Below are 72089 nucleotides of genomic sequence, written 5' to 3'. Positions count from 1 at the left end.
AGCATAACATAAAATATCTTATTAAAAATATAAAACTTTAATAATGTACAAATTTATAAAAATGCCAAGAGCTCTGGAAACCATCAATATAGTAATTCAAATGTGCCATTTCAATGAACAACCTCAAAGCAATCAAACAATACTTCCTTACAAAACCAATTTCCTTAATAAAACAATCAAAGGATGTCCTCTCACAATAACTCAGGAAATATAATAAATATTAAAACAAACTAAAAAATAAATATAGCATTTAAAACATTCCTTTAAACTAAAATAACTCGCAGCACACATTTAAACACACAAGAAAAAACCACAAGAAGAAGAAGAAAAATACCTTAAAACTACCTCATTTTAATATTTTCATTTTTTGTTAATTATTTAAACAAAAAATAAACTCAAAAGTCAGTGGAATATTTTTACCTCGATAACTAGAATACATGGGCTGGAAAGGAGATACGTTAAACCTACAAACAAAATCTGCCTTTTTCAATCAAAACAAGGTCAGCCCATGTAGAATTAAAAAAACAAAAAACAAAATAAATGTATATAAAAACCCCACAACAAAAAATGCAATAATTTATTATAAAATAAACACTATATATACTAAAAATCTTGCCAATTTGAAAAATATTAATTATAAAATATATTATAATAATATTATAAGGTATCAAAAACACAAATAAGAAATGCACTATAAAAATAACAAAAAAAATAAAAAAAATTACAACACCATCACCCATGCTTGAAGAACAAAAAAAAACACAAATGCAAATCTATATTAATTAATATTACATTAAACAACTGGAACTGTAGTACTTAATTTTAACAACAACAAAACCAACAAAGACAACATCAACAAATAAACTTAAATAAATTAACTAAAAAACAACAACAACAAAACTACTATGCATTTATTTAACAACTCATGAATTCTCGGGAATATACCTCAAATATACTCAACATTAATTGCTTTCAATTATTAATATTATTTTTTGTTTAAAGAAATGAAAAACATATATTTTTATTTAAATTTTAAGACATTTAAAAGGCCTACCTACAAATGACAAACAAATAATTTGTTTAATTAATTTTAAAAAATTTTTATTTTTAAGTTCATTAAGCTTTACTTATAAAATAATTTAATGATATGTTTTTTTCTCTTATATTTAAGTTGTAATTTACGTTTTACTCCCCTCCGCCTTAACTCTATAAGAGTTTATTTTTATTTCATTAAAACAACAACAACAAGCCTAAAATACATATTTTAATTTTCTTAATTTAATATATTTTTCTTCACTTCTACCTCATTTTTTATATAATTTACTCTGTATTTTAGTTTTATTTCTTTAAAAAAAATACTTAATTTTTTTCTCAAAAACAAATCTGAACTTTATTCTTTAAGTTTGTAAAAAGAAATTGAAAATAATTAAAAATGTGAAAAATTCTTATGTTTATAATTATTTTTTAAATACAAGTTTTAGTTAAAATATATTTTTTCTCAACAAAAAAAAAAAATATGGGCAATCTTTTTAATTTAATTGAGGGCATATTTGGGGGACGAATTCATGGGGAATATTTATGGGTGAAGCAAAGAAGAAAAGGATTTCATAGGTAAGTGTGGACTTGAATTAACTAATCCTAGGGCTGGATTCTTGTTTTATCAAAATTTGAAATGAAAAATATTTCCTTTAAAATAAATGTTCATTTGACATTTATTTCCTTTACAAAAGTTTTCATTTAAAATTTTCATAGAATAAGAATTGAGCTCCTGGAGTTACTTATGTATGATTCATAATTTTAAAGTAAACTGAGGGATATTACAAAATGTTTATAACAAAACGTTTTTCTAGAACCCGAACGCCTCTTTAATATACTCGTACTCGTGTCACTAAAAATGATTAAACCTTAACTAACAAGTAAAAAAGTGTCAGTCGGCTTTGCCGACAGATATATACCCTCAGCCAAAGTGAAGCGAAACTTTTACCTCCGGACAGATCGAATGTATTTCAGGTCTCTTCAGAATTTGGCCCTTTTTTGACATTTGAACTTGCCGACAATAATGTGGAATAGGAATTAACTGCGCTAAGACACAAATGATGAACTTTTGTAGGGCAGGTACTCTTAGGGAGGACCTATATTGGCCATTTTAGAAGTTTAACTAAATTTTGATAAAATATTAGGAGATAAAAAGTGATATATTTTAAATATTGGGGAGAAGTACCGAAAGTTGTGGACCGGTATTGCCCATGTGACTAAGTTTGGATATAATATGACGAAGACCAAATGTTGGACCAAATCGGTTGAACAGTTCAAGAGTTATCGTGTTCTTCGACCGCCACATATGTTGATATAGGGATTTTTTACACCTTTCGGGGTGTTTTTGCAAGAAATATGGACCCCTGAAAAAACGTCGTAATGGTGGTAGCGTATGCAAATAGCTTCAACAAAAATCCAAGTGATTCGATAGCAGGTCTTAAAGTGAACTTTTCCGAAATTTTGTGTGAGAGGTACCAGAAGGAGTAGACAAATTTAGTCCATATTCGAACCTGATCTATATCTGGTAGATATATTAGGATGTGCAAAGTATGGATTACATCGGTCACTCCCTTCAAGAGTTATCGTGCGCAAAATTTTTCCGAACATTTCTGAAGTTCTGTGGGAAAGGTACCTGAAGGAGTGGACCGATATAGCCCATCTTCGAATTTAAACTATGTTTTGGTAAAATATTACGAAGGCCAAATTTTGGACCGAATCGACAGATCCGTTCGAGAGTTATCTTGCGCTCCTACCACTACACAAGGTGTCATAGGGGCTTTTTGCAACTTTCCGGCCATTTTCTCGGGAAGTATGGACTTGCCCCTGATGAAACTTGTACCTTCGTATAGGGAACAGTGAATACAAGATGTTGCAACAAAAACCAAGGCAATTCGAGAGCAGGTCCTAAAGTGAACTTTTCCAAAATTTTGTGTGGGAGGTACTCGAAGGAGTTTACCGATTGAGTCCATATTGGAACCTCATCTAAATCTGGTAGAAATTTCATAATGTGCAAAGGATGGACCAAATCAGTTGCTTCCTTCAAGAGTTATCGTACGCACAAGTTTTCCGAACATTTTCGAACTTTTGTGGGGAAGGTACCGGAAGGAGTGGACCGATATAATCCATCTTTGAACTTGAACTAAGTTTGGACAAAATATTACGAAAGCCAAATTTTGGACCGAATCGGCAGATCCGTTCATCCGTTATCTTGCGCTCCAACCACTACACACGGTGTCATAGGGTTTTTTGTAACTTTCAGGCTATTTTCTCAGGAAGTATGGACTTGCCCCTAATGAGACTTACAGCGTCGTATAGAGGACAGTGAATACAACTTGCGTAAACAAAAATCAAAGCGATTCGAGACCAGGTCCTAAACTGAACTTTTCCGAAATTTTGTGTGGGAGGTACCCGAAGGAGTGGACCGATTGAGTCCATATTGGAACCTCATCTAAGTTTGGTAGAAATTACACGATGTGCAAAGTATGGATCAAATCGGTTGTTCCCTACAAGAGTTATCGTGCGCACAAGTTTTGCGACAATTTTTGAACATTTGTGGGGGAGGTACCTGAAGGAGTGGACCTATATGGCCCATCTTCGAACTTAAATCGAATCTGGACAAAATATTTCGATACCCAAAATTTGAACCGAATCGATTGATCCGTTCGAGAGTTATCGTGCGCACCAGCCAGCCAGACAGACAGACGGACAGACAGACAGACGGACGGACATTGCTAGATCTACTCAAAATTGTCTGAAACGGATATCGTACAAACATACTTGGGGTCTAAAACCATTATTTCGATGAGGCACATTTTTGGTCGTATCAAAGTGTAAATACCCTCTTTAGCATAAAGGCTGAGGGTATAAAAACTGTAAACGTTAATATCTTCGAAACTAGTTGACATTTTTTAACAATTCAAAAAATAATTTTGTGGGCTGAACTGTTGTCTTTAAGATGGCATACCAAAATGTTCCATTTACCGTATTTAAAATTTTATCGGAAAACAAACAATTGAGCATTTAAAATTATGCAAAAACAAGTAAGAAAAGTCTATAGTCGGACGGAGCCGACCATGGGATACCCTATACCACTATCCTTGGACAATCACTCTCCACGGAACTTCTTTTCAGCGATTGTGAAAATTTAATTATCAAATATCAGAGATGTAATGTAAATACTTATGACCAAAACCAAAAAGTTATCTAGCATGACAAAGACATTTTTGTAGCAGGAAAGGAAAATTTAGTTCACACAAACTAAAATGTAATGAAACCCACTTATGTAGTACTACTACTTCCGTTGTTTAACCGAGACGTTATTGAAATTTTTACCAATTTCACACAAAAGTTTCAGTCCATTTAACCCGCTAAGTATTATCTGATCTTCACGTTGGTGTGTACGCTTCTTCTTCATCATAAACTCAAACATTGTTTAAAATTTTGCGGGTTATTATTTTGACCTACAGAGCCGCTACAAAATTCGTTAAAATTTTGTTTTTGGTCCATTTTATCCCCTGAACATTTCATGATCATCAGCAAAAACTAATCATTTCTATTCTGGCCCGAACCCAACCTCCTTAAAAATTCGTTACAATCGGTCCATAAGCCTTAAGTTTGTTTGCAATTTTTAATGGACGGACATACATCGCTAAATCGCTTTATCTCGTCGAGATATGAATTTCAGCATACCAAATAAGGGGTCTTGGACGAATATTTCGTGGTGTTACATAAAATTTTGGGGAGACAATAAGTAGCATGGGATAAAAATGTGGTTCTCTACACAGAACCCATTATATATTAGGCAGTAGGCCCGTTATCTAGCAAACACTTTATTGCATTTTACATCAAAGGAAAGGTCAGTGGTTTTTTTTCCATATGTAGGCTACTTTGCGAAATATATATGTCCTCAAGGAATTAAAATATCCACCAAAAATAAAATTTTTATATTTTTCATACAAAAGTAATGGTCCATTTCACCCGCTAAAGAATATCAGATCATCATTCAAAATTGTAGGCATCTTTTTCAACCTATACTCTTACCCGGTGCAAAATTTCGTGACTATTGATGTATAATTGCGACTTCTAGCGAGTTTATTATTACACTACAAACAAATAACGGAATATAATAGGCTGTAACTCTGTTATCTGATCATGCACACCAACATAATTGGCATCAATTGAAAGGTCAAGCGTTCCACTTTCAAGTATATCTCACTTGTCCGGAATGTAACTTCCAGGAATTAAGATATAAGCTGTATATTAAAAATTTTCACAATTTTCACACAAAAGTTTTTGTCCATTTAACCCTCTTAATATTATCCGATCGCCATCTCAAATTGCAAGCTTCTCCTTTGAGATATACTCTTACCTTATTTAAAACTACGCGTTGATCGGACTATTATTGAGACCTACAGAGCCGCTAGAAAATTGGATAAATATTATGTTTTTGGTCCATTTCACCCGCTAAATATTTCACTATCATCACCAATAAGAATAGGGATCTATTCTGATCTGAACCCGACCTCCATACAAAATTTCGTGACGATCGGTCCATAATTGCGGCCTGGAGCGTGTTTACAATTTATAATGGACAGACGGACGGACGGACGGACGGACTGACGGACGGACACACATCTCAAAATCGCTTAATCTCGTCGAGATATGAAGATTGGTATACCACATTGGGGGTCTCCGACGAATATTTCGCGGTGTTACATGAATTTTTCCCAAAACAAACTTATAATACCCTTTTCCACATTGTGGTATAGGGTATAACAAGTAAAAAAGAATCAGTCGGCTTTGCCGACAGAGATATACCCTCAGCCTGTGTATATTGAAACAATTTTTTCCCAAAATACGTATGTATTTAGGAGGAGATACTAAAAGGAATGGATCGACATTGACCATTATGGAAGTGGATCTCCAGCCACTACATATGGTGCCATAGGGGGTTGTTACACCCTTCGGGCTGTTTACTCAAGAAGTATGGACTTGACCCTGAAAAAAACTTTTACCATCGTAATAGAGGCAGCGAATGCAAATTGCTTCAACAAAAATCAAAGTGATTCGATATTAGGTCATAAAGTGAACTTATCCGAAATTTTGTGTGGGAGGTACCGGATGGAGTGGACAAATATAGTCCATATTTGAACCTAATCTATATCTGGTAGATATATTAGGATATGTAAAGTATAGACCAATTCGGCCACTCCCTTCAAGAGTTACCGTACGAACAATTTTTCCGAACATTTTTGAACTTTTGTGGGGGAGGTACCTGAAGGAGTGGACCAATATGGCTTATCTTCAAACTTAAACTATGTTTGGACAGAATATTACTGAGGCCATATTTTGTACCGAATCGGCAGATCCGTTCGAGAGTTATCTTGGGCTCCAACCACCTCACACGGTATCATAGGGGTTTTTTTATCTTTCAGGCTATTTTCTCAGGAAGTGTGGACTTGCCCTTGATGAAACTTGTACCGTCGTATGGAGGGCAGTAAATACAAGTTGCTAAAACAAAAATCAAAGCGATTCGAGAGATGGCCCTAAACTGAACTTTTCCGAAATTTTGTGTGGGAGGTACCCGAAGGAGTGGACCTATTGAGACCATATTGGAACCTCAGACTACTCTGGTAGAAAGTTTACGCTATACAAAGTACGGACGAAATTGGTCACTCCCTTCAAGAGTTATCGTGCGCACAAACTTTCCGAACATTTTTGAACTTTTGTGGTGGAGGTACCGGAAGGAGTGGACCGATGTAGGTCATCTTCGAACTTAAACTAAGTTTGGGCAAAATATTACGAAAGCCAAAATTTCAACCGAATCGATTCATCCGTTCGAGAGTTATCGTGCGCTCCAGCCAGCAGGACAGACAGACGGACGGACATGGCTAGATCGACTCAAAATTGTCTGAAACACATTTCGTCCAAACATACTAGGGGTCTAAAACCATTATTTCGATGAGGCACATTTTCATCGTATCAAAGTGTATATACCCTCCTTAGCCTAAAGGCTGAGGGTATAAAAAATATTAATAACCAAATTGTTGGTCTTTATGCCGTTTTAGTATTTGGAACAGTGGAATAATTGTTTCCTTATCGTTGTCAGTAGTTTTGTCATTGTGCAATTTGGTTAGAAATTTCTAGTTTTTGAAGATATTTTCCAAGAAATGACATTTTATACAATTGTATGCATGTACAATGCAATGCATTGTTTACAGTTACTTCAAAAAATCAATTTGCTAAAAAAATGCCTTTTACTTATGAACATTTTCGTCCGATCATTTTTCACAACTTTTTACGTCAAGAGTGCATCGATGAAATTAAATCTTTGTTTATTTAGGATGGTGCTTCCATCCTATAGCACTGTGAAAAACTGATTTAATGAGTTCAAGGTACCTATACAACTCTATTTGGAAGTCACTTTCATTTATCGTATGTAATCCCTTTCGCGTAGGGTTGGGCGAATCTGTGGAATTGCGACCAGTACAGACAGTGCCGATGTCGAAGTTATTCTATATTCAGATACATTTCCTTTGCACACTCTCTAGATGATTACGCAGTTGGTTTCATCTTGCAATGTTCTCGCTAAAGACAGGAGCCGCGTACGTCAATTGCACATGAACTACTCTAGCTTTTAACCTCATTATCTCAATTAGGCCCTTCTATCTATCTATATAAGTTAGTATTTCTGGCCTTTTGCTAAAGGAAATCCTCCCTGCGGAATTTCCTCGGTTTGTAAATGCTTCCCTGAAAATTTTCCTTTATTTTAAAAAGGGCCCAAGTATTGATACTTTCATAATTTATTTATTTTTAATTTTCAGGAAATTGGCATAATATAATGCAATCATGTCTCCAGATTTACATATGATACAAAATCCAAAAATTGCATAATATTGTTTCATTGACCACCTTATCATTTTAAACTCTTTAACATAAAAACCTCAGTAATTTACAAAAAAAAAAAAAAAAGAAGATTTTTAAATGAAAGTTGCAATTATCGGGACTTTAGTGTATTCAAAAATGTGGTCTTCATCAAGCATTGAAATCAATGTACATGGCGTTTTCGCAGTCCCCTAACTAAATTTAGAAATCTTTTCTCTAATTATGAAACTGGTTAAAAAATGGAACCAACGTTTGGGTTTGGGTCAGACTTTTTGACGAAACTAAGGTCACTTTTAAAGAGTTATGGAAGGATGTTACGGAGCAATTAAATAGTTGTGTGTGTGTTCACCAGATGAATGGCACAGAAAGTAGATTCATTTTAAAGCAAAAATAAAGACAAAATTGGCTAATAGTAAGAACACCACAACTACACCAACTTTTACACAATTTTCCTCTATTAACTGCAACAAATTATTTTAGATCGCTTTACGTAATACGAATTTTAAATTTTTTCGCAGAAAAGACTGACAACGCGACTCGACTCTTGTCGCAATGCGAAATAGACCCCCTTGGTCCTAATTACGGTATTCGATTTCATTGAGCATTTTCCCGTGAAAAAGTTGCCGACACGAAAATAAAATTGCATGATCGTTCTCGATCGAAATCTTTCATCGGTTGTTTCAAGACTAACCGGTAATCGAACTATGAAAACCTATGTGTCCTTCAATGAAGATTATGAAGGATTTCTTGAACATTTTAGTCAAACTTCCACACTGTTAGCTGGGGAGATTTTTTCCCACAATTGTTGATTGAGAATGCATACTTTTTTCCCATGGAAACAAAGTCCCAACTCTAACTTCATTCAGAATGATGATAGTTGGGAAATGGGAAAAAACTCACATTTTATTTATAATACGAAAATGTGGGAGAAGGAAAAAAATTTTCATCTTCCACGCATTCAGAATAGGGTCGATAGACATTGAATAGTAGGGGGAGAACTCTCCACCGTGGGGGCTACTTCCTTATTTCTTCTGATTAGGGGTCGATTATCGATAGCAATTACCGTGGGGAGTTGTCAAAATTACTTTATGTATGGCAACCTTCACTTCAAGTTGCGAATCTCAGTTGACGAACCGGCTATTTTTCAGCAACCAGTTATTTTCAGTTGCAGTGAATATTTTCGAAGAAACAAGAAGTAAAATTGAAAGGAAAAAAACATTTTCTTAACAATTGTTGATTATTTGCATGATTAATTATGGGTCTATTCCGTATTGCGACGAGAGTCATGTCGCGTCGTCAATCGTAAGTCTGTCTGGTTACTTTCCCAGCAAGAATTGTCCAGCAAGAACTTTCTCAGAGAGTAAGGGGTTTTTATTCTCTTTTGCTAGAAAATTGTAAAAAGTAAACAGACACCTTCCCAGCAAAAACCAGCAAGCAATCAGCTGACTTGCCAAAACAGAACAATTTGTCCGCCAACAAAGGAAGCAAACACGTTGTATTTTATTAAAAATAAAAAAGAAAATGAAACAAAAAAGTATTTTTCCACTTTACAAATTTGTTCTACATAAAACAATACAATTAGACTATGTTATTTCCACAATAAAATTGTTTTTAATGTTCACAAACATAAGTTGTGTCTTTTTACTTTTTCAGTAATAATTATTCAGTAACTTCTTTTCAGAGAGTAAGAGAGATTTTACTCTTTGATACGAAAATAGAGAAAAAAGTAAAAAGACAGCATTTAGTAAACTTTAGCAAGATAACAGTTGATAATCAAAACAAAAACATTGGCGCCAATGTATGAAAGAAAAACTAACTCCAAAGCAATGAAAAAGTTCTTCAATTTTAATCAAAATAAATAAAAAAAATATTATGATACTAAAAAAATAATCAATAAATATAGCTGAATCGTAATATTTATAATATTTTTCCACAAAAATAAGGTAAACATTGAGCAGCTGACAATTAACAGATGACTAAAAAACAGCTGATCGAACTTGCTAAATGTTGCTGGGAAAAATTCTTTCAGCAACTTTTAGCAATTTCTCAGCAAACAACTGTCAAAATTGTTCTCTCACTTCGCTCTCTTTTACTGAACTTTTGTGTAAAAAGACAGCATTTAGTAACATTTCGTAATAATTATTACAAATTATCACGTAAAAAGACACACCTATTAATCAACAAAAAACCAAAAACGGCTGATTGATTGTTTTCAGGAAGAAGAAGAGCTTGCAAGTGCTTGCTAGAAGAAATTTGTCCAGCAAAAATTTGCAAGCTCTCAGTGAAAGAACTGTCAAAATGTCTCTCTCGAATCGCTCTCTTTTGCTGGTTTTTTGTGTTAACAGACGACTTCCAGCAACAATTGGTACAAATTGTTACAAATTTTAGGGTAACCAGACACAGCTCGTCTCTGCGACAAAATTTTAAAATTGTACTACGTAAAGCGATAGAAAATAATCGTCGATAACAAGTTATCGGTGATGTAGCGGAGTGTTTTTGTTTTGATTTGAATAAATTAGAAAAAATGTCAGAACAAGTTGTACCCAAAAGTTATAGTTTTCTATAATAAGAAAAAGAAGAAAATATAGTTAACGTAGCATCTATCAGACGACACCTTAAAGCATAGTACACACTGACCAACAAAACTGACAGTCATCGAGGTCTATTTCGTTAATTTCAAAGTCTAGCTGAATAATTACTTTCCTAATATGTAAATAATACTTTACATATTGTATTTCATATATTTTTCGCTAAAGAAAAGCTTTTATTTGCGAGAAAATTGTATTAAAAGTACGTTGACTGTCAGTTTTGACTGTCGGTGTGTACCCCGCTTAAGAGATAAATCGAATCCTTTAGAATTGGCATCAGCATTGTGAGTATGTTTGGTTTCCCACATTCATCAAAATACAGGCATGTCACAGATTCCGATCGGAATGGTTTCAATTCCGTAATTTCATTTCGATCGTTTTTGTTTTAGCTTCTTCAGATTTCGATCGATTTGGTGAATTCCGAAAATCTTATTATTTGTATAAATATGGCAACATTAGAGGAATTAAAAGAAACGAAACAAAAACACATGATTAGAAAACACTGTAGAAGTTGAATTGTGAAAATATTGTGTTTAAAGGAAGTTAATTTCGTTATTGAATTTTCAATTTTTCTATTGTTTCTGTAATTTAGGCGCAAAAAATCAATTTTACATTGAAAAATACCTCCCCTGAGTTTTTTCTTGTTTTGTTTTCTTTTATCATTGTTTTAGTTTATCATTCGTAATGCCAGATTGTCTAATTTTTACAAATTTACAATGAAAAATTATGTGGTAATACTTTGTTAACAAATGATTTCGCTGATTGAGAAATAATAGAAATGTGCGAATTTTTTAAATAAAAATGATAAAAAAAAATATGAAATTAAATGTGATTTTTTAATAAAACAATATTTTTATTATTTTCAGGTGTTTTTGAGGTGTTTTAAAGAGACATGTTTCCAAAAAAAATACAATTCCACTTGAGAAACTAAAAGTGGTTTCATCCCGAAAAAAATTTCGTTTTTCGGTTTCTGAAGAAGCTAAATACGGAATCAATTCCACTTTCGATCGGAATTGGTTTCTGTGACATGCCTGATAATAGTCAATTTTTTAGGTTTAAAGCCTATTTTCGGCTTCCAAAAGACTGTTATTTATATAGTAGAGGCATTAAAAATGACTTTAAAAACCCACAGATCAACAGCAATACAGCCACTCCTTAAAGTGTGTGCTGCTTTAAGGTTTTTTGCAGGAAGGAAGCTTTCAAAAATCCCATGGCAATGACTTTAACCTCGGGATGGCTCAACCCACATTGTCAAAGGTATTAAGCGAAGTTCTGGAGTTAATAGAAGGAAAACTGTGTAAAATTTGGATTGTTTCCAAATTAACAGAAGAGGAAAAGCGTCAAAATAAAAACTATTTTTGTTCAAAAACAAATTTCCCGGGCGACCAAATGGGACCAAAGGAAGATGTTCGCCATTTATATCTGAATAGAAAGGATATTTTAGTTTAACCGTTTTGTTGGCAAGCACGTTGTCAATTTCTGCATCATTTTGAGGTTTTTCATTTTCTACCTCAACAGATTGTCCAATTTTACTGTTATTATCATCCCATGTATCTTCAATTCCGTAGATCGCACCTGCAGGATTTGAAAACATATTAATTTGCAGTAAGTCTGCTGCCGCTTGATCCATCGACTACAAAGATATTTCTTGTGATGGTCCACCTCCTGTAGCTGTAATATTCTTCTTATTTTGAGAAATTTTTTTCTTTAGTTTGGATTTAAGTCCATACTCTGTGCCACTCATCTGGCGTACGCACACAACTTTTTAATTGCTCCGCAATATCCTTCCACACCTCATCAAAAGTGGCTTTAGTTTCGCCAAAAAGTCTGACTCCGCGAGCTACGTTTGGGTGGGCCTCCATTTTTTCAAGCAGCATTTCAAATTGCTGTATTGTAGTAATTTTTACCATTATAAATACTGAAACACCAAAAAACTTATATAATATTAAATAAATTCAGTTAAAATAAATGAAAATGTTATATACGTTTCAATTTTTCGTTTTTCTTCGTTTGTAAAAATGCACGGCGACAGCTAATTTGTTGTCGCCGGAAAATGAACTTTATGGATTTAGACCCCAAGTGTGTTTGGACGAAATTCGTTTCAGACAATTTGGAGTCGATTTAGCGATGTCCGTTCGTCTGTCTGGTTGGTGCGCACGTTAACTTTCGAACAGATCAACCGATTCGAACTAATGGGCCGATTCCGTACAGCGAGGCGAGTCATGTCGCGTCGTCTATCGTCTCTGTGACAAAATTTAAAAAATGCACTACGTACAGCGATAGAAAATAATCGTCGATAACAAGTTATTTTTATTCGTTAGTAAAAATGAACGGCGACAGCTAATTTGTTGTCGCCGGCGTCAGGCGAATATTGCCGTACGGAATCTAAAAATTGCATGTGGCAACACGACACGAAACGCGCGAGCTCTTACCTTCCCCACAAAAGTTCAAAAATTTTCTGTTAAATGGTTTGAACGCTAACTCTCGAAGGGAGCAATCAATTTGGTCCAAACTTTGTACATCATATTATTCCTTCCAGATATAGATCGTGTTCGAATATGGACTATATGGGTCCATTCCTTCGGGTACGTCCCACACAAAATTTGGATAAAGTGAAGTTTAGGAGCACCTCTCTAATCGTTGTGAAATTTTCTTCAGCAGATTTTCCTTGCGCAAGTCCATACTTCCTGAGATATGGGCCTAAAAGCTGAAAGAAACCCTGACGGCTCAAAGAAACCCTGACGGCACCAGATAATTGTCGCAGGGAGTTTCTGATTGGTCCAAACTTTGCACATCGTATTATTTTATCCAGTCATGTATCATGTTGGAATATGGGCCATAACGGTCCACGGTCGTCGGGCGACACGACTCCCGTCGCAATACGGAATCGACCCTTTAGAATACAAAAAATGTGGGAGAAAGAAAAAATTGTCCTCTTCCACGCATTCATAATAGGACCGATAGACATTGAATAGTAGGGGGAGAACTGTCCTCCTTGGGTGCTACTTTCATATTTCTTCTGAATTAGACATTGGGCTACAACAGTTCCAGAATCACAAGATTTGGATTGCATCTCAACTCTAGTTGCATTGCCACAAGAGAAAATCACACAATTGAAGTAAGTGAAACGACAAAAAACTTTGTCTTATTCATTCAATACCATTCATTCAATTACCAGCTATGAATTTAGGGGTCGATTATGGATGGCAACTCAACTGAAGTTGCGTTGCCAGACGTGAAAATCACACTATAAAAATAAGTGAAACGACAGAAATTTTTGTCAAATTCATTCAATATGAGTGTTTTGAGCCTTCGACTGACTAAGTTTAATTGTAAAAAAGTATGAATTTCAATACAGAAATGGAAACTTCTATTATTAAATTTGCTGCCGGCAACGCAACTGGGGTTGGGTTGATATCCATAATCGGGCCCTTAATTCAATGGGTCTATCTTGTATTGCCACTAAACTTGAGTTGCGTTGTCAGTTGTCTCCGCGACTGAGACGAAATGTTGTACCATTAATGTCAACTCAACTGGGTGGTCGATAAACATGTTATCGATCAATGTCTTTTCAAACTAGTGACCTCTATTCGCCAAAAAAAAAAAAAAAAAAAAAAAAAAACATTTTAAAAATAATTGCGCTTTGGATAACTCTTTTGTGTATTCTGGACAATATTTTAATATTTTGGCTGAGTTTTCGAGCAAATTTGGAAAACAACCCAAGATTGGATCTTCGGATCGTCAAGTTTATTTTGCTGTCCCAAAAAATGGAAAGTTCGGTGGAATTATTTTTTAATGATGATGAATGTACAGGACATTGCATCTATTAGAAAAAATTTGAGGGACAAGTCGAATCCATTGGAATTGCCATCTGTACTGTAAGTTGAAGCTCATGTTAGAAAGATCTGTATAATCAGTAAGTTATTTCAGGACGAAATGGACCTCCACGTTTCATCCGCATTGGCTTGCTTTGGTTTCACCAAAAACCCGAACTCCTCGGGCTAAGTTTGGATTTTCACTCAGTTTATCAATTAATATTTCGAACTGTTGCTTTGTCGTTATTTTCACCAAATTGATACACAAAATTAATTAATGATGCAAAGAATCAATAGGTGTGTCTTTTTACGTGATAATTTGTTATAATTATTACGAAATGTTACTAAATGCTGTCTTTTTACACAAAAGTTCAGTAAAAGAGAGCGAAGGAGAGAACAATTTTGACAGTTGTTTGCGGAGAAATTGCTAAAAGTTGCTGAAAGAATTTTTCCCAGCAACATTTAGCAAGTTCGATCAGCTGATTTTTAATCATCTGCTAATCGTCAGCTGTTCAATGTTTATCTTATTTTTGTGGAAAAATACTATAAATATTACGACTCGGGCTTATTTATTGATTATTTTATTAATATATTAATTATTTTTTATTTATTTTGCTTAAAATTGAAGAACTTTTTTATTGCTTTGGAGTAATTTTTTCGTTCATGCATTGGCGCCAATGTTTTTGTTTTGGTTATCAACTGTTATCTTGCTAAAGTTTACTAAATGCTGTCTTTTTACTTTTTTCTCTTTTTTCGTATCAAAGAGTAAAATCTCTCTTACTCTCTGAAAAGAAGTTACTGAATAATTATTACTGAAAAAGTAAAAAGACACAACTAATAATTGTTAACAAAATGTTTATTTTTCCTTCTATTTTACTTCTTGTTTCTTCGAAAATGGTTACTGCAACTGAAAATTGGTGGTTGCTGAAAAATAACCGCTTCGTCAACTGATATTCGCAACTTCAGTTGAGAGTTGCCATACGTGAATCAATTTTGACAACTGGCAACGCCACTCAACGATAATTGTTATCGATGATCGACCCCCAAATAAAGAATGAATTTCGAAGCAAAAATGGAATTTCCTACTATGGAATTTGCTTTCGGCAACGCAACTGGAGTCGGATTTCAATGCATAATCGACCTATTGATCGTTTATGGGACCTTTCAATATTTAAACCTTGTGAGATTTTGACCTAGTTCTCACAAAAAGCTGTGGTTCAATTGGTTTGCTATTGTAACTACTCGCCAACCGCAAGTCATTGGGAATTTTTCCTCTGCAGAGAGATTCCAGTCAAATTTGCTGAAATTTTGAGTGTAATCTGTAGAGTGATTTTGAAACTAGTTAACGACAATCGTAGGTAAGTGGGTATTTTTAAGTGTCTTTAACTTTTATCATTAACAAATATTCTCAGAGTCGCTAGGGCTTTCCGATAGAAACAAAGTTGTTTATATATATTAAAGGTTTTTAATTTAATGCGTTTTAATTTTTCCAACGATTTTTGTCAGGAACGAAAAAAACACTGAGCTCACAATGGAGAGAATTCGGGTGAATCAAATTGCAGACATATTGATCAAGGAAAGGTGTATGCTATGTTGACGTTGGCTTCTTCTACACCAAGACAAATAGAGGATTCTAAACCATTTAAAACTTTCTGTGGAAAGAAAATGTGGAAAAAGGTTCGAAATGTTTCCTCAAATTTGTTTGCGTGCCTTCAAATCTGCTCAAAATCGGATGCTAGTTGCATTTCCTCACTTTGTTCATTTAAAACTGCCGAGATTGTGAACACCATCCAATAAAACAATATCAAATTTGTATAACTGGATGAAAAAATGGCTTACAATAATTGTTTTATTTTTATTTTAAACATATAAAATATATAAATTAAATTATTATTTTAAAAATAATGTGTAAAGAAAATAAATTAACTTAAACCGAATACGAAGAATTCATTACAAAGAACGTAAATATGTAAATACAGTAAACAATAATGTATGGATAGATAATAAATATGGTACATATAAAAAATTTTTTGGGGGGGACAAAACAAGTATAAGCATTCAAACGAATATGAATTTTGGAGGATGGCAAAAATTGTTTTCAAAGGAATAAGACAAGAAACAAACAAAATTGCGATTATTTCAATTGCATTCAAATATATATTCTATTTCAGTAACGACGACAAGCAATAATAACTAAACTTAAGTACTACTTAAGCAAATTACATAAAATGGGGGGGAGGCGGGTGCCCGGCCAGCTCGGAAGACCCAACGGTTTTGTAAATTAGATTAACACAAATTACATAGTAATAAATGCCACTTATAGATTAACAATTAGGATTGCCCAAGTTGTGAGCGCAGTCTCTGGATTTCTTCGCGGCGTGTATGTAGAACAATTTTTGCATTTTCATATTTCTCTCGGAGAATATTTAGTTCCTTTTTCATGGAATCGCATTGACTCTGAAATGGGAAAAGGTTTGATTAAAAAACAGGTAAGTATGAATACATTCACAACATTAAACAGTACCCTGTCTATTGGTGAAGTATATATTGATTGTTATTTATAAAAAAAAAGTGCAAACTTCAGTTTCAAAACTCACCTTCAACATTTTCATTTGTGTCGCTTCTAAAGTATTCATTGAATTGCCATCGGTATTTTCTTTTTGGGAAATTCTTTCTTCCAATTCTTTGATGCGACTATTGCGATAACGACAAATGTTGATTAAATCATTGTACTTGCCCTGTAATTTATTGAACGAAGTACTGATATCACCATCTGTCTGGGTCTCAGCATTGGTTGTGTCTGCTATCACAATAACAGGTGTAGTAGCAGCAACAGGCTCTGAAGCTTCTTTCTTCTTGTCCGTAGCTTGAGCGTGTATTTGGGCCTGGGCTTGTGCCAAAGCTGCCATGGCTTTTTCAGTTCTCACTGTCTGGTCATAGACTTTTTGTTTGTAACGTTTCGATTTCTCTTGCTCCTCTTGCAAACGTTTCATAAGAGCTGCTTTTTCATCTTTCAAGGGATGATTTTTCAATTCCATACTCAAAGCAGTGACTTGACTTTCGCGTATGAATAGATTACGTTCACATTCTTTGAGTTTTCGATCCAATTCTTCGCAGTTACATTCTGAAAAACAAAGAAATTATTTGCAGCATGAGAATTTATTTGCAAATACATCTGATTTTATTTGACTACTTACTCACTGGATCGGTCATGGTCTCTTTTTCCTCAGTTATACCACATCGGCGTTCATCGAATGTGCTCAAACGTCTATTTTTACGCTTATCGCTAATAGCTGAAGTATCCAAGCTCCTTCGTGTACGTGGGGAATTTGATGAAGTATTAGCTGTATCCATAGAAGTATTGGCCGATGATGTATTCATATTCTGTTTTTCCATATTCAAGTTAGTGATGGTAATTTCTCGAATTTTTTCTTCCAATGATGCTGTTGTTGTTTGCAGTGTTTCGATGGTGTTGGTTAGCTGTTGTTTCTCCTCGGCAAATGCATGTTCCTTAGTATTCTGTAAAAAATAATTTGGAATTGAGGGATAAGATCACAGACTTCCTTAACGTATATATGGTGTATGTTCTGACGTTAAATGAACAGATCGACAGGCCAGGTTTCTTCCTATGTGACTCTTATACATATATTTTTTGTCCGATATTACTTTCAAGTTATAAAAAGTACAAATCTAATATTGTTATATGATATGTCGAAGATACTTTCCTGGCTGAAATATATCAAAACCTGGACTGTACACCATGATAGTTTCAGTTATCCCCCCGCCGGGGATAACAATCTTGACGCGATGCGGGGGCTAGACGTCACAACACTCTCATTTAACTTCTTGTAGTGTTGAACTGGGAGGTTGTGACTGACCAAAGGTTATCCACTCTCTGTCACGCACCAACACGATGCACTAGAAACTCATAGTGCACCTCTGGACTGAGTGACACATATTTGGTAGCGATCTCCTACCAAAATAATGGTGAGATCCCCTAACACCGGGGTGTTATGCGACCTCGTGCTCATCGGTGTTCCAAAGGTTTGCAGTTAGGGTACCAACTGTATTAGAACGGAGCCTCGCTGATACCTGGGCACCTCAGCGAGTAGTTCAGCTCTAGTCATGGTAGTGGAGGGCTATGCCATGATCGTCCTCATCTCCCCCATTTACTCCTTTTTCTCATGGACATCAATTTTAAAAACTTTAAACCCCCCAATTCTAATTCACCCTCGGTATCGACCAATGCAAATAACCCGGACAATGATGCACCTCGTTCTAGTACGAACCAATCCCTGGGCGGGGACGACAATAAGACACTTGACGCAGTAAGTGACGCCATTAACCAGCAGAGCAGGGAGTTGCTCGATCTCCTAAAGGATAGCGAGACCCTCCGACTCAGCCAGGAGAGCCCCCCTCCATGGGACTGGGAGAGCTGGGAGGACGATGAGATGGATATCACAATTATCCCGTCTCAATCGTCCAAAGAAGTTCTCCCATGTGCCTTGGAGAGCTCAAACCTCGCGGTTGGGGATCCTGCTCCCGCAGGGGATGAAGTGTCGGTCAATTCCGACAAACCTTCCTTATGCAGGCAAGATGCTTTGGTTGAGGAGGTTACGGAGGAGGAAACGACGACGGCCTCCCCCCTTTCCCCTTCAACCAAGTCAAAAAGGGCCAGGCTAAGGAAGGATAAATATAATTATCGGAGAGCCGTGTTCTACTGCACGAAATTTATCGGCAGGAATCCAACTGAGGTAACTCAGGCGGAATTCAGGGAGATTGGGTTGAAGATTCAATTTGTGAGGCGTTTCGAAAGGAAATATCCTCACATTGAGAAACTCTTCCTCCCAATCGACCGAATCCCAACCCCTGCGAAGAATGCTGTTTCCAGCTCAGCGGCTGTGAAAAGAGCATCTTCCACAGGGACCTCGACTAAACCGATGGCGTCGAGTTGCTCGAGTCCTTTGCGGCGTTTCGAAGTTGGCGCAGGAAAAGACGCAGCCTCAAGCTAAGCAGCCGCTAAAGGCACCGCCTATATCGACTGCTTCGTCGGTGGCTGCGGCTGGACCTGCAGGGGATAAGAAGGGTGGAGAGCGAGCAGCGGCGACGATTGTGCAAAGGTCTGGTCAACAGACCATTGCAAAATCGTCTGCAACTGTCAGATCTCATTCTTCTGGAGGAAGGAAAGATGGAGCGTGGCACAGGGCTGACACGGCGAAGATGCATGTGGCGGGTTCGAGGGATGGCCCATCGACCTCAAAACAGAGCGGATCTTCGAGGACATCTGCGCAGGAATGCGTTAAGAGGGTTAGGTCCTCCGAAGATCCACATCCTGTTGCTAAGAGGGTGGTGGAGCATCAGTCGAACAACCAGGTGAAGTCCTTCGCAAAGGTGGCCGGTCAAAAGAAGGTAGAGAAGGCTCAACCGGGGAAGGCCGACCAAGCCGACCAAGGGCTGAAACCTTCTCAACCTACTGTTGAACGACCATCGGTGTCAGCGGGCTCCGAGGTGATGGTCGCTCCGGATGATCTTCGGGTAGCGATTATTGATAGAGCTGATCTGGATGGGAGGATCAGCGATTCACACTGGATAGAGGTGGAACGTCTTCTTAGGAAGATCATAACGTCCGACGAGGTAGACGCCAGGAAGACCGGCTTTAGAGGGCGCCTTTAATAATGTGAAACTCGAATCCATTCATTCTTCTCTAGAATCATTGGGTGTCCCCTCTATCCTAATAAACTGGATCGATAGCATGCTTAGAAGCAGGCTAATCAATTCTAATATTGGGGAGAGCTCCATCAGGAGATCTGTTACCAGAGGCACTCCTCAGGGGGGAGTTCTGTCTCCCTTACTCTGGCTACTGGTGATAAATGGGATACTCACTGATTTCGACAAACTAGGAACTAAGGTAGTTGCTTATGCGGATGATGTAGTCATCCTCATTAGTGGGAAATTTTTGTCTACATTGTCTGATCTAATGCAGGGAGCACTTGCCAAACTCTCACGCTGGGCGCACATCAATGGCCTTGGTGTGAATCCGGCTAAGACAGAGCTGGTGCTCTTTACCCGAAAAAGGAAAACCACCGAGTTCGCACCACCAACGCTGGATGGAGTACGGCTAAATCTCTCTAAGGAAGCGAAGTACCTGGGAGTGATTCTTGACCATCGTCTCAGATGGAAAAGGAACACAGAGGAGCGCACTAAGAGGGGTCTAGTTGCACTCTACTCCTGTAAGAACTCCATAGGTAAAAGTTGGGGTTTGAGACCGCATGTGATTCACTGGTTGTTTATGACAGTGGTCTGCCCAATTTTGACCTATGGATGTCTTGTTTGGTGGCAGGCCCTGAACAGCAAGCCAAACTTGTCTAGGTTAACTACTGTGCAAAGATCTGCTTCAATTCTAATTACAGGAGCAGTGAAGAGCACCCCTCAGGCAGCACTGAATGCAGTGCTGAACATCCAGCCTCTGGATATTCTTGTTCAGTACCAAGCATCCCGTAGTGCCTTGAGGCTCAAGGAGCTTAACCAGTGGCGCTCTTCAGGGTCTGGACATGCTAGCATTTTACAACAGCTAAGCAGTCAGATCGGACTAAGGGTTGGGAGGAGTGTAACCGATTACATTTCGCCTTCACTGGATTTCGATGTAGCGAAGGTGATTATCCCTGATAGAAGTGAATGGGAGCATGGCAGACCACTACCCGGTAGCCTTTCCATCTTTACTGATGGTTCGAAGATGGATGTAGGTACTGGAGCGGGGGTGTACTGCGAAGAGCTAAACATTAAACGCTCGTTCAAGCTTAATGCAAATTGCAGTGTTTTCCAGGCTGAAGTCTTCGCAGTATTGAAGGCCTTAGAATTAGTAGCAGGAATGACGGACAACGCAGGCAGGACAGTTACAGTCTATGTAGATAGTCAGGCTGCCCTTAAGGCGTTAGGATCCTACACTATTAAATCTAAGATCGTTCAAAAATGCAGGTCCACCTTAAAAACTTGCAATTTAAGCGTCAACCTTTGTTGGGTTCCAGGGCACTGCAATGTTGAAGGGAATGAGATTGTTGATGAATTAGCAAGGCGAGGCTCCCAGTCCTCTGACCTTATGGTAGAGGACTATGTCAAGCCACCGCTCTGCTACTTCCTCGGTAAACTCTGCCAGCTCTATGCAGAGAAAACCGTAAGAATTTGGCAAGACGCACCTGGTTGCAAGGTGTCGAAGTCAATCTGGCCGGCAATCTCAGGGCGTAGAACTGCGTCCCTTCTCTCACTTTGCAAGTCGGAAATCAGAATCGCTACAGGGGTCATAACCGGCCACTGTAGAATAAGATCTTTGACTTGTAAGTGGGATGATAACAACATTGAGTACTGTAGGCTATGTGAGGATGAGGAGGAAACGGAGACAATCGAGCACCTTTTATGTAGATGTCCTAGACTGATGATCAAAAGGCATAGACTATTTGGTGTACACGTGATTGACTCTCTGTCTTACTTCTCCTCTATTGACCCTACTATCCTGGTGGTTTACTGCAAGAGTCTAAAGTGGCTCTGGGGCGGGTCAGAACAGGCTTAGCATAGTATAGAAAAAATAATCTCTTTCTTCTTAAAACAATCTGCTACTCTCCTTCACAATTACTCATCCTTCTTATTCTTGTCTCTTTTGTCTTAACACTTTCTCCTTCCCTCCTTTCCATCTTTCCAACCTAATCCACATTCTCCTTCCACTTAGCTCACCATATCATCATCATCATCATCTGAAGGCCCACAGCACCATTCAGAATACAATCTGCACTCTCGTAACATCGTACAGCATCGCCCATAGCACAAAAAAAAAAACACACTACACCATCAGCACTCACGCACCACCGTATACCGTATGCACAAATCACCATATACCCATCAGTCACACATCACCACAATCTGTAGTTACGCAACATAACACATGCCCGCACATAGAAAGAAACACATCACACTTTCCGCTACACATCTACTGTGAATCTTCTTTTCAACACTATCCATCATCTATCCATAAAATCCACAACCGCACACTTCATCATCATCAATAGCCTTGTATCATCATATGCAGACAAAGGACAACATTCAGAACATACATCACAGCACATGACTCCTGTACACCATCATCACCACACGTAACATCATACAACCTCATCGATTACACACAACATATCACACTTCCACTTCACATCATCACCATCTACATTCACACTTCACCATATAGCCGCATCCATAATCACTTCATCAATAGCCGACTTAAACCCACATCATATCACAACAACATCAATAGTCAGGATGATCACAATGGACCTCAAGGTCTCCGAGTGGAGAGGCTGCCAGCACGGCAGCTGCGCATCCTAAACCTAACCTAACCTAACCTTCAGAGACATCACCGCTTCGTAGAATTGCCCAGAAAGCAGAAGGGACTTTTCGAGACAACATCACTACTATATACCTGCTGGTCGAATACCACAAGTGTGACCACATTTCCCAGCAGAGGCGACATGCCTAGCCAATGAGCGTGATCAATACCACGGCGGCGGGTTCTACGATACCAGATCGACCCGGAACCGCACTACTTCAGCGTTCCGGCCAGCAGCTGCTACCTCTGTGTATATATGTTTTTATTTGATTTGTTTTGGGATCAGCATATCCCGAAATGCCAGCTCCGGATTCTTGGTTCGTGCCGGGACGGAGAAAATCCTAAGACCGATATGGGTGTGCTCGGTTTGTCACATTCTCATTCGCTGCACTCAAAACATCGGTGAGATTCAATAGATGTCGGAAGTAGGTGCATCTCAGGGGTTGCTTCGGACTCGTCTACGTAAGGGACAACGACAGGGATGCTGCATGCTGCGTAAACACAGCCCCAGTGAGTCGTCAGAATACGAAACTCCCCCCAGTATCCCCAACATGACTAGCTATCTCATTCCACCAGTCTTTTCAATAGATCGCCTCGCCTCTAATGACCCGTACATGGAACGTATGGGAGTAGCAGTCAGGTGTGGAACTGACGAAGAGGTACCGTTTCTTAACGTATAAATCCCGCCGATTAATAATAATGAGAGACTCATCATGACTTGTGGCATTCAGTTCTTGGAAATGAGCAGAGAGATATAGATTGTGATGAATAAGCAGATGATAGCCCCACGTTTTGCACTAATCACCGATTCAGAGAACTGTCGAACCCTTCTGATGTTCGGGTAGCAGAAGGTACATTATCACTACTACAGCCTTCCTCTCTATATGTTGTGAAGTGACCATTTCCAGTGAAGACCACATTTCCAGCAGAGACGGCGCGACTAAAAATTATCGTTTTGAGCCCTAGCGACTCCAGAGTCAGATAGTTATCACTGAAAGTTTACAGGTTAGTCCGTGAGCATAAGTACCTAATTCTTTTGAAGATTTGCCGCAGCATTACGCTAATTTATGCAAAGCGTTAGACTCTGACGGTATCTCCTCCTTGGTAATGTGGAAACAGCATGATGAGCCGGGAGTGGAGTATCTCATCGAAGTTCTCAACCTGTCGCTAGCCAGCCACATCGTACCCGAAGTTTGGCAAAAGGGTAGAGTGTTCCGCTATTGAAGGCAGCCAAGGATGCCAGCAAAAACAAATCTTACCGACCGATATCGCTTCTCTCGCCCGCAACGACTATTAAGGCGTTTCACCTTCCAAGCGACAAAAATGGCTATCAAGTTGCCGGTCATCAGAATGGGTTTCCATTCTATAAGACAGTGTTGGTGGGGCTTGACTTATCAAAATCCTTTGATATAGTTTGGGGTGTTTCAGGACATCGAACAAACTACAATCCGGCCAAGTTTATCGCCAGTCGTACTTCAGGAACAAGTAATCGAAGTCTAATAGAGTGAAACAGGGTGTTCCCCAAAGTGCGTGATATCTCCGGAACTGTTTAACCTCTGTATACGGATGATTGTACGATCCTGGTTTCGGTTACCCTTCTAAATGTCATTTGTGCCACTGTGCTCACCACATGGACTGCGGAGATGAGCACAGAGTTGAATGTCCTGATCGATGGTAAAAGGATTCCGAACACTTAATACCGAAAAATTCACATTCGACAGTATGTCTACCTCGTCCGCGTATACAAATTCTTTCTGCGGCAAGTTCTGGCAGACCTAACCTAAGCTAAGCGGAGAAATGTGGTGCGGAAATAAGTGCAACGCGATGGAAAACTCCTGAAGTCATCCAATCATTTAGCTTCAAATCTGAGGCCGTCCTTAAGTGCAGAACAGCATTGGGAAGCTTGACAAATGTTTTTCTACTATGCTGGGTATCAGGACAGTAAGGACAACGAGAAGGTAGATGAACTCGCTTGAAATGGATTACATGGAACAAGTCTAGCAACCGCTGACACCATCAAACCACCTATGTATGCCACTTTTTTTTAAAAGTTCCTTGATGAAATTTGAGCAAATCGGCAATTAGGGTAATGACACGGATTAATGACTTTAATATTACAGGTTTCCAGCAAATGGAACGATGACGGTGTCGATTACTGTAGGCTTTGCGAAGATGAAAAAGAGAAGGAGACAATAGAACATCTCTTATGTCGCTGCCCAATGCAAGCTAACAAGCGGCCTGTCATGTTTGAATAAAAGGTTAGACTTGGAGGAAAGTTGACACCTAGGAGTTCATCTACCTTCTCGATGCCCATAATGTAGCAATGTCCTGGTATCCAGCATATTCTAAAAGGCTGGGGCTGGGGCGGCCCTAACTGAAAAAGGGAAACCGCTACTCCGATGTATATAGAACTATCACCACTCTTAAATTTTCTATAAATCAATCCCTCTGGTTAGTCGTGGCAGCTAACTTTCCGTATCAGGATAGATGGGCATATATTCCAAGGACCGAATTCACACAAAGTTGTATATGTCAGATTAATGCTATTCAAACCTGCATAATGAGCTTGTGGTTCTAGGGGTTATCTCTTGTAATTTAGGACCTCTCTATCTCTCATTGGATTATGAAAATCCCTACTGACATATATCTGTCTGTGGATGGGTCTTTACCACCTTATGATGATTTGGATGGTATCACCCGAGCAGGTACTGCAACGAGAGCATGTCATTTTGTTTCTGATGACAGGAGGAGGCACTCTTTCTGAGTTCTCAGAGCGGCGTTATTAGAGGTTTGAATAGTTTTCCATCGCGTTGCACTTGCATTTCCGCACCACACAAAGATAGACATCGGTTTAAAGATCTCAGCATCCAGACTCTTTTGTAGACTCCAGCACCGGTACCTTCTTCCATCTTGTAACTGACTTTATAGAAGGCCAGACCGTCAAGAAGACGGTTTCTTTCGATTCCCATAGGTGCTGTCGCAGCAAAGATTCAGTTCATGCAGCCTTAGAGCCTGTGCTCCTTAGGCAGGAGGTTCAACAGTGCCTTCAGAGCTACTTATATAGTCTTCTAAAATCTCCTGTTATTAGAGTCGAGGCTGTTCTTTGCATCTTGTCCAGTTTGCTGGATGTTAAGTTATGGTGTAATGAGTTCCACTTGACAAGATATCCGTGCGATAGGATGGGCCACAGTATTATACATCCAGTGTACAATCGCGCGTAGGCAATAACCTTAGTGTCCTGATTGTCCAATACCATCAATATGTTGTATGTATGTACGACTGCTGTAGCTTACCGTTATAGCTCCCTTAGTAAAAAAGAACTCAATTGGAAGCTCTTCATTTCTTCATTTGACCCAATCGGACTTAGTTATAATTATAAATATTCAAGGATAGTTTTGAGACAACCTTATTCCTGTCGATTCTACCATTTTAGTTGTTGTTGTTGTTGTAGCAGCATTTAAACCTACTTAGAAGTATAAGTTTAATGCTGGGTTGGCAGCCGCTGGCAGAAACACTATGGTTCCGGGTCAATCCGGTACGAAAGAACCCGCTGCCGTGGGATTACCATTTTAGTGGAAAATATAGCTTATTCCTGAATGTTCAGAGACTCCTAACATTATTAATTAATAGAGGTTGAGAAGACTTTAACAGGAATCTGCCCACGGACATTATTGTTACGTTTGAGTTCTCAACGTGCCATCTTTTTCTTACTTCGAATTCGATAGTTAGAACCCTTTTCCTTCTTTTCTGATTTTTATACCCTCCACCCATAGTATGTTCATAACACATCGAACTAATCATTTGCGACCATATAAATTATATATATTCTTAATCAGGATAAAATTCTAAGACGATATAGATATGTCCGTCTGTTTTAATCACTCTACCGTCCGCAATAATTGCGATAGAACGCTAAAATTTTGCGTCCGGGTGTCTTTTTTTCATAGGCAGGTCAAGTTTAAAGATGGACTATATATTTATTGATATATTCCCCATGTAAAGGTACCAACACATTGAAGGTATTCGTGTTCGAAAAATGTTTGCACCTAAGAGGGAACTAATTATTTCATTTTAGTTCAGAATATTTTATGGTGGAGGGTATAAAAATTTCGGCAAAGCCGCGAACTTAATATTTTTTACTTATTGCTTCTGAGTTTTGTTTACTTACCAATTCCGATCTCAAAGCGTTATAGCTCTCTAGCTGACGTTCCAACAAGTCCTTGTGATGTTGCAAATCCTCACGCAAATTACGACTACAATGTCCAGCTTCCTCAACAGTGGCTTCCATTTTACGTTGCAATTCCACATAATCGGTTTTCAAGACGGCAATTTGATTTTGTAATGTTGCACTTTCTTGTAGCTTCAGATTAGCTTCGCGCAACTGTTGTTCCAACAGTTCATTGGTGTTTTGCAGCTGCTGATTGGTAGCTTGCAGTGAAGTAAATTTCAATTGAAGCTCAGTCAGAGAACTCTTAAGTTCTGACACCTCGTGGTGTAGTGAAGCCCGCTGGAATTGTAATTGATCTTGTAGAGTGTTAAGTTTAGAATGTAACTCTTTTTCCAGTTGGGAAGATTGTAGTAATTTCGATTCAAGATGTTGTATTTGTTCCAATTGTTTGTGTGATGTTTCTTCATACAACTGGCTATTGGAGTTTATCAAAGATTTTAGATTTTTAATTTCATTTGATAAATCCGTATTTTGTTGTGTTGCAGTATTCAAGGAACGTTCAACATCTTCATGTTCGACTAGTAGAGTTTCATATGCCTTGGCTTTGGAACGTATTTCGTGCAGTTCCTGGGATAACTTTTCAATCTTTTGTGTATAGGTATTTTCCTGTTGTTTGTATTGGCAAATGTTCTGTTCGTATTTGTTAAGAGTAATTTGGAGGGTGTCTTTTTCTTGTTGCAAAGCACAAAGCCTTTCAGCATGTGCATTTTTGAGATCAACTAAAGAGGCTTCCAATTTGGACTTTTCCAAAGATAGTTGTTGATATTGTTGTAATTCCAATTCAAGGGTTTCTTTTTCTTTGCACGCACTGTTCAAAGAGTTTTTAAGCTGTTCCATTTGTTGGTTGGTGTTTTGAGCTTCTTGCTGAAGGGCATCAATTTCTTGTTGCTTGGCTTCCAATTTCTCTGTGGTCAAACGCAAATTTTGCGATAACTCTGCCTTTTCTTGAATCATTTGCTCGAGTAACTCTTCAGCCTTTTCTTTTTCTTTAAGGCATTTCAGTTGATCCTTGAGCGTAGCCACTTCTTCCCCAAGAAGAGAACATTTTTCAGAGAGAGATTTTTTCTCTTCAGTTAATTGGCTTAACTGAGTTTCGAGAACATCATATTCGCCACTCAATTTTTGTAACGCAGTGTTACACTGTTGAAGTTGTTGCTCTAAATTACACTTCTCCAATTCCAAGCTAGAACTTGTGGTTGTGAGTGTATCTAGACGTGTTTGTAGGTCTTCATAGGCCTTTATTTGGGTAGATTCTCTCTCTTTAAATGTGCTGAGCTCTTCATTTTTGTTGGTAATTTGTTCATTGAGGATTTGGATTTCTTTTTGTAGCCTTTCCTTTTCCTCTTGACCATTTTGCAATTGGTCTTGAAGTGATTTGAGTTGTTGTTGTAAAACATCTCTTTCGTTTTTATGCGTTTTCTTGGCTTCCAAAAGTTCTTCAATGGTTTTGAGATTTTCCGCTAGCATTTCTTTTAAGTTTTGGATTTCTAAATTGTCTTTCTCATTTGTCACTTGCAGAGCTGCAATCTGTTCCTCTAACGCTTTTTTGTTTTCCACAGCAGCCTCTAAAGCTTTTAGATTTTCTTCCAACTGCAATTTTTCTAAATTGTTTTTCTCATTTGCCTCTTGCAGAGCTGCAATTTGTTCCTCTAAAGCTTTTTTGTTTTCCACAGCAGCCTCTAAAGCTTTTAGATTTTCTTCCAACTGCAATTTTTGTTGTTGTATCTGTGAAAGTTCATCAACCTTTGATTCCAAAGTAGCCTTTTCTTCCATCACCAATTCCAAAGCTTTCATTTTTTCTTCTAGCAGTGATTTTTCTTGCCTCAGCTCTGCTAGCTCCGTTTCTAAAGAAGATTTGTCTTCCTTTACCAAAACTAGAGCTTTGAGTTGTTCTTCCAGCAAGTCCTTCTCTGTTTCCTGTTCTTTTAGTTTCGTTTCCAAAGATACCTTTTCTTCCATCACAGTCTCAAGAACTTTGAGTTTTTCTTCTAACAAAGTTTTTTCTGCTTGTAGCTTTGCAAGCTCCTCACTTACACGATTTTCCAAACAAGTTTTTTCTTCCGCCAAGGATTCTAAATTCTTCAACTCTTCTTCTAATTGCAATTTTTGTTCTTCCAAAGAGGATTTTTCCTCCCGCAAGGTATTCAAATGCATTTCGGAGAGCTTTTGTTGACTTTCACTGGATTCCTTAAGTTCGCAGAACTTTTTCGCTAAATTTTCCTTTTCTTCTGCTAGTCCCTCAAGTTTCTGTTGCAAATCGGTTTTTTGTTGGTCAAAATTTCTACACAAGTCTTCCTTTTCGTCTTGCAAAGCTTCAAGCAGGGAAATTTTAGCTTGGAATGTTTGTATTATCTCTTCACGGGCTGCATCTTCTTTGCAATATTCTTGTATTTGATGTTCAGCATCTTGTAGCTTTTGTTGAATTTGTTGACGTTCTAAAGCCAATTGATCTCTCTCCTCCACAAGTTGTTGTAAACGTTCCTGCTGGTCACCGTTGGACTTAAGTGTTTCTTCCAACTGAGCAAGTTTAAGTTGAATTTGTTCCTTTTCATCACAAATTGTTAGCTTTTCTCTAACAATTTCATTGTGTTTTTCATTGAACTCTCTGTAATCTTCACGAAGCTTAAGAAGTTCCTGACCCAATTCCTCCTTTTCCTTCAAGTGTGTGGCTTCCTTTTCTTTGAAAACTTCTAAATCTTTATAGATTTCCGTGGAGGATTTTTGTTGATGTTCCAAATCTTGATATTGGGCTTGTAATGAGACAAATTGTTGTTTTATTTCTTCTAGTTCTTGTTTGACACTTATGGAAGATTCTTCATGCGTTTTGAGAGTTTCCATGGCTTGGCTCAATTCTGCTTGCAATTGTGTTCTTTGCTCTTGAAGATTTTCAAGTTCACTTTCCCTGACTTGTTTTTGTTCTTGAAGCTCATGATATTCAACTTGTAGGGTTGTAAGTTTTTCTCTTTCTTCTTCAAGTTCCTGTTTACATTGCTGGGATAATTCTTCTTTGCCCTTCATCTCTTCTAGAGCTTTGTGTAATTGTGTTTGCACTTCACAGTACTCCTCTTGAAGCTTTTCAAATTGCTTGGCATTTTGTTGATCACCCTGTAATTCCCTTAGAGCTTCCTCTTGCTGACGATATTGTTCCTGAAGTTGCAAACGTTCAGCTTGAAGTTCTTCATAGCTTTGTGTTAGCTGGTGTAATTCATTTCGCAGCGATTGACATGTTTCCTCAGTTGCATTTAGTTGTTGTAAAGCTTGTTCCTGTTGTGTTTTCAGTTCACTGTACTGAGATTGGAGTTTGATTAGCTCTTCTAGAGCTTCAGCTTGTTCACCTCCCTCCTGAATATAATCACTTTGCAATTGATTATATTCATTTCTGACCTTTTCCACTTGTTCCTGTAACTCCTGAGCTCTTCTTGTGACATCTTCATATTCTTGCTTCAATTGTAGCAACTGTTCCTCTTGTTGTTTTATGGTAGTCTCATATGCATCTTTTCTATCCTCCCATTCTTTGTTGTACTTCTTCATATTATCCCTGTATTCATTGGCAGAAACTTCCAACTTTTCCAACATTTCCAGTTGCAATTGATTGCAACGTTCTTTGTACACTTTTTCTTTTTCCTCAAATTGATCTTGAGCCGCCTTCATATCTGATTCCATATCAAGATTACGTTGTGTTAAATCTTCCAACATGGCAGTTTGACTTTCCAATGTTTCGGACATTTCGCGTTCCTTGGCTTGCAATTGTTCCAATTCTTTACGCAAATCATTTACCAAAGAAGTTGCAGGTGCTTTAACATCTCCACCGCCATTTAGGGTACAGTTCATCATCAGCATTGAGGAATCAAATGTGCAATTGTTGACCTTTTCTTGCAGTTCTTCAAAAACCACAGTCATGTCAGCCTTTTCTCGTTCCAAGGTTTCAATTTGTTGTTGATATGTCTTACAGGCACACTTCTCCACAAATATGGATTTTTCCAAAAGTTCAGCGGACAATTGTGTAATCTGTTCACGCATTTCACTTAGTGTACGTTCGGTGTTCTCCAATAAAGCTTTGTTACTTTGACGTTCCTCCTCATTTAGTGTTTTCAATTGAGATATTTGCTCCTTAAGTCTAACTATGAATTCCATACAATTTTCACAACCATTTGTTTCAGCATCACAATTATTTGGCATTTCTTCTCCTTCATTGCCATTCTGTTTCTTTTCCTCCTGTTCAGTATTTAATTCCACAATGTGGAATGAATGCTGTTTAAATGAACCTTGTAGTTGGATATTTTCCATTTCATCTTGGAAGTTCTTTTGGATTCTATTTACACCGCTTATATTGCGCAAATATAATTTATAATTTGGTGTTTGTTGAGTACCACCGCCGGCGCCGTGGTTTTTGGGTGTTTTGAATACCCTTCTCTGGCCATTTTGTTGCTCCAGTTCGATTTGTGTTAGGGACTCAGAAAGTTGTTGGAACTTCCTTAACAAATCATCTTCTGGATATGGACTACCGCCATCGAAGTCTTCACATTCTTCTTCAATGCAAACACCAGAGCTACGCATTGAAGAATTGCGTCCAGGGGAAGGTGTACAAATCACAGATCTGCGTTCATGACCCAAAACCCTTTCCAGTTGCGACTTCAATTCACATATCTCTGCTTCTGCTTTGGAAACTTCCTGGCTGTTCTCTTGCAACGACTTAACCTCCTGTTCCAATTTGGTGTTTTGTTCTTTCAGAGCATCACTCTCTTGCAGGTTATCCATTAGCTGATTCGAAAGGTCGTCATATTCCCTTTGCAAATCATCAAATTGTGTTTGTAATTCCGATAGTTGGGATTTGAGTTGTTCATTTTCTTTGAAAATATTTGTTGTGGTGGGGTCCCCACCGCCACCACCTCCATTACAAATTGGCTCCTCAGCATGTTGCTTCTCTTCTGCTGCCGATGTTGACACCCTCTCCAATAGCTGCTGCTGGACATCTTGTACCTTGTGTTTTAATTCCACAATTTCACTTTGCAATTCAATATTTTCCTTTTGCAAACGTTCGCAGTCTGTTACCGTTGTGCCGGACAACTGATCCTCCTTTCCACCACCATTCTCCAATTGTTCATATTCCAATTGCAAATGTTTATATTTCGATTCGATTTCAGCATACTGCTGTTCTATGTCTTTCAAAGCTTGTTGCTGTTCTTGCCATGATAATTCCAAGCTATTATATTTCTCTTGCAACACCACCATTTCTTGTCTTGCCAACTCCACTTGATGATTTAGGGCCATACATTCTTCAGTTTTGGCAGAAGTTTCAGAGCTCACCTGCTCGTATTCCCGTTGAATATCTTGCAGTCTCTCCCGTAGGACTTGTAAATCTTTTTGCAGCTTCTCACATTCACCTCTTTCCCTGCGCTGTAACTCTTCCAATTCTTCAATTTTTACTTTTGATTCTTGATTTTCTTTTTCAATTTCTTGATAGTTGATGCGCAATTGCTCGTATTCCAATGTGAGTTTGGTAAATTCTTGGGTCACCTTTTCGTTATCGGCTAACAGACGTTGTAAATCTTCACATTTAACACAAATTTTACCATTCTCATCTATATTTGATTCGGTTAGTGACAATTGTAGTTCTTCTTTGGAATTGATGAATTTTTCATTTGTCACCGATTTTAGCGATTTCTCCAGTTTATTTACTTCTTGCTCTTTTTCTTTGAGTGCCTCGACGAGTTCGTTTTCACGTAGCTTAGCTTTATTCTTGTGTCTTTCAAATTCAAATTCAATATTTACAGCTTCACGATTTTCCATTTCCAATTTTTCATTGGTCTTCTTTAGTTCTGCCAATTCCAGCTCATATTTGGCTATTTTGTCATTGGCTTTCTTATTGGCTGAGGTTAATTTACTGATTTGTATTTGAAGGGCATCACATCTGTAATAGGGAAATGAGGAGAAGATTAGAAAGTGATAGGACTAACATTTTAATGAGGTTAGTCAGAAAAAATGCTATATTTTGCAAATAGTTAGATGAATTACTTATGTAAGCAGTAAAAGTGATAGTTTAGTAGCTACAAAAGCTCCTGCAGTGACTGGGCAAAAAAATGGTAAAATTCTAAACTTCTAAAATAATCTACAACTTATTCCATGTTATGTGGGATATTTGGCACACGGTAATGATATGTATTGTCCATTAATTCTTATGTTCTCGAATTGCTGATAAATCTATTTATCTTTTCCTTTTTGCGATAGTAACCTTAATTTCCTATTTTATGGTTGTTTTTGTAGGTAATCAAATATGTTGATTGATGTATAATTCCACTTTTCTGTTTCAGTTCCCTCTCAATTCAAATCCTAAAATTCTGCAAAGTAAGACACAGCATGGTATCAATGGGAAGTCTAACGAAACCGGTTTACATGTCGTAGGGTGGTGGTACATCGAGAGGAACCCGGCTGCCGCCCTCCAATTAGGTGAATTGTCTATTCCACAATACTCCTCTGGGTCGAGCGGCAATGATCCCTTACCATAATAGAGATTCCCTATCAGAGATAACTATCACCAGGTTTGCAGTCAGAGTAGCGAATGTATTTCAAAGAAGCCTCGTTACTACCTGGGCGACTCAACGAGTTGTTGTTGTAACCGTGTTTAATCTGACTGTGGGTATATCTTCAATTCTAGGAACGTGGTTTTTTCGATGTGATGTAACCACAGATCTACTAGAGTTAGTTGAGTATATTTGGCAGGGCTGTTGAAAACGTGAAGTGTGCCGCATGCTGGGCAGATGTTTTGCACGGTGTCATGGCATGGCTTCACGGTAACACCCGATCAGTCGCTGTACTGGAAGAATCGTTGCCTCCTCATGTAGATGGCCCCCTGGAGTCATGAGGAGGGGAGGCACCCTGTTGCTATTCACAGGCAGAATTTTGAAAAGTTTGAATTTTATTCCATCGTACCAAACTGGCGCAGCATGCTTACCACAGACCGACCTATCGCATTATATGTGGCCAACAAGGTTGCATTATCTGCCCAAGTGCTACCGGCTAGGTACTTGAGGAACTTGTTCCTACATTTCAGCTTGTTGCAGAATGAGAACGTGCTGTCGAATGAGACCCCTAGAATTTTGGGGTAGTTTGTGGTCTGAATTCTGCTATCATCGACCACGGCATTCAACTCTCTTCTTATCTGCGCCGTCTATGTGGTGAACAGATTGGTCATAGATTTAGTGGCGGATATGTGCATATTCCTAGCGTGGAAAAAGGAGGTAAACTCATTCAAACATGAGTTCAGTCTTTCACAAATGACATCAGGGAAGGTACGATATCGATGCCGTCTGGAGTTGGCGGAATACAGGAGATGAGACGTTAAACAGTTCCGGAGCTATCACCCCACATTGGGGATATTCCGGCTTCAAACTACGGGGTCTGAACTTCTTGTTCCTGAATTCCACGTACGACTGGCGTCCACACATACATATAATTGATTATCCAAGATTTCAAGCTTGGCCGGAAGGTTGTCTGATTAAAGTCCTCAAACAGCGTGGAGTGTTTGACAGTATAAAAGGTTTTTGATAAGCCAATCGCCACCATCTCTGTTCTATCACACGGCTTTCTCTGGTTTGTCGAGGACTCAAATATGTGTGGAGGTGGCTTGGAACGCTTTTGTCGTGCTGTGCTGCTTATGGAATCCATGCTGATGATCGGCAACTGGTAAGCTATTACTAACGCTGGGGGGACTAAGGCCTCAAGGGTCTATGCTACGGACGACAAAATCGTAATCGGCCTGTACGATTCACCTTTGCTGACATCCTTGTATGGCTTCAGTAGCGGGACCCCCTGGCCCATTTTCCAGACTTCGAAAACGATGAGGGTGGTTAGCTACAGGATAAGGACTTTAGTGAGATACTCCACTCCCGGCACATCCAACTGTTTCAGCTTTCCCATAGAAATTCCATCATTACCCACCACGCCTTTGATGATTTAGTGTTCCTGATGGCATTCGCAACATCATCCATTGTAAATTGTGGTGGTTCATCCTCGGCTGGAAGAGATTTGATGCGACGTAGTACTCTTCTCTTCGCCCTGTCACTCCAGGGTGCTGGACAAACTGTCGATTGAAATAACTTGAGCACCACTGTAATGAACAGACTACTCCAATCTGGTGTGATCCTTCCTCAGTAGCAGTTGTTGAGTTTGGTTTCCTGCACCGCCGCGACCTTGTTATTCGTCCGACTCATTATGTCCACTTACCTCGGAGTCCATTGCAATTAAATTGCAAAAAGGGTACATTTTGTGGGATTGGAACAACAACGACAGGTGTTAAATGCTGCGTGTGCGATTGCTGTTGAGAGAACTGCGGAGGAGTTTCGTAATCTGACGATGACGACTCGCTTGGGGCTGTGTTCACGCAGCAACATAGTCCATCACATGAACAAGTTCAGAGCAACCCCTTAGACATATATTGCATCTCACCGAAGGTTGGATATGGATGAAGATGCGGATGTGACAAACCGAGCGCAAATATATTGGTCTTGTGTTTCCCTCCGTCCCGGCACGGTCTAAAAGAATGCGGAGCAGGTATTCCGGGTTATGCTGGTACCAACAAAGAAAAACGATAAAAATACTTTAGCCTGCTTTTGTTTTGTTGTTGCTGAGCTATACGTTTTTAATGGTCAATAAGGACTCCCCTACCAAAGTAGTTTCAGCTCAACTACGCTCGGTGCGGTGCAGCCGTCTGAGTTCCTATAGGGCAAGAATGTACGATACAGTGAAAAAAAATATCCGCCCAGCATGCGGCGCAGTCTCCCCGAGCCAGATTAAACAAGTGATCTTACTGTTACAACAAAAGCAACAACATCGGCCATTTGCTAGTCCAATCAAATATTCGGGGAAATATTCCGTCTTCCACGATTGTAATTCGAGGCAAGTTCATCCGCTTCTTGTACGATGAGCAAACAACGATGTTGAATAGATGCTGAGAGATGTTTTGGCTCAGCGGGCAGCCTTAATCCTAAAGACGGTTCAATCCGGAACAATTTCGAAAATTACACATTCGTCAATAACATCTTCAATTCGTCTATTACATCTCACGGTGCGAACTGTATTAATAGCTTATAATCTCAAAGACGTAGGTTACTCAACCTTCTCACAAAAATTATGATCATAACCTCCTTAAAAAGTAAAATCCATGGATAAAGTAAAATGTATGGATAAACCTAATCATCCGTTTTATCGTTAAATTCCATTTCTTATTAGTCCTAATTTATTTTTTTCTACCAACTTATAGTTGATAATTGGCATACCAGAAGAAACAATTCATTAAGTGAATTGACATTTTAAACTCCAAGGTAGTTAATCCATTTGTTTCAAGAATACTGGGAAGTTTATCCAAATTAAATGTTGTACAAAAAAATATAAGTCTTCCTTCAGTTTTCCGTTTTATAATTTTCACAAATACTTTTTTAGTGACCAACCACCTACTTTTGACACCTAATAACAGTTGTTATTATAAAACAAGTAAGAGCAGGCTATAGTCGGACAGGCCGACCATGTGATACCCTATACCACTATAGATTTGCAATATCTTTCCTCCATGGATAAAGATATAACCTGTACATTACAAATTTTACCAATTTTCACACAAAAGTTTTGGTCCATTTAACCCGCTAAATATTATCTGATATTCATGTTGGTTTGCACACGCCTTCTCCATCATAAACTTAACCTTTGTTTAAAATTTCGCGCCGATCGAACTATTATTGCGACCTACAGAGCGGCTACAAAATCGACCAAAAATTTTGTTTTTGGTCCATTTCATCCCTTTAACATTTCACGATCATCGCCAAAAACTAATCAGTTCTATTCTGGTACAACCCCGACCTTCATACTAAATTTCGTGACAATCGGTCCATAATTGCGGCCTGTAGCTTGATTACAATTTTTAATGGACGGACAGACGGACGGACGGACGGACGGACACACATAGCTAAATCGCTTTATCTCGTCGAGATATGAAGTTTGGTATACCACATGAGGGGTCTACGACGAATATTTCGCGGCGTTACATGAATTTTTGGGAAAACAAACTTATTATACCCTTTTCCACATTGTGGTATAGGGTATAAAAAATTCTGTGTCACCTATTCGTTATAACCCTGTTTCACTATAATAGTTCTACTCAAATGAGACAACAACAGTATATAAAAAAAAACAAATCTCATCATGAATCAGATAAATTGCAGTGATTACATTTTCTGCTTTCCTCTTTGAGTTGGTGGTCTATTACACACATTCTGACAGGCTATCAAGAGAGATAAGCAATCATGCAAACTGTTTAACTTTTAACTGTTGCATTCATTCATTTTCACCACTTATATGGCTCGATATAATTAAAAAATAAAGTAACAAAAAAAAAACTTGAAACAATTAACAAAGACATCTAATTTACATAGACACTATACAAAAGCAACAACAAGATACATAAAAAATAAGGGAAACAAGATAAGCAAAGAAAAAATTAGCTTAAAAATTAATCAGTCTGTCTGACGAAAGAAGAAAACACATTTTATTGTAGGTTATGGGGTACAAAAAGGGACATGACATGTTTAAATGCAGGGGGACAAATTTAATTAGTGCCCACACTTGTCATTTTATGTGTAAAGAATACTACAAACATATATTGGGGTGGGATGGATATGTAGATTTGAGATCCGGGGAAATCAATATCACAAAAAACATATAACATATACTACATACTAAAAGCTTATAATTTTTACAACACCCACAAGGAGAGTTTGTACATACACTAAAACAATCTTATTCCCCTTTTGTATATATTTAAAATTATATTTGTTCCACCCTAATGTAATTTTAAATGTAAACCACAAACATAAATTTGCTGCTCTTTTTACTTGTGATTGTGAAAAGAAGAAGATTTATGCCATGCCCTCAACATACAAATATGCACCAAATCTGAATACAAGTAGCAAAGGGAGAGGACATAAATTTTTACACATACACATACAACTATTTTCGCCAGCATGCACATTAGTATTTTTGCTGTGTGCAATAGCTACGATATTGAAAATCTCACAGAATAGATAAAAATAAAAAAGGAAACAAAAATTTTTTCCATAAAAATTGCTAAAATTAGATATTGAACTTTGATTTTTGTTGTTTGCATTCACATTTAGCATAGAGAGTCAAATTCTATAGAATCTCATCCCCCCAAATGGATGAAAATCACATTTTGCTGTTTATATCTTTTGTCATAGGGCTAACGAATATAGGCAACAACACCATATTAGAAAAATCACGAGGCTGGAATATTAATGGTTGAAAAAGATAAAAGTGTTCGAAAATAATTTTTAATACAGTTGTGCCTCGATTATGCATCCGATTATATTAATATTTATATAAAATATATTACCAATTTTCAAGAATGTCCAAATTTTCGTATGCATAAGCAGTTTTATGAAAAGATTCGACATTAACATTCATGAATTATTCGCCGTTACATTTCTATGGTGGATTATCTTTCCTATTGCACCAGTCTGTTCAATACAGACTTACATCGATTGAGTCTGGCTCTAATGACCCGTACATGGAATGTAGTATGGGAGTAGCAGTCAGGTGTGGAACTGCCAAGGTAGAGTTGCTGAACATATACATACCGCTGGTACATAGCTGTATTTCAGGTTACAAGCCTAGCATTAACCGTCTGGACTTGGGGGTCTTTAATGCACATCATGAGTTGTCGCAGATTGATAGCTTTACGTTTTGCACGGTCAATGAGGACACCCCTACCTGAATTAGAGGAGAGCGTTACAGTTCCCCGGACATAACCATCGTGTCACGTGGTCTATGAAATGACGTTACCTGGCAACCAGTCATTTCTCTTGGATCAGACCATCTCTCAATAAGTGTCTCCATCAGCAGACCGTCCGATTTCATCACCTCTAATAATTTCTAATTTCAAAGCTGATTGGCCGAGTTTCAGAGAGTTCACTAATCACCGTTTTACAGATCTGCCCAATCCTTCTGATGTTCGGGTAGCGTAAAGGACGAAGGAGACATCACTGATGCATCACTGATGCATCCGTTCGCCTTATACCTGCTACTCGAATACCCGAAGTGAGACCAAACTTCACAGCAGAGGCGACTGAATTAGCAAAAGAGCTGCGTCGAGCCAACCATATTGACCCCGCAGTAAAGGAGTTGACACTGGAGGTTAACAAGTTGGTCGGCGAGCATAAGCGGAACAAGTGGTTAAATCGTCTGAAGAGTTGAAACATTGGAGACGGTATAAGAGAATTGTGGGCAACAGTTAAGTCACTCTCGAACTCTGGAAGGAGGGAAGATGGGACCTCAGTCACGTTTGGCTACGTTACGTTGACGGACCCGAAGAGGTGCGCAAGTTATTTCAATCGACAGTTTGTCGAGCACCCCGAGTGGGATAGGGCGTAGAGAAGAGTACTACGTCACATCAGATCTCTTCCTGCCGAGGATGAACCACCACAGTTAATAATGGATGATGTTGCGAGTGTCATCAGGAACGCGAAATCATCCAAAGGGTTGGGTCCTAATGGAATCTCCATGGTAATGCTGAAACTGCTGAATGAGCCGGGAGTTGAGTATCTCACAAAAGTTGTCAACCTGTCGCTATCCGCCAACATCGAGCCCGATGTCTCAATCTTAAAAGTGGGTAGAATGGTACCGCAACAAAATCCAGACTAGGATGCCAGCAAATGTGGATCGTAAAGATGGATTTTGTTTTGGTCTCCCATTGCAAAGGCTCTTGGGGCTTTACACCTTCTCAGCTTCAGAAATAGCTATGCAGCTGCCGATGATCAGCAGCACAGCACGACAATAGCACTGCACGCCATCTCCACAAATATTAATTGATAGGACAGTGTTAGTGGCGCTCGACTTATCAAAAGCCTTTAATACTTTCAAGCACTCCACGCTGTTTGAGGACATTGAGCAGACTACACTCCGGCCAAGTTTGTGGACGCCAGTAGTACGTAGAATTCAGGAACAAGAATTTCAAGTCCCGTAGGTTCTTATACTATATTGAGGTCGTAACGTATGCGGGTGATAGTACGATCTCTTGGCGTCAGGTACCTTCCCTGATACCATTTGTGAAAGGGAGATCTCCTATTTGATCTTATCACCTTTTTCCATGCGAGGAATATCCACCAATATCACCAACTCCCTAAGATTTGTTTGTAAGTAAGTAACTCCCTAAGATTCTAGGGGTCACATTCGACAGCATGTCTACGCCGTACGCGCATACCATAGCTATCTGCGACAAGCTGAGGATGTAGAAAAAAGGTCCTCAAGTCCCTAGCCAGCAGCCATTGGGGTGTAGATAAAGAAACCTTGTTGACCACATATAACGCCATAGGTCGGTATGTGGGAAACTATGCGGCGCCAGTGTGCTCCGCGAGTATAAGGCAACGAGATGGAAAATGTTAAAACCTGTCAGAATGCCTTCCTGGAAACTGCAACAAGGTGTCTCCTCATGTCTTCAGTGGACCATCTACAGTAGGAGACAAAGATTCATCCAGCACAGCAACACAATGGAATGCTCTCGTTGCAATACTTGCACGGGTGTTACCGTTAGAGCCACCCTAATAGCCATAAAATGGATGGGATCCCCCAACGTTACAAGAGGAAACCCCTAGATCAGCAAGCCTATCAAGCAGGTTTAAATCAGAGCTCCGAAATACTCTCTCGATTTCTACTATCTCGAATTCTACTCGCGAGTTAAACTCGCTCCCAACAACCCCCCTAGAACCTCCTCATCCGAACAACCCTCTCCGAACCTCCTTCCGTACCTCCTTCCAAACCACCGAACAACCCTCTCCAAACTTCCGATCCTCCTTTATACCTTCAGTCCACAGCAACATCAAAACCTATTCACACACAACACGAACGGCCAAAAAGATAATTTTTCTCACTCGATTAGTAAACTCTTACTCTATTTTGAGTAAGAGTACTCTCGAGTGCTCCCAAATAAAACAAAAGTGTGGAGAGTAAACTTCTTGTAAAACTCGTACTCTTCGAGTACTCCCACTCGCAGGTACTTTCCACTCGCGAGTAAAATCGAGCAAATGGGACTTTTTGTTCGCACTCTTCGAATAATCCCACACGCGAGTAAAATCGAGCAACCCGGAGATCTGGATACTATTAACAACTATCGTGTGAATGCGCTCCTCGGAGAAAATCGCAGCTTATAGCGTCAGCTGCCACGACAAACCACTGTAGTTTTGCCGCAACTACTACGCTCGGGATGGTGGAACAGTCCACCCCATACATCCCTGCAGAAGAGCGGCAGCTGCCAAGGCAAACACGAGTATGGCACGCTGCATTTGTTCAATGGCCCAGCTAACACCACTCACATGTTTTCAGATTATTTACGGACGTAGCCAGTACAGTTTGCTCGAAATTCCTCAATTATTGTTCTATCCATGAACAAATTTTACCAGTTCATTGCTGTGGCTAAAAACGAATCCTACAAAAATTTAAGATAAATTTAGAAGATGTTTGAAGCCCAGATATTTAACAATTCTAAAACCATATCATCTTCCTACTTTTATTTTAAACTTAATAATATTTGAATTTCAATACCACACAGAATACATCGCAACAACATACTATATATGTACTACAAAGCCCATCGCTATAGACAGCTTTCGGCAAAAGTTTTACTTTATCTTATCAAATATTGTTATTATATATTTTCTATAATTTTTCTTTTCTTTTTTTTTGCACTAAAGCATTGTTGTAACAATTTTAAAATTTAAATTAGAATAAAAAAAATATTTTCGATCGCGGGTTATGACGTACACAAGACATTCTCAAAAGTCAGTTATATCGTTGAGAATCTAACAACTATAGCACACAAATATTCCAATGATAATATTTAATAACCTTCCATGTGGTTGTTACATATTTAAAATATTTTGATTTATTTTCTTGTTGTATTTTATTCATTTAAGAAACACTAATTATAAATTCTTAACATATGTAAGAGCCCTCGGAAACACATTGGAATTCCCCCGCTTATAATTGTTACGACAGAACACACAGCATAATAACAAAAACACAACAAGCACTCATAAATAGTCCATAATTTATAGGGCAGGCGGCGGCACTCTATCCGCCCCAGTTTTGTATTTTTTGTTTTCAATTTTTCATCCACACCTCATTTATTTGACTCCTAGCATAAACTTGTGACCCAAATGACACAATGCACTTCTTTAAGATAAAACACAAAATGGGTTGGTGGCAATTGATTCATGGTGATGGATGATGATGATCATTGGCATGCATTTGTTGTTAATCGAGGAGAAATCATATTTTAAATAATCACTTGTTAAATATCTTTGAATTGCAATACACAAATGAACAGTTTCCGAACAGCAGTACACCAGATATCGTTTTAATTGTAACTATTTTTTTTTTCTTTTTTGGTGCCGATGAATGAACAACTTTCCGTAATTACCATAAACAACATCACCACCACAAATTCCCATGGAGGTTTGGGAATTAAATTAATAACAACAATATTCATAGTTTTTCATTGTGATAAAAGAAAAGATGTAAACACAATTTAATTTTCTTGGATTCATTAAATCACATCTTCTTGCACTCACATACCCAAACAATATAAACAATCACCAGCCCGGCAATATAACGCAACGTAACGCACTGCACAATGAAACCGTATATTGGTTTTCCGCACACTATTCTTCTACGGTCGTCGTCCCGTCGTCGTTGGGACGCTTGTCTCTCTCTAATATGACAATGTTAATTTTTTATGGTGATGAGTATGACGACGACTATGATGAGAAGCGGATATTTAAACGTTCATAGCTTATATTGAACTGTTTTAATGAAGCAGAAACATCAATGACTTATAGAAAGAAAGAGTGTAGAAAGGGTTTGGTTTGGCAGTTTTTTATTGATCACTATGGGATGGAGGGTATATTGGGTTGGTCGTTAGATTTGTAACATTAAACAAGTAAGAAAGTATCAGTCAGCTGTGCTGACGAAGAAATACCCTCAGCCACTGACAAAAAAAAAAAAAAAAAAAAAAAAACAACTAATCCAATCCAAACACAGTAATTATGCCGTATATAAAATATATTGATTTTGTATCACGAGTTTGCTTTAAAATGTGTACGTACCGTAATGAGGGGCTACACCAAATCATTAACATATACGAAACATTTTTAGTAACCAAGCTTTTTCATAAAATACTCGAAATGTTAAACTACGTTAAACTAAGTTTGGAAGAAATTTTTGAAAAAGTTTTAGAGGTTTCTTACACAATATCCATTTTAGTATGTGCCGGCAGGCAGGGTTTTGGAGCTTTTGGGCCATTATCTTAGGAAGTATTGACTTACTCCGGAAAAAATTTGTACCGTTGTAAATGAGGCCGCCAGAACAAACTACTGAAAAAAGAATCAAAACGATGCGAGAGGAGCTCTTAAACTTCAGTTTTTCAGAATCTTGTGTGGGAGGTATCTGAAGGATAAAACTGGATAAAATAAGAAAGTCCCTGCTAGAATTATCATGCCGATTTGCCATTTTGGTTGGTGCCGTCAGGGTTTCTTGGAACTTTTAGGCCAATACCTCAAAAAGTATGGCCTTGCGCAAGAAAAATAATACCGTCGTAAAGGGAGCCGCAAGGACAACAGAACGATCCGAGAGGTGCTTTTAAACTTCACTTTATACTAATTTTGTGTGGGAGGTACCCGAAGGAGTGGACCGATATAGTCCATATTCAAACCCGATATATATCTGGAAGGAATAATACGATGTGCGAAGTTTGGACCAAATCAATTGCTCCCTTCGAGAGTTATCGTTCACACAATTTTACAGGAAAATTTTGAAATTTTGTTGGGGAGGTACCGAAAGGAGTGGACCGATTTGGCCCATCTTCGAACTTAAACTAAGTTTGGACAAAATATTACCATAACCAACATTTGGTTCGAATCGGTTGATCCGTTCGAGAGTTATCGTGCGCACCAGACAGACAGACGGACGGACATGGCTAAATCGACTCCAAATTTTCTGAAACAAATTTCGTCCAAACATACTTGGGTTCTAAAACCGTTATTACGGTGAGGCACATTTTTGGTCGGATCAAAGTGTATATACCCTTTCTAGCCTAAAGGCTGAGGTTATAAAAATGATAAAAAACTAACTTACAAACTATTTCTACAACAAACACGTTTTTGCAACAGTAGGGCCACCTATAACCCGAAACAACTGTATTGTGAATGCGGGCATCATGGCTATCGCAGCTGAAGAATGTCAGCTACCAAGACTCTAGGTGTAGTGTTTGTGTCAGTGTTGGTTAAACTACCTTCGGCTGCAGTCGCCTCAATTCTAATGGGGAAAAGATAGATAACACCGTGCAAAGCATGTGCCGAGTATTCGGTACAGGCGCGCACGGCACACATTGCACCTTCTCAACTGCCCTTCCAAATATACTCAACTAACTCCAATAGATTTGTAGTTACAACCTATCCTGGAGGATAGAGTCAAGATCAGATTAAACAGAACAAGTAAGAAAACCGTATTGAAGTAAATATGAACAATAAGTAGCTACTAAGCTGCTCATCTACGTTAAGTCTATTTCCATTTAGATGATGATAATCACGAACTCACTTTATACTTAAAATTTCTGTGTGGAGGTTTTCTACCGACAGTGAGTTCGGTCCTATGGGGCCTACTTGAAGACCTATACCCACAACGAAGACTAAATACAATTTTTCAGCCATTTCGTTTGGATATTTATTCCACAACCTTCAAAATAACAAACATCGGGAGGTACCATTCTATGGGGGCTATATGAATAAGTGGGCCTATGCAAGTATCAGGTGGAAAGTTGTATACTCCCAACGAGGACTAAATACCAAATTGAAGCCATTTGGAAATACCGGAAATCGCGTACCGGAAGGTGTGCGTCAATACCAATAAAGTAAAAAATTTTATGCCCCCAGCGAAGACTAAATACAAAATTTCAGCCTTCGGTGGGATGTTGAGGCTAAAACTTTGGAAATACCGAAAATCGGGAGATGCCGTTCTATGGGGCTACATGAAGGCGTGGGTCTATACCAACAAAGTGGAAAGTTTTATGCCCGCAGCGAAGACTAAATACCGAATTTAAGCCATTTCGGTAGGATATTGAGGTCTTAAAGACTTTTTGCATTACTATGTATGAATAATAAATAAATAACCTCGAAATATCAAAAATCGGGAGGTACCATTCAATGGGGGCTATCTGAAGACGTGAACTTATACCGACAACCAAGTATAGAAGTTGCTAGGAATAGTCAGGCTGAACAAACCCGACTACTTCTAGCCCTTCTGGAACAGACGGAGGCCCCGAGTTTCAGCCTGGTAGTGCTTCAATTGGGGCCGAGGACAGATTATCAGATGACGAATTCAATACCAGTCATTCCAGTTACTGAAGTCGGCGATAATCTGACTTCTGACTCTTGAAACTAGGACCGTTGAACACGCGGATGGACCGTATATGGGCCGAAGTTGATAGAACAGCCTTCCATGACAGGAAGCTGTTGACGATGGAACCCGGACAAAAATGTTGGCCTATAACCGTTCTCACAGCCTCAACTGTACCTGCAAATCGGTTGGCTAAAGGCGCATCGTTGATCGTTTCACTTCCTCACGCAGTACATCTGCATCTATGAGGATCAAAAATGACAGCAGGAAATTTACCTCTGCCACGACAGCATGACAAGATAACCCGAGCCTCAAGGGATCCTTCGGGTCTCTACGAACGGCTAACAGCACTAAGAAGAAAACCAGAAGACGCATGGCCAAAAATCCTTCCAATGCGGCAACACAATGACATGCTCCCGTTGAAGGACTTGCACGGGTGTTACCGTGTGGGTCATTCCAATTATCGTATGTTGAATAGGACTCCGCCATTCAAGCATGTCAGGAGGGATCTTCGCTATTTAGACAGAGAGGTCCTATCGAGCAGGTTTGGAGGGCATTCACACAAATGCAGTCGAAGATGTCATAAACAACTATCGTCTAAATGCGGTCCTCGCGGTACATCCATCATCTATCGCCGGTGAAGAACGTCAGTTGCCACGACAAACCACAGTAGTTTTGACTGAACTATGTGTGAGATGAGGCAAGGATTGATGAGACCGAGCAAAACATCTGCCCAGTATGCGGTATCGCACGACACACTGCGCGTATTCCTAGGAAAAAATCCATGACGTTTTTTTTTTTTGCTACACGACTGGTATACCCTTTACATTTTTTAAAACACTTCGAATCAAGTTTACAAAAGTTTACTTTTGGGCTTTTTTCGGCTTTGGGCACAAAATATAAAGGGTATGTAACATTCGACCTGATCGACTATATCATTTTTGTGTTTTTGTTTGTGTTTACCTTCATATTGTCTCTTCTCAGCTAATACTCGCAGGTAGGTAATTCAATTCATTTCTCTAATTCATGCAAAATGGTTGTTGTTTTCAAACTGGCCGTCGTCTGCTTAGCTAAGGTATGTAGTAGGCGCCTCTTGAAAAGAAAGACTGTTGTTGGCACAAAGTTTAAAAAACTGGATGATATCGACGGCAAATGTGTTGACGTAATTGAAGGTTTTTGAGAGGTTTTTTATCGCACAAATGACAAACATACAAAAGCACCCATGTGCAGAAAGTCAAATTCACAAAAAGTGGGTACGCTATTGCTGCTTCTCTTTTTTTGTTTCTTTATTTCCTCCTCCTTTCCCTACGGGCTTTACTTCCACCTCGTCGTCAATGACTTCTTCATCACCCATTATCCATATCAAATTAAATCGAGTCTATCACTCAAATTTCACACACTAGTATAGAAAGAAGAAATGGCAACAATAAGGGGAGTACCAACAATATCAAAAATCGCAGAAGCTCCGTATAATATACACACACAACACGATATAGATTTTTAATTTATTTACTTTTTTGTTTGCAAAATAGGTAGTAACAATATTCGTATGAGGCGTAAAAGCTTTTAATTGTTTAAATTAAACCGATAATGAACCGCCGACCGACCGACCGACCAACCAAAGCAGCAACCGTATGAGCGACCGATTGGTATAACACAACAAATCGAATAGAATTGTGAACTTGTAAACAGTTGTTGTTGAATTCAAATAAACAGAGTGTGCTTCCAGCCAGCCATCCAGTCATTCATATAGTGTTGTTGCGTTACATACAACTACTACTCACTGTGAGGCTCACTCACTCTTTTGTGTGCTGTCCATTGAAACTGAACTGCAAAAACCTATAGTGTCTGTCGTTCTGGCCCATAGTCTTCCGACCAAACAACAGTCGAAAAACTCTCACTCACCTCAACAAGAAGAGGAGAAGACAACAAGAAAACCATACATGCTGCTGTTACCTACCTACTACCTCTTGTGAAGGTGGCATTCTTCATTATTGTTTACATTTTTTTGTCATACAACTTTTGTTTTTATTTCTTGATTCTCTTATTACCCCATATTCATTTCTTCTTCTGGTTACTATTTCCGTTGTGCATATGTTCCGAATATGGTTTGTGTTGGGGAATATGCGGAGGGGATCGGCCATAAACTAGGGAAGCGGAGGCAAAACCCGTATATGGTTGTTGTTGTTGTTTGTCATGTGCATGCAATTTAAAAGAAAGGTGTGTGGGAATCTTTTTTATCAATTCACCACATAAGTGGAGATGTGGTGAAGATGCTTATACAGTGAAGAGAAGTTATGGCGAACTTTCAGCTAGTGCTTAATTTCATATTGTTACTTTAAAACAAGAATGGAAATGAGGGTTTACAAGGAGAATTATAACAAGTAAGGAAAGGCAAAGTCGGGACCGGGGCCGACCATTTAACATCATACACCACCCGTGCGTAAATATAACGTAAATATAGGACGAATATCGGAAAATGTGGAGAACAACCTGTTTAATGTGGATGAAACAATTTTGGATTTTTTACAGCAACGCAAAAACCATGGAATTCAAGAAATTACCTATTTATTTGCCGATCCAAATGAAAGGTTGCATCATTGGAATTGGAAGAATTATAAAATGCAACTCATTACATAGTACATTTTAGTTGGTGACCCTATGGACTTGTCCACGAAACACATACTATTGCTCTAAATTGGACCACAAGGAGTACCTTCGGTAAAATTTCCAAACTGCACTTAATGGGGTTTAGCCACTTATTGAGCATTTTCATGACTTTTTTACAAGAAACCTACCAAGATACTACCGGATACTCCCGGAATTTTTTTGTTAAAAAATGATAGTTTTCTGACAAACAATGTTCTTTGCTAAATCAGTTTGCGGTGCTCACTGTAGCTTGAAAACTAAGTGATCGGTTTATTAGTTTTCAAGCATACATTTTTGTGGGATCTATTTATTTATTGTTGTTTGTTCGACCTTTTTATTGGTTTCAAAAGCAAATATTAGGTCAGGTTATGTTTTTATATTAATTTTTCCAATATTTCGCATTGCATCTTCTTGTGGGATCATTAAGAACCCGATAATCTTGTTCTTTAGTGAAACGGAATTGAAAACATTAACAAAAGTTGTGAGCTTTCAAAGTCAAAATTTCGATTTTAACGAAAAAATTAGATTTTTAACCATAAATCGATCAAAAAAAAATTTTTAAGTCTCTCGCTTAAGGATAAGCTTTTTTGGTTTATAATAATTCCACAAAAATCTATAAAGATCTGATCATCCGTATTGGAGTTGCCATTTCGATAAAACCGAGTTTTAAACTTCTATATTACATCCAAATCACAGTGAATTTTTTCCTTCCAACGCTCATATCTCAGCCAATTTTGTCCAATTTCTTTTTCAATATATTCTATTCTATCTGTGCTTTAAAATAACGCAATAAAAATTTCCATTTGTTAAATGTTTAAGTGTTCATAACCCCTTAAGAGAAAAACAAGTTTGAACTTTTTTTCAGGGAGGTACCCAAGGATGTTGTCGAAATATATCCCTATTGGAACTTGATTTACGTTTGAAAGAAATTTCACTATCGACAATGTTCGGGGTTATTGTACACTTAATTCGTAAGTTTTCGTGTTTATCGGTCATTTTATTGGGAGCCGGCAGGTTTATTTAGACCTTTGGTCCATTATCTCAGGAAGTATGTGTTTGTCACTGAAAAAAATGTACTGCCGTAAAAGGAGCCGCGAGCACAACCTGTTCCAACACATTTAATGACGATCTAAGAAGAGTCTCTAAACCGCACAACATTTTGAAATTTTGTGGGGGAGGTACCCGTGGGGAAGTACCCGAAGAAGTGGACCGATAAGGTCCATCTTCGAACACGATCTAAGTTTGAAGAAAATATAACGACAGACAAATTTCGGACCAAATCAGTTGATCCATTCGAACGATATCGTACGCTCCAGCCAGCCGGACTGACTGACAGACGGGCTAAATCGACTTTAACCCACATAGCAAAGATATTTTTTTTGCGAGACAACTTACAATTTTTTGTGAAAATTATATTTTTGAAAAATAAATAACTTTTTTCTTTTTCAAAATAGTCTGGCTTAATCCCATTGTTGTTGTTTTAATATTTTATTGTTTATTCGGTGGAGAATATCCACATACAAAAAACGAAGGAACTGATGAGATTCTGTGGCGAGAATCGAAACTATAGTATTCCCTGCCTTACCCCTTGGCGAACAATGCCAAATCTTTTCCACTAATAAACTAGTTGGTTTAAAATATTAAAACAACAACAATTGGATTAAGCCAGAATATTTTGAAAAAACAAAATTGCAAACGCTATCCCAAAAAAAAAAAACGCCACAAAGTTTCTAATTGAAGACACTGGCACGACGTGTGTTGTTTTTGCTGTAAAGCAGACCAACCAAATTTTGGTGTGTGCATTCGTCGAAATTCGACGACACATACTAGTGGAAAAGGTTTGCGAAAACAATCGCAGACACTTTCGTCGGAGTTGTGTGAGGTTGCCAAGGAAAAACTTCTCATTGAACTTTTTTCTTCGCTTACCTATATACTTCGAGCTGACGATTGATGTTTGGGTATAACAAGTTTTTTGTTGAAGAAGTTATTGAAAAATAACTTCGGTGGAGAATATCCACATACAAAAAACAAGGGAACTGATGAGATTCTGTGGCGAGAATCGAAACTATAGTATTCCCTGCCTTACCCCTTGGCGAACAATGCCAAATATTTTCCACTAATAAACTAGTTGTTTTAAAATATTAAAACAACAACAATGGGATTAAGCCAGACTATTTTGAAAAAAAAAAAAAACAAAATTGCAAACGATATCCCAAAAAAAAAAAAAAAAAAACGCCACAATGTTTCTAATAACTTTTTTCACTAAATTGGGCCTTATTTTAAAAACGCCGAAAACTTTGACGGATAAATATAGGTGTATAAATGTTTCCCAATCTCTTGGTTTTTCGTTCAGAAAATACTCTTACTACATTCCTAAAAAATCCCTGAATTTATATGGATGTAACATTTACGATTAAATTTATATGGCGTATTTAAATGTTTCGTCCAAAATCGAAAGTTACAAAAAATCGATTTTTTCGGAATTGTTTGCGTTTTAGGCCAAATGCGTGGAAATGCATAGGCTAAAAAAAACTTTATACGCGTGGAGCGACAAATAACAGACAATACTATAAGAAAACGCAAAAAAGCTCACAAAAGTATGCGAAAATATCCGAGTTTTACGTCAATTTTTTCAACCATTTAAACAACCAGTAGCTTTATGTGGGTTAAATCGTCTGAAACAGATTTCGTCCAAAAACATACTTGGGGTCTAAAACCATAATTTCAATGATACACATTTTCATCGTATCAAAGTGTAGCCAAAAGGCTGAGGGTATAAAAATAAATATCGTAGAGCTGAGAATAGTGTTTTAGCAATCTACTCTTGCAAGAACTCCATTGGGAACTCGGACAAGTTATACATTGGCTACATGTAACTGTAGTTATACCGATGATTCGAATCTTTTGTGATAGTGTCTGATGCCATGACCTTCCTTCATTTTAAAGTGCAGATAGAATAGAATATGTTGCAAAAAAGTCGATAGGGCTAAAATTAGCTGAGAATACTTACTTAGTACTTACTTAGTTTAAAACGTGGTTATCTCAAAATGGCATTTTTGAAAGCGGTGCCCGTTGTAGCTCGAAAACCGGATGATCCTGTTTTTGCGAGTTATTATAAACATAAAAAGCTTGTCCTTAAGCAAGAGAATTTTTAAAACAATTTTATGGTTAAAATTGAAATTTTGACTTTGACAGTTCACCTTCTTTTAAAAATGGATATGTTTTAATTCCGTTTCGTTTAAGGACAAGATTATTAGGTTCTTAATGATCGCACACAAACATATGCTAATCGGTTTATTCATTTTCGAGCTACAGTGGGCACCGCAAACTAAAAACAGTGTTTCGTATGCAGCCATTTGTCAGAAATTTATGCAATTCTGATGTGACCATACAGATAAAAACAAGGACTTTTTTAAAAGTTAGGTAGATTTCTTGTAAAAAATTCATAACCATAACTTGCTTAGTTGCCTGCATGGTTCAAATCTCATTTTTAACACAGTTGCAGTTGACCTCGACCTAAAACGTTGCACAATTTTCAGATTTGGATGACAATATATGAATATTAAAAAAAATATTTGATTAAAACAACTTTAATTTATTTGTGAGAAAAATTGGCGATGTTTACCAAGGGATAAGGCAGGTAGACTATAGTTTCGGAGCTCTCCACAGATCCTGAACAGTTATCTTGTTTGTTTTCAATAAGAAACTTTTATACTCTTTGTGTGTCCAAAGAAACACTCTGAGAATTTCTTTTGCACCACCTAAACTCGAACAACTTCACTTGCAAACAAAACCATATGTAGCCAGATCCGAAACAATAGCCTTCCCTGCCTTACCCAATTTTTTCCACTAATAAATTAAAATTGTTTCAAAAAAATATTAAAACAACGACTATGGGATTAAGCCTGACTATTTTGAAAAGCAAAATAGAAGTCGTCATCTCAAATAAAACTCCATCCCTTTTAATTGTTAGACCGACCAGGCACCGTCTAAAGTGTGGTTTATTTCTGTAATAAGCTATACCAACAAACAAACAAATACCACTATTCTGAACATTCTCATGGGAGCTGTTTCCCATGGGATTAAAATTTCCCATTCCCACGAATTCCGTATTCTCAACGACGCGGGAGCACCAAATTATTATTTCATACTTTTGGGGGCTGTAATTTTGTTTTATAATACAAAATGCATCTTTGCATTGAATTCACGGTTTTTGAATTAGCTAAGCAAAATTAAATGTCGCCTAATTCAACAACCGTGCATTAATTTTTAATTTTTTTAGTGAATAAAGACAAACGTAGTCAAACGTGCATTTTTTAATTGTTACCCCCTGTTTTTGTAAAAGTTTTTATTCTTCTCACACGAATTGTCAAATTTTGTAGATCGATTTACTGGCCTCAGCGCAAATGTAGAGCTCTGATATTTAAAAGAGGAATTCTTAACTATATGTCGAACGCGTCTACGAAACATTAGGTCCGTATGTCATCTGTGGGCTGAGCTATGGATGCCTGAATTATTACGAATATAGACGAACGAACAAAAAAATAGTTACAAAAACAGGGGGTTAGGCAAACATACTTTTTGTGTATAAAATAATAGGAACTTTTTAAGTTTGTAACGAATTTAAAAATTTTATGTTGATGTCCTTTCGGAATAATTTGAGTTAGGGATTTAACGAGTATATCGCTAGTTTTATTTATTCCTAATGATCGTTAACCTCGTATTTTGCAGATTTGTTAAAAATTCAAAAAGATAAATTCTGATATTTTTTCTCAATTATTACATATTTTTGCGTACATATTCACATTTATTATATTGATTTTTTTCGTCTAATCGGTGTTATGAAAAACAAAAACATCAGTTTTGAAAAATTATTTTGGCAACACAAATTTATTGAATTGTTAATAGATCATTTGTATGCCTTAAAATCAAAAGAAAAGCCAACCCACATTTTTTTACAATCAAAACAATAATTTGGCACATACGCTCATTTGCAGGCATTTGTTAAGCGACTGACGATACGGAAGTCAGCCATGCTCTTTTTGACCCAAGAAATCCGTCCATTTCCATTAAATTAAGAATATACAAAATCCGAAGTCTTCTATTGACATTTTTTACAGTACATTTTGTATGCTTTTATTAAGCAAACACATGCCGTTTATAAATACATAGCTTCGTTCCAGTACTTTTTAATGGTAAAATGTGCAAAAGAGAAAGCTGTCAAAAATGAGTTCACCGCACACATTTTTTCAAAATGTACGTCAAAAAATCTGGAACTAATGTCAAAGTCGGCGTGTCAGCCAATCAGAAGGCGGCAAACATGTTGCACATTTTTGCTCGCTCAAATTTTGCCGTGTAAAAAGTTTCTAAAGAGAAAGCTATTCAGCGCAATTTTTGTTCAAAGAGAAGTGAACATTTTGCAACTTTTTTGGTGTACGGGAACGCATTTCGGGTAAAAATGTGTAAAAACTTTTTAGTTCTGGAACGAAGTTAATATTTGCAATAATTTTGTCTTGTAGATGTCTTAAAATATGAAATTTCATAAAAATATGAAATTTCTTGAAACTTTTCAAAACTTCAAACTCGCACACTGTTTGCTGGGGAGATTTTTCCCACAAAAAGACACAAAATTCTCCCACAATTCAAAATAGAGAATGTATACTTTTTTCCCATGGGAACAAATTCCCAATTCGAACTTCATTCAGAATGAGAGGAGATGGGAAATGGGAAAAATCTCCCACAAAAATTTTATTCAGAATACGAAAATGTGGGAATGGGAAAAAATTCCCAACTCTCATGAGTTCAGAATAGGGCTGATTAATTATGTGTTTTCTCAAATAAAACGCTTGCAAATTGAAAACTGTGACAAAATTATAGGGTAATAACACTGTGAACACAAATTTTGGGACAGAATAATTCTTTTAGAGATGAAAGTCCTTGGTGAGTATATTAAGAATCCCAAAGGATAGATCCGCCGAGAGTCGAACTTCCGCGTTATGGCGCGATGAAGTTTTTGCTAGAGACCCTGTAAGGCATCAGGAATTAGCGTTATATCTTTGTTCACTGTTGTTTTAGCTTATTTTTGAGATTACATGCCTGCAGTCAAATCGAATGAGGATTATTTTCGTAGAGCACTTCGACCTTTTAACTGGCTTCCGTTTATTTCGTCCTTTTCGTCTTATATTTTAAGAGCCGCTATAAAAGTACCGCAAGATGACGTTTTTCAGCTTCGAAATGTTCTGCAAAATGGCTCAGAACATTTTAGGTACGGCTCTCATTGACAACTTATCGATTTTGTCGCGTTTTCATAGTCATTTTTGACATTTACCTCTGTTTGCTCAGAAAAAAAATGTGTTTTTGTATGTTCTGTAACGAATATAAAAAAAAAAATAGACTTTTTCTGTACAAAAACAGGGTAAGTGCACAAAAGGACCACGAAACCGCGAAAAAATTGCCCCGCGAAAAAATCAACTCCTGCTGCCTTACAGGGTCTCTAGCAAAAACTTTATCACGCCATACCGCGGAAGTTTCGGGTTTCTTTATATACTCACCAAGAACTTTCTTCCCCAAGAGGAATTTTCCGTGCCCCAGACGTTCACCTCCATTTTGTTGCACAGTGTAATCGGCATGCGTGCTATTTGAGAGATCCCATCAAGAAGAAGGATATTCTTATTGAGGCTAAGAGAAAAATTATTTTCTACTTTTTAGAGCATTTATATAAAACACTGTAACTGAATTTTTTTAATTATTTCTTTTTTGCTATAAAACCATTCGTAGAAAGTTATTGATTGAGATCTTAGGTACATTTTTGTTGTTGTTGGTTGTTTCCTAGAATTTAGAACCAGAAACTGAGATAAAATGATAAAAAATCGGCTAGACTATTTTGACCTTGAGGATGAAGTTTTATTGATTAACAATCCTCGACTTAAAATATTACAAACAGTGTAATATGATATTCCGACAATGTAAAATCATTGCATAATCCACATAAATACGCCCAATAAACAGGAATTCCAGGTAAGTAACGCCTGCAGACAAAATACCCAGTTCATATATACAAAACAATTAATTATACAACGTTAATAGAAATACAATAGAATTATAACCATTGTTTGGTTACAGATTCTGTACATGTTAAATAACCGGAGTCATTATGAATATGTAAATCATTACACCAACTAAAAAACAAATACACACGAAATGATTAATGAAGTATTTTAAAATGTCGGCCTCAAGAGTTTCCCTTAACCCATCCTCGCACTTTACTGTCTTAAAGAGTAAAACTTTAAGATTTGCATCTAAAAAGTTCATTGAACCTGTAAATTAATTAAACTAAAATTAAGTTACTCAAACCGAACATCATTAATTCCCATAACTATAACTCAACACATAGTAACTTTCATTAAAAATACATCTAGGAGGAATATAAAGAGATTCCATTTTTTATAGATCAACTGTCAAGAATGTGCAACTGAAAAAAAAACACACAAAATAGAAAAAATCAACGTTTCTACGAAGCAATAACATTTCCACAAAGTACTTTAAAAAATCCCAAACAACTCTGCAATTTTTACTACATAGCGTTATTTTCCATTTTTTACTTACTTTGTTTCATACTCGGTTAGATTTTCACGAGTAACTTTTATTTCATCTTTGAGTTGAATATATTCGATACGTTCATTTTCAAGTAGCGATATGCGATTCGTTAATGAGTTGACCATTTGTTTCAATGATAAATCCGTTTCATGTTGAACCTCAAATCGATCCTCCAAATTAGTAAAGCTTTGCAATTCCATAAAATCTTGTTCAACAGATTCTAAACTAAGGTGTGTAGGTTAACAAAAGCAAAGTAGGTGGAATTAAAAGCATATGGATGATGAATGTGAAATTAGTTATAATTTGGAAATTATTTTTTTTTAGTAACTGTGCAGTTAACAAGTCCACAAAACAATGAAGTTAGTAATTAAAGATATTTTAAAGTTGTACTTACGTTAATTTTGAATTTGATGTAACCTTAGGAGTCATGCTACAACGTGGCATATTCGATTTTGGTGTTAACAAGGGTGATAATCGATCAAAGTTTATCATTTCGGCAGGAGCAAATTCTTCATCAATTTCGGAAATTGTTTCTCCCGTTGATAGCTTAGGAGCAGGTGGTGGATCCGTGGGTCTACACGTAATTAATGGCGTAAAATAAAAGGATTTCGGAGGTTGCAAACGTGATGGTATTGCACTAGCATTTCCATTATTGAATGTGGGTACCGGCAGTGCAGAGGTTGGCACCGGCAAAGCCGATGGAACCGGCAGCCCTGATGATGTATTTAAATTTGATGAAGGACACCATGTACGACGACGTTTTTCACGATTTCTATGCAAGGAGTTGCATGAAATAATTTTTAAATCTTCATTGCGAATGCGTTGCTCCAATTGACGCACTTTAATTTGACTTTCATTTTTCTTTTGTTCTTCAGCCAAACGTAGACGTAACATTTTAACTTCACGTTCCAAACGTTTCATCATTGTGGCATCCGAAACAGTTTCATTAACTTGTGGTTTATTTTTAATGCTCTTGGCACGTAAGGCAAAACTGTAGTAAGAAAGAAAAACACGTAAATTGTTATTAAGTAAATGTAAAACAGAACTTCTTCCAAAATAATTACCCACCTCAATGTAGATTGAGTTTCTTCAATTGCTGTTGGTTTTATGGTACAAATAATAGCTGTCAAAGCATTGCCACCCAATGAATCTTGTAATATGCGCGTAAGCTTCGAATCTCGATAGCTTATATATTTATCATCTTCATTTTCGGACAAACGTTTTATAACATTACTTAAAAACAAAAGACTTTTGTTAATGTGACCCCCCTCCTTAAGGCGCGTACCACGAGCCCCAGTTTGATCTGCACGTTCTGAACCAGCCAAGTCAACAAGATTCAGAACACTTTGTATGACAGCATCATCTTCACTGCGATCTACTTTTCGTGATTCAATAATCTAAAGGAAATAATATAATTACCTAAAATATGGAACAAAGATGCATTATTGAGAACTTACAATACGAAATATGGCATGAGATCTACTAGATCGTTCATTCATATTGGTCTCGCCAACAGTACGCTCCTTGCTACCTTGTGTTAGATGATATAATAAATCCTCTTCGGACGTTATAATACTTTCTTCACAGTTCACCGTGATAAGCCCATTTCCAGTTTCATGGATCTTCAAATCCTGATTTTTCTTATTAAGTAAATCAAAAATCTTCTCATTGTAGATTTCTATATATCCCACTCTGAAAATACAAAGACAATTCAAATTTGATAATAATAAATATTTGTTAAAAGACTTTAGGGATTATGTATATTTAAAGATATTAGTTTTAATTTCCAAATCAACATCCACCATGAAGTACCAAATCCCATAATTTTAGGTGAAGAAGTTTCTTGACCACTGGGACACCTCAAACACCTAATTTTAGCTACTTCGGTCAGCTAAAACTTGAAAATACCTGAAATCGGGCGGTACCGTTATATGGGGGCTACACCACTACGTGCTCAACCTACGTCCACAATTTTTGTTAGAGAAGTTTTTAGCCACTGAGAACCGTAAATGCCAAAGGACATCCAATCTACCCCGAAAATGTAGATAAAAACTAAAAGAAAAACTGAAATCGATGGTACCGTTTTATGGGGTTATACCACTGGGATCTCAAATTTCAAATTACAGTTATTTTATTTATTTTATTTTTCATTACTTTGCAATCGAAGCCATGTGGATAATTCAATGGCCAATTCAGATATAATTACAAAGATTCCACCTTACTTCATAGCTACTCTATAAATAAAATATTAAACATTATTGTTCTTACAAACTATACATAAAAATTAAAAAAAAATGATTGCATTGATTATAATTTGCCTCCTTTACATCATAACTACTCATATGTATATTACCAACATATTATAAAATAGGTAAGAATTAATATAGAATTTTCAAAAATAGGTTTGTCCTTTTACGTACTGAACTTTACTGAACATTGTTTCTTCAGTAATGTTTATCAACATTTCAATTATACAATTGTCAAAACTTTACTGAAGAAAAAATGTTCAGTAAAGTTCAGTACGTAAAAAGACAAACCAAATATCATCGGTACAACCAATATTTTCTTCTTTATGCCATAGCTACTCGAATAAAAGTTATGTTTTAGTATTTTTTTGTTTTGTGAAGTTTAATATAACAATGAATATATCACGAATATTGTCAAATATTTCATATTCCATTTCAGAAAAAAAGGATAAATTTTTTTCGCGCTACATCCACGATTTTTGATATGTAGGTTAAGAAAAAAATTCCCAGTATGAATCTGGTCGCGAGCCAATTTTTGGTTGTTGCGGACAAAAGTTATGGCGCTTTTATTTCGCTTTTTAAGAAAGAAAATATTATAAAAACGCTAATTATTTTAATGAGCACAATTGTTACAAAAAAGTTCTCTCGAAGTGACTTCAGCGAGTAGATTGCATAATACCTGCAAAATGTTACACAGAATTCGCGGAATGTACATAAAATTGATAAATTATTGAATATAAGTCCGATTTTTTCAAAATTAAGGCCCATTTAGTGGTCATAAAATTACATAAAAATTTGTTGTGGATCAAAACTTCACGGCGAATCAAATGTGACTACAATCGTACATATTGGTGTTATTGTTTTGATGTTACAGCCAAAATAAGCACATATGTACATATTTTGGACAAAAAAGAATTTTTTTATTTGACAAAATATTTTTTCACATGAATTATGTAGTAGAAAATATTGGAAAAATCTATAGGAATACTTCCTTCATTTTGCTTAAATCTCCCAATAAAATAGACGGATTTTGCTTTATTGACATTCATATTAAAGCTTTCCCATTAGGGAACGTAATTGGGTTGATGAGGATATATCTCAAAGCTTCTGAAATGGAAACAGAGGTCAAATAACCCATTTTAATTTATATGCATTTTAAAATACGTGTAAATCGCGTAATTATCAAAATCATTTTGTCCGCATGTGATTTTCATGTACAGCAAGACCATATCTTTTAATTTGTATACATTTTTCGAAATTTAATTTGGAGGCTAAGATGTAGCATCGGCTGCATCTAAGCACTAAAAAACCTATAAAATATCGCTAATTTGCGCAAAGTGCATACAATTTTTGTCCGCATCCGATTTCAGTGTTCACCATGAAAATCTATATCGAAATATATCTATTTCAAGGCGATCAATCAAGAACCGTGGATGTAGCATCACACACTATTTTTTCGGATAAAATGAATGTAGCTCCCTTATCAGTGAAGTTTTCAAATCTCTGTTTCCGCTAAAACGAAGATGCTGTACTAGTTTTTTCATTGCAGTGGAAACGAACCGTAGAAAACGTGACAAACTACGCGATATTTGCAAAAACAATTTTAGATGATTTTTCTACTTTGGAATTTCTTGTAACTCGCGTTTTAGTAGATGGATTTTCACGGGGAATGATTTATTGGATCAGGAACGTAAAAAACTAAAATGTGCAATCAAGTACGAAGAAATCGAATGACAATTGTTAAAATTAGGCCCGAAAAATACGATTTTTAGAAAAATGTTCGCACAAAATGTTCGCATTTGGATGCAGATTTCTATGAATCTGTGCAGACTACATTCACAATATTCACATCAAATAACTTAGAATCGCAAGTACTACAATCCTATATATGGTTTTTTGAAAAACCTGTTTGCGGAATGAAATTAGAAGAAAATTTCAAAAAACACTGTAAATCTGGCTTCAAAATGTCAGCATCATTTAATGGTAGAAGCAGACGAAATTTTGAAAAGTACTACACTAGTGAGATAATCCTTATTTAGTTTGCTTCTGCTTTTACTTTGACAGGAAACTCGAGAGAAGTGTGGTTTACTCACAAATCCAGAGAAAACAAAAAAAGACATGGTGGCTTCAACCCATTTTCACAAATTTTTTAACATAAATATAGCCACAGCTTCCACGCATATTATCTTTTAAGGCCAATATTTTTTGCCACGTCCAAAAACATTTCATTTTATCCAAAAGTATTTAATTTGTATAATATACAATCACGAGTCGCGTGTTCTAAAAGGGTAAACCTTGGCTTCAGCTATGTTAAATTTTCAAAAATATTGGTGATATATGCTACAAAATTTTAAGTATTTAATTTAATAATAACCTGTTTTTTGAAAGGCGAAATAGGTAAAAATTAATATAGAATTTTCAAAAATATCATCGGTACAACCAATATTTTCTTCTTTATGCCATAGCTACTCGACAGTTAGTCTGGTAAAAAAAAATATAGACAATATCTTCAAAAAACCTAAAATCGGGCGTTGCCTTTATATGGGGTCTATAAGAAAACATGGACCTACATATGTTGACAATTTTTGGTGAAGAAGTTTTTTGACCACTGGGAATCTCGTCGAATGTCAAATTACAACTAGTTCGCACAAAGAATGTAGCTAACATCCGGAGGTACCGTTACATAGGAGCTATAACAAAACATAGGTCCATGTTGTCGACAATTTTTGGCGGAGAAGTTATGCGACCACTGGGAACAACAAATGACAAATTACAAAACCGGGAGGTACCGTCATATGGGGGCTATCTATACCAAAACATGGACATATATTGACAATTTTTAGGGGAGAAATTTTGTGACCACTGGGAATCTGGAATGTCAAATTACTGGTAGTTCTTTTAAAAATTGTTGCTAAAATTCTCAAAATACCGAAAATTGGGAGATACCGTTATATGGGGGCTATGCAAAAACTCGGACCAATGTTGACAATTTTTGGTAGAGAAGTTATGCGACCACTGTGAACATCTAATGTCAAATTACAACTAGTTCGCACAAAGAATGTAGCTAACATCCGGAGGTACCGTTATATAGGGGCTATACCAAAACATGGACCTATGTCGACAATTTTTAGCGGAGAAGTTATGCGACCACTGGGAACGACAAATTACAAAACCGGGAGGTACCGTCATATGGGGGCTATCTATACCAAAACGTGGACATATATTGACAATTTTTAAGGGAGAAATTTTGTGACCACTGGGAATCTGGAAATTCAAATTACTGGTAGTTCTTTTAAAAATTGTTGCTAAAATTCTCAAAATACCGAAAATTGGGAGATACCGTTATATGGGGGCTATGCAAAAACTCGGACCAATGTTGACAATTTTTGGTAGAGAAGTTTTGTGACCACATGTAGTGCTTTTTGTACATATTCCAATGATATATTATTTTAACATTTTTTCTACACAGGCGTCCTTCGGTCGCGTTTTTAAAACTTTCTCTCATGGTCATGCGCAAATCTCGGGCACGGGAACAACATTTTCTTTTAAATTGCGTCCTGAGATTTTACACTTTCTCCTATGGACCTTGTAAATATCTCTCCTATTTAGCTAAAATAAAGTTGAGCCTCCCTCATAGCAGGAAACACCACTTCCCCTAAAAATAAAGTATGTAATTATAATAATTAACAATCTGGAAGCTAAGGAATACATGCATCTTAGCAGATATTTTTAGGAGGTACCAGACGAACTGGACGCAAAATTCTACGGCTATGCACATAATAAAATCATAAATAAATATCTATTTTGGGAATTTTCGACAGTTATTTATCCCGCAAAGAATAGAGTTTCTAAAAATTATTTTAATCAGTACCACATGGAACACTATTGGAGAATAGACTTAAGAACATCATTCGTAGATCACAATTCTTTAGTATTCAGAAGTAGACTAATTCGATTTCAGTCAAAAATACACTGATAATGACAGCAAAGCCCATATGATTTCATATCGCTCATTTACTCAAAGAGTGGCATAACTCAAAAAATGGGTTTTTTGAGTTAGCAATTTCTATTTTTTCTACGACTTCTACTTTATCTTGTGTAAAATTTTCAAGTTGATATCTCTAAAACTCAACTTTTTTTCTAGCAGTTTGGCATAAATCATCAAAAAAGTTTTTTGCTTTTATGAAGCAGTAAAACACTTCAAGTCATGCTTGAACTTGCACAGAAATTTAGCAAAAATATCTGGCTAGTTCTCTGCAAAATATTGTCCAACTAGTTATTTTAGTTTTTGTATAATAATCTTTTTAAGTTGGGAAGTCAAATTTCAATCGACAACTTAAAACGTGTTTTCTCGAAACTTGATTTTTTGAAATGTGTCACTCTTTGAGTAAATGAGCGATATGATTTTGACTACGTTTGTGTTTTTAATATAATTTTTTGGTAGCAGAGATCAATTTCCAACGCTTCCCCACTATTCAATATTGACCCTTCGTTTTAAGGTTTTATCTCTGAAACCAATGAAAATTGTAATTTTCTTCGACAAATTTGCAGTCTACGCTAAATACCCAAAACGGAATATCATCGGTAATGCTGAAATAGCCGTTTAAGACGATACTCTAACGTGTCGAAAGCAGGATCGCAGCAAAAGTGAGTCGTCCGGAATAACTTTTGAAGCTGCGTGAATTTTCCCTATCATCCTAAATAGCTATTCCGTTGTTGAATACAATGAATATACCATCACTTCAGAAAAACTCATTTAATCATAGTATAAAATGTATTAACTCCAATTACTATTTGACAGCATGTTTTAAGTCGCTTTACACCATGGATAGGCAATGTGCGCTTACTGAGAGCAAGTGAGCATACATTTCAATGCATTTTACATTGAAGTTTTCGCTCACTTGCTCTCAGCAAGCGCACATTGCCTGACCTGGCTTTACACTCGAATCACCGACGAATATGAAGAAAATCGACAACGGCATTCTTTGCAGTGAGAAAAATACTGATATTAATATAAATATTTAATTTGTGGATTTGTTATTCTATAGAGTAAACTACTACAAGCTTAACAAGTGGTTCCATATGGAGCTTTGGTCAAATTTGAAATGGCTCATTGAATATAGTATACTAGACTGAGCAGATGTTTTCGTGGATGCTATGATGATTATTACAATGATATAACGAATGTAATCATATCCTTAATATACCATCTTCCCCTATGGAGAATAGAAATTATCAAACTATTATGTATATATTTTCTGTACATATCAAATATCAATATTCAAATACTTTTTGTTTACTATTTACCTGAGAAGAAATTGTCTATGTACAGATAATTGTTCAAGTTCACGGAAAATATCCTTTGCGGCTAAAACCATAACACCAGGATTGTCTTCATCACCCATCATAGTATAGGTTTTACCTGTAACAACAACAAACATTTAATAAAATTTTCTTACAAATCATATGTTTGCCAAAGTAAATTTACCTGATGATGTTTGACCATAGGCAAAAATCGTACCATTGAAACCACGCATGGCTGCATGGACAATATGTTTGGCCATTTTATCAAATATATGTTGATTTGTGGCATCCTGGTCAAAGATGTGATCTACAAAATATCAAAAAACATTAATAAATCTCTATCAGCTGTGGTGGCAATTTGTAAGTTAGGACAAATCAAAATTAATTGGAAAAACATAGGCATTTGCTAAAAATAGATATTTTTAAAATTTGGAGAAAGCATAGTGGACGTAGTAGTTGTCTCTATTTTTGTCAACAAAGCACACACAGAAAAGCACTCCTTGTATCATATAGGAAACGCGTTGCTGTTGCAGAGTCTGTGTCATAGTGCCACAAATGCATTTCTCGCTGCAGTCTTGTCTCGCATAAACATGTCTGACTAAGAATAAAGCACCGTTATGTGTGCCATATAAGTTCATATCATGCACACAAAAGTCAATTTTTTATATCAAATATTTTGGGATGTTATTTATAAATTTGAAAATGACAGCATAGCCAACAAGACAGCATAAAGTCCATGGGATAAAATGTCTGTCCGGCTTTTTCGATGATCCAAACGCATCAAACAACAAAACATTTGGCGCATTTCTTTCTCCTCACTTACCAAAATAATATGGATCATTCTGCGAATCTACTTGTTGGATGGAATTATTCACTACCCGCCAAAGAGGTTGCTGATCCTTCTCCTTTTTCAGCAGTGGTCGCACTTTGATGCCCACTTGAATGGAATTTTTTCCAGACATGTCTGTCTTTGCCGCCCAACTTTTTTAGGTTAAATTAAATTTTTGATACTTTTGTTTGACGTTTAAAGCGACTGTTTTTACATTAATTATTCAATTTATAAAACAACACAGATAATGTGAATAAATGCATTAATGTTTTTCGCAGAAAACATTAAAATATTTCACACAATAAGCTAATTCTTGCGTACGATTAACAAAACACTACAAAACTAAACAAAAACTCCGCCACCTTCAACTCAACAGTTATTTTAAAATGAGCGGCATTGAGTCACAGGTAGACAGCGTAGGCGAGTGCGTTCGTTGACGACGGCGTACTGATATAGTAAGCGGCGTTCGCTAAATTCTAATAGTACGTTTACATTTGCAAAATCGAGTGAATTTGAACTGTCAATTACTTTTCGTATACGTCAAATGAAAACTCATCTGAAATCCATTGGATTTCATTTGACGATTAATAATAATTTTAGACATTAGTAAGTTTACATTTATGAAATCCAGTCGATTTCAACTTGCAAATCCATTGCTTAAACGTAAAATGAAATCCAATTGATTTCAGATGAGTTTTCTTTTGACGTTTATAAATTTTTAAATATGCATAGAGAAAAAAGTATGAATGTATTGGTGAAAATGGTTTGTAACTTTGCTATTTTCTTGCCAATACTGTCTTTTTACTCGACAAATTTGAGCGTGTAAAAAATAAGCTTTGTTCCTTTACTTTTTTAATGGTAAGGGTGGTAAAAGGGAAAAGTGTCAAAATTGCTCATAATTGCTCTCTCATGAACATTTTACCAGAAAAGTAAAGGAACGGAAAAATGGTAGATCTGGCACATGGTACAATAAGAAAGGTAGATGCCTCAGCCCAGCTGATCGAATCTAAAACGTCAAAAAACTAGGAATTCGCCATGAAAAATCAAAACAAAAAACCATATGATTTGGTAAGAAAGAGATAGCATGTCTACACTTTATAGACAAACACAAGCGATATAAAGAGACAACAAGAGACCATTTGGCGAAAATTTTGACAGTTTACATTACAAAAAAAGTTGCTTTGTTGTAGCAATTCGCCGATGCATCTACCTTTCTTATTGTACCATGATCTGTACAAATTTGCACAAACTTTTTCAAAATGCTGTTCGATAACAAACTTGTACAGCAAAAGAGAGCGAATTTGGAGACAATAGTGAGAGAATTTTGGAGAGCTGTGGAGAGTTTTGTTTACAAGTTTTTGCAAGGAAAATTTTTCTTGTAAGAACTTGCAAGTTTGATCAGCTGATTTAAATTTGAATGTTTTGTGGCGGACTTCTTGGCAAAAACATAAACAAACGTTTGGTTATCAAAATAAATAGAAATAAAAAAGGGAAAAATTATTAAACAAATTATGGAAAACGATACTCTAAATAAAATAACTTTTTTTTAGTTTGTGGTGACTACTTTTTTATTTTATTATTTATTTAATCTTTTCCGCCAACTTCTTCTTCAAATCACCTGACTTCTTGCAAGTTTTTTGCAAATTGCTGTTCGATAACAATCTGCAAAGAGACGTTACTGAGAACTTGCTGAGTATTTGCAAGTACTTTTCACTTGCGAAGTTATCGTACAGACCTAATGTCAAAAAGAAACATAAAAAATCGATTTTCGTCTTTTATTTCACAGTTTTTAATTTAGTTTTGTCAGAGTTCGACTTTTTCTTCTATTTTTCGTCCATTTTCTTTTTCATTGTGAAATAATCGTCAAACAAAAGTCGAAATATCAGTTCTGCCATTTTTACCTGCAGAAATTTTGCTGGTAGCCTGTGGTAGAAGAGAAAGCCATTTTCGCACTCTCTCCACTCTCACTCTCTTAAAAATAGCTTCCAGTTTTGCCACTTTTCGGGGTTAAAAATGGTAACAAATGGTAAAAATGGTAACTTCAGGTAAGTAAAGGAACACAGCTATAGTAACATGGTTGCCGGCGTCGGGTTAACAAATTTTTGACAATTTTGCAAAAATAATGGTCTGTTCCAGTACTACACATTTCTACACATTTTTACTCCGATAACCGATTTTTCCTTTATGTTATCGAAAAAAATAGTAAAAATGTGTAGAAATGTGCAGTAATGGAACAGACCATATGTGAGATAATAATTGAAATGTGTTAAAAACAAAAGAACATGAACACAAACAAAATATGTGAACGGGAAACAAAAAGAAATCGACGATTTTCATTCATAATTTTACAACTGTTTTTTGCAGTTGTTTGGACGCCCACGTCACACAGGGAAGTTTTGGGTTTTTGACAATCAATACATGTACTCAACTGTCCTGTCATGTGTAAACAATCTATAGAGCCCTTGTTTTTCCTGAATTCATATAACGTCAAAATTATGCTAGGTTTAAATTTGCGAAATCCACTCGATTTCAAATGTCAATTCCTTTGCTTATGCTAAGTTTACATTTACGAAATCCACTCGATTTCAACTGTCAATTCCATAGCTCAAACGTCAAATGAAATCTCATCTGGATTTCATTTGACGTTTAACCTATGGATTTGACAGTTGAAATCGAGTGGATTTCGTAAATGTAAACCAAGCATTAAACGTCAAATTAGATCCAATGGATTTCAGATGAGATTTTATTTGACGTATAGACAAAGGAATTGACAGCCAGTTTCTGTATATCGAAAGAAGAATGTGTGCGAATGAAACACGCCCAAACTTAAGTTTTCGAAATAATTTTAACTTTGCTTTTGCTTCAAAACAAACAAAAAATGAAAAACACACAAGAGTTTGGACGTGTTTCATTCGCACACATTCTTCTTTCGACATACAGAAACTGGCTGTGAGACTTGAAATCCACTCGATTTCGTAAATGTAAATGTACTATTAGGCTGAAACGTCGGTTGCATTGTATTTGTGCATGAAACTAGTAGTAAGTTTACTTTTACGAAATCCACTCGATTTCAACTGTCAAATCCATTGCTTAAACGTCAAATGAAATCCAATTGATTTCAGATCAGTTTTCATTTGACGGTTACGCAAAGGAATTGACATTTGAAATCGAGTGGATTTCGTAAATGTAAACAAAGCATAGGAGTTCTAGGATCGAGTTCCATACTAGAGTAATTTCAGCTCCGTTCCAGTACTTTTTTAATGGTAAAATGTTCAAAAGAGAGATGAAATCTCATCTGGATTTCATTTGACGTTTAACCTATGGATTTGACAGTTGAAATCGAGTGGATTTCGTAAATGTAAACCAAGCATTAAACGTCAAATTAGATCCAATGGATTTCAGATGAGATTTTATTTGACGTATAGACAAAGGAATTGACAGCCAGTTTCTGTATATCGAAAGAAGAATGTGTGCGAATGAAACACGCCCAAACTTAAGTTTTCGAAATAATTTTAACTTTGCTTTTGCTTCAAAACAAACAAAAAATGAAAAACACACAAGAGTTTGGACGTGTTTCATTCGCACACATTCTTCTTTCGACATACAGAAACTGGCTGTGAGACTTGAAATCCACTCGATTTCGTAAATGTAAATGTACTATTAGGCTGAAACGTCGGTTGCATTGTATTTGTGCATGAAACTAGTAGTAAGTTTACTTTTACGAAATCCACTCGATTTCAACTGTCAAATCCATTGCTTAAACGTCAAATGAAATCCAATTGATTTCAGATCAGTTTTCATTTGACGGTTACGCAAAGGAATTGACATTTGAAATCGAGTGGATTTCGTAAATGTAAACAAAGCATAGGAGTTCTAGGATCGAGTTCCATACTAGAGTAATTTCAGCTCCGTTCCAGTACTTTTTTAATGGTAAAATGTTCAAAAGAGAGAACCGTCAAAAATGAGCTCAATGCACACATTTTTTCCAAAATGTACGGGAACGGAAAAATGACTGAAACGTCAAAAAACTGGAACAAATGTCAAACTCGGCGTGTCAGCCAATCGGAAGCCGGCAAACATGTTGCACATTTTTGCTCGCTGAAATTTGTCCCGTAAAAAATGTCTAAATAGAGAGCCATTCAGCGCCATTTTTGTTCGAAGAGAAGTGAACATTTTGCAACTTTTTTGGTGTACGGGAACGCATTTCGGGGAAAAATGTTCAAAATGTGTTAAATGTGTAAAAACTTATTAGTTCTGGAACGAAGCTTTTATGAAAAACCCATAGTTTCATGCACGAATATGTACAAACCAACTGACGTTTCGGAGGTCAGCCTTATGCTTGGTTTACATTTACGAAATCCACTCGATTTCAACAGTCAATTGTTTTGCGTATACGTCAAATGAAAATTCATCTGAAATCCAACGGATTTCATTTGACATTGAAATCGAGTGGATTTCGTAAATGTAAACTTACTATTAGTAAACACAAAACCTTTTTTAAGCAAAAAGTTAATGAAGCGTCGTGGTTTCTGCACATAATCGAAATATGGATACGATAAAATGATTGTTTCAGTGCAAAGCTGAAGAATTTCTTCCATATAAATGTTCTAAAACAATTATAAAAATCATTGAATTCGATAGTTTTTAAATTTTTTTGGCATATTATTCAAACAGCACACACACATACACCGATTGTGTATATTGTTTTGAAGTTTTAGGAACACTCGAAAGAAAACATTTAAAAATTTGTTAAACCGACACTTTATATGTGAGCAGTTCATTACCATTACCATTTACATTGAAAAGTTGCTCCCGCTTTCGTATTCACCAAGATCATTCCCACCGTCACTATCACCATCATTTTCACTGCCATTTTCATCACGGCCGTTTCCATCATTCCCACCGCCGCCCTTTTTACTGCCATTTCCACGTTGTATCCCTAACAATTTCAATGTTTCTTGCAACATATGGAAAAGAGACATTTTTAAGGTGCATTCTCCATAATATAGCAAGTCGGTAAGGTGCTTCAATATCTTTGGATATCTTTGGATAATGGCAACTTTTGTTCTGTTTCCTATTAAATGTCTGATGGTAGAGCTAAATTTTATTAGGAATAGAGCATTTATTTCGACAAATTTGCCTCCGGCATGGATTTCAACGGTGGTTTGGTGGTCGCGGCTTTTTGTCGTTGTTTGACTCATTCGTTCATAATTGTCATGTTTAATTTTTATCTTGTTTTTCTGCAATAATAAAGAAAATAATTAAAAATTTAACAACAAGTACCTGCTTTCATGCAAATTTTCTGACCCTTTGTTGGTGCATCAAACAACAACAAAGTACCTGCTTGGGAAATTTCATGCAAATTTTCTGACCCTTTTCACATGATAAAGACGTGCAAATTCACTTATAAAAAAGGTCATTCTGACGCATGAATTCATTCAACAAGTGTCTATCAAGTGAAAAGTGTCGTGTTTGTGAAGTGAATACTAAAGTCTAAAGTGAAAAAACAAGAAAATGGAACCCCAGCGAACCATCCATGCCAGGTTTGGAAACCTGGCAAACCCCGAAGGGGATGTACCACACTGCTGGTGGGTTAACAAGAATATAATGTTTTATTTGATGTTTCTATGAACTACTTGCCTCAATGAGTTTGTTACATGTGAAAAAATCGATAAAAAACACTAAAAAACTGACATTTCCATCAGTCCTTGGGACCCAAGGTGTACCCCATATCTGACACTAAAATTTCGGAGACTTGAGGAGAGTATAACTAGCAGACTGGAACTTATTCCCAAACGAAAGGGATTTAAAACTGAATATGGACGAAAATATTGAAACTATTCACAATATTAGTGGTTCTTTTAAGGTGTGCTAATTACGTGTCCAGTGAATTTAGGCCATTTTTTACATTTTCGGAGGTTATTCAAATTGACAATTATGTTTCAGTTTCTGTATTGCGTTGTATTCTTTAAGCATACTACTGAGAATATATTAGTACAAATACTTTATTAATGCCCGTAATTTCTAGCCGTAGGTAACCGGTTAGGTAGCTACCTATTAGTTATCTTTACCTACGCGTTTGGTAATTTCAACGTGCCATTTACCGAGGCGTGTAAATTTTGAAAACATGTGGTAACATTTGTGATTTTCATTCATGATTTCGTAAAAACATTGCCACATATAAGTGTTTTACAGTTTTTAACACATTGGCAACGATCAACCAGACAAAATCCTTGGTGTAAGTAACACGGCCGTTTTCGACCCGGTAACGTTACCTATGGATTGAAATTATGAAATTTTGCTTACACGGGGAATATCTATGAACTCATAGATAACTACGCGTAGAAATTACGGGCATAAATACAACTACTTTTGAAGGTCTTTTTAGGCAAAATAAATGTTGGTAGTGGGGTGTGCTAATTGTGTGACCAACACTGTAATTCCACATTTTAGGATTCGAGCGCTATAATTTCACCTAAATCCTAATTGTACAAAATGTAGTACTTTTTGTAAGCATAAGTACGCATTTCCAAAACTAACCCCAACAGTAATATTAACTCCAAAATTCAAGATTCCAGCTCTAACCGTTCGCTCAAATCCAAGTTGTAGCATATCTCAATCCTACACTCTAACAGTAATATTAATTCCAAATTTCTTGATTTCAGCTCTACCCGTTCGCTCAAATCCAAGTTGTACCAAATTTAGTACCGTTTAGTACTTTTCGTACATATAAGTACGAATTTCCAAAACTTCATCAATTCTACACCCCAACAGTAATCTTAATTCCAAACTTCAAGATTCCAGCTCTAGCCGTTTGCTCAAATCCAAATTGTACCAAATTTAGTACTTTTCGCACTCATAAGTACGAATTTCAAAAACTACTTCTATATCTCAATCCTACACTACAACAATAATCTTAATTCCAAATTTCTTCATTCCAACTCTATCCGTTCGCTCAAATCCAAATTGTACTAAATTTAGTACTATTTAGTACTTTTCCTACCCATAACTAAAAATTTCCAACATTTTATCAATCCTACAATTCAACAGGTATTTTAAATTCAAAATTGGGGATGGCAGCTACATCAGATCACCAAAATCCAAATTGTACCAAATTTAGTACCATTTAGTACTTTTCGTACCCATAAGTACAAATTTTCAAAACTACCTCAGTGCTATGTTCAAACGATAAGCTTAATTCCGAATTTCAGAATTCCAGATACATCCGATCACTCAAATCCAAATTTGGTACCATTTAGTACTATTCGTATCCATAGTACGAATTTCTAAACCTACTTCTATCCAACACTCCAAAAGTAATCTTACTTTCGAATTTCAGTACAAATTTATAAAATCAATTATATGGATTTATATAATCAATAGCTCAAACCATCATATTACAGTTTATTAATGAAAATTGTTGTGTCAAACGGACTTTACAGATGCACACTATTCGCAAAATTTACAAAGAGGAACAAGAATATGATGTTTGATTTGATGTTTCTATGAACTACTTGCCTCATTGAATTTGTGTGAAAAATCGATAAAAAAAAACACTAAAAAAATAATAATAAATAATAAATAAATGTTGGTAGTGTGTGTGACCAATCTAAAACAACCTAGAAATAAGCCAGTCTTTTCAACATTTAGCTCCATTTCGATTGGACTTGCGGTTTCCAAACCTAAAAAAACACCTAAAAATGTGAATTTTGACCGCTATTTATTTCAAAATCCTTACAGAGATGAGAAAAAGCATGTTGCGTGGGTGGGTTTTTTTTAGACCGTGTAGGCGGCGCTATTTTATTTAATCCTTAACCATTGCAAATGGAAAATTAATATTTACTCACCGACACAAAAACCATTTTTTTTGCGAAAAAATGCGAAGGGGGACCGGCAAAAGTAATTTTAATTTATTAGTAAAATTAAAATAATTTGATGCGCTCGCGCTACATGTGAAACCCGAAACTGAATGAGCAGAAGAAGCAATGGCATTGCCATCGGCAGAAAAATTTAGAGTTGCGTTCGGTGGTATGTTACATACATTTTAATCAACACTGAAAATGTTCAGCCATTTAGTGTGCCGTACGCCATTA

The 72089-nt window shown here is 36.9% G+C and overlaps 1 protein-coding gene across 2 annotated transcripts; it reads right to left on the bottom strand.

Moving 5' to 3' along the window:
- Positions 1–16132: 16132 nt before the first annotated feature.
- Positions 16133–64478, bottom strand: cmet (CENP-meta). 2 transcript variants are annotated; one of them, XM_073969509.1, is made up of 11 exons: positions 63991–64478; positions 63352–63474; positions 63171–63285; positions 57075–57309; positions 56686–57014; positions 56012–56608; positions 55627–55842; positions 26860–32830; positions 17521–17842; positions 16921–17447; positions 16133–16780 (listed from the first exon to the last, which is right to left on the bottom strand). In XM_073969509.1, exons 1-11 carry the CDS (start codon positions 64127–64129, stop codon positions 16655–16657), a joined length of 8700 nt encoding a protein of 2899 aa, XP_073825610.1. In that variant the 5' UTR covers positions 64130–64478; the 3' UTR covers positions 16133–16654. The 2 variants fall into 2 exon arrangements, with proteins under 2 accessions (XP_073825610.1, XP_073825611.1); XM_073969510.1 differs by lacking the exon at positions 55627–55842 and having other exon boundaries at positions 63991–64457.
- Between the last annotated feature and the right edge of the window lie 7611 nt (positions 64479–72089).

This window comes from Musca autumnalis, unplaced genomic scaffold (assembly GCF_047663935.1).
Source record: "Musca autumnalis isolate F117 unplaced genomic scaffold, ASM4766393v1 scaffold_2, whole genome shotgun sequence".
In the NCBI taxonomy this organism is placed as follows: domain Eukaryota; kingdom Metazoa; phylum Arthropoda; class Insecta; order Diptera; family Muscidae; genus Musca; species Musca autumnalis.
This window is presented reverse-complemented; position numbering and strand designations above follow the sequence as displayed.

Bases quoted from the DNA above. Each gene is read 5' to 3' on its own strand.
- cmet (XM_073969509.1), bottom strand. From the start codon at position 64,129: ATGTCTGGAAAAAATTCCATTCAAGTGGGCATCAAAGTGCGACCACTG. The intron at 63,286-63,351 runs GTAAATTTACTT...TTGTTGTTACAG, and splicing joins CTATGGTCAAACATCATCAG to GTAAAACCTATACTATGATG. The intron at 57,310-63,170 runs GTAAATAGTAAA...TTGTATTTTCAG, and splicing joins CATAGACAATTTCTTCTCAG to AGTGGGATATATAGAAATCT.